Source organism: Lampetra fluviatilis, chromosome 37 (assembly GCF_964198595.1).
Source record: "Lampetra fluviatilis chromosome 37, kcLamFluv1.1, whole genome shotgun sequence".
In the NCBI taxonomy this organism is placed as follows: domain Eukaryota; kingdom Metazoa; phylum Chordata; class Hyperoartia; order Petromyzontiformes; family Petromyzontidae; genus Lampetra; species Lampetra fluviatilis.
The window spans coordinates 4278970-4351058 of NC_136311.1; the positions used below are offsets into that span (position 1 = coordinate 4278970).

Consider the following 72089-nt stretch of genomic DNA (forward strand, 5'->3'; position numbering starts at 1 on the left):
GAAATCGGCGCACTGAACAAACGCGTCACGTGGGAATTTTACCGCACAGGCACGAATCAATGTTAAAGATGATGCATTCCATACAGCGTGAGTTATTTAGACCGGTCAGAGTACAATTACACAGTCGAGTACAGGGGCCGTCCATAAATGACGTCACGCACCTGGGGGGGGGGGGGGGTCAGACATTTGTGACGATGTGTGACGAGGGGGGGCGGTTGAGAAATGTGACATCACATCAAAATGCGCAAGTTTAAATAAACATAGACAACACGTTCTACTTAATTAAATAGACTTTTTAATAAATGTTTTCTCCTACAACATCAGAGTGCAGCGCCACATTAAATACGCACTACAATGACAACAGTTTAAAGCGATTTGAAGCATGTTATATTTGGGGGGGGGGGGTGCAGAGCATTGTGACGTCATATTTGAGGGGGGATCTGACTTTTTGTGACGCCGTGTGACGATGGGGGGGGTGGTCAAAAATCGTCCAAAATCGCGTGACGTCATTTATGGACGGCCCCACAGTATATATCTATTATAGACTGCCAGTACACGCACTCAAGAGATGGATTTCGCCGTACAACATCTGGCGGTTCAGCAGCATTGGTCCAGGCAGGCCGGACTGCTGAAGAGACACTGTGTGTCGAAACCGATCCAGACTTTGCTTGTATCTGAGTCAGTGCTGCTCAGAATCTCCCGATTCGCACGTTTGGCTACGTACGATGCGAAAGAAGTCCAGTATACATAATATAGAATGGGTACACTCCCGGTGGGAGGGAGGGGGGGGGCTTTGTGGCTGAAAACGCTTCTGGTTTTTTTTGACGTGGAGAGACGGATACGTTACAAAGTAGGCTCATTGCATGCTTAGTTGTGTTGTTATCTGCAGGATGAGCACCTTGTGAAGGTATGCGGCCACATTGTCTCGCCACTGTTGCAATCTCCGCTCTCATCTCGCTCCACTCCCCCGCTTTGTATTTTTTTTAAAAACGCCGGTGCCAAAACGGTTTCCACACAGCGTCGATATAAACCCACGTTGTGTTGTGCAGTATACTCGCAGCGAGACCCATACAATTACACAAACCCATACACTCCTATCGATTCCTATGAACTCACACAGTGACCCGTACGGTCGCAGAGACCCATATACTGTATCCATATAGAACCCCATATACACTGTACAGTACTTAACCCATATACCGTTAGAGATATGTATTAACTCTTAAAGGGATCCCATACACTCACAAATATACCCAAATGTTTACATGGTGACGCGTGTAATCGTATAGGTGACCCGTGGACTCACGTAAAGTTCAGTAGACTGGATACTAATACAAATATGCCCACTGTTTCCAAATCAGCAAGACGGGGGCACGGGTTGAACCCGGTGGGTGGTGGTTTCGGGTGAGGGGGTGGGTCGATGTTCCTGCTTGGCGGCATTTTTACCCAAAGCATCAGCAGCACACACGGCTCGTGCGTCGCCTCTGTTTTGTCAACAGATTCAAGGCAGAGGAGGAGGAGGAGGAGATGAACGCACGCTCCATTTCATTTTGTCCCAAACTTTGCTACTGTGGTACGGGGGCGGCTCGGGGGGGGGGGGACAGGGGTGGGGTGGGGTGGGGTGTTGTGGGTGGGGGGGGGGTGTTGTGAGTGTTGTGGGGGGGGGTGGGTAGTGTGGGTGTTGTGAGTGGGTGGGTGGGTGGATGGGTGTTGTGGGTGGGTGGGTGTTGTGGGTGGGTGGGTGGATGGGTGTTGTGGGTGGGTGGGTGTTGTGGGTGGGTGGGTGAGTGGATGTTGTGGGTGGGTGGGTGTTGTGGGTGTTGTGGGTGGGTGGGTGGATGGGTGTTGTGGGTGGGTGGGTGTTGTGGGTGGGTGGGTGGGTGGGTGGATGGGTGTTGTGGGTGGGTGTTGTGGGTGGGTGGGTGGATGGGTGTTGTGGGTGGGTGGGTGTTGTGGGTGGGTGGGTGAGTGGGTGTTGCGGGTGGTTGGGTGTTGTGGGTGGGTGGGTGTTGTGGGTGAGTGGGTGGGTGGGTGGATGGGTGTTGTGGGTGGGTGGGTGGGTGGATGGGTGTTGTGGGTGGGTGGGTGGATGGGTGTTGTGGGTGGGTGGGTGTTGTGGGTGAGTGGGTGGCGTAGGACTAAAAATGTTGGGAACCACTCAGACAGCCTTAGAGCCTCATCTCACTCACCCTGGCCTCGACATCCCACGAAGCTTCTGGGCCACAACTAAGAACCGCATCCGCACACGAACCATGGAAGCAGGTGCAAGCAAAAAAGAGATATATTAAAAAAAAACTACAATCTGGTCAGTGTGCGGCGACTGTGGTCACCTCCCAAAAACAGAATTGTGGAACATGAAACGACCCTACTCTTTGGTTCTTTCGGTAAAGTCACGTAGGTATAAAATAAAATAAATCACGACGTTTGGGTTGCAACACAAGCAAGCATCATGAGGTGGGAAAAGCACAGCAAGAAAAAAAGTGTTTTGCTGAATGAAACGACCCCATTCATTGTCAGATTCGCAAGTGACGTCGTAGGAGGAGGCATCGTCAAAGCTGTTCACCACTCCGCTACTCCTGACACAAGCAACTTTGGCTCGTCAATTACATCGAGCTAAGATCATAGCTGTTGCTCTACAACAGATATGATTTCTTTCTTTACACCAGCTAAGATTTTCTCTACAACAGATATAATTTCTATCTCAACAACAACTATGATTTTTTTCTCTACAATAACTATGATTTTTTCTACAACAGCTAAAATGTTTCTTTACAACAGCTATGATTCTTTCTCTACAACAGCTACGATTTTTCTCTCTACAACAGTTTTGATTTTTTCTTTACAACAGCGATGATTTTTGTCTCTACAACAGTTTTGATTCTTTCTCTACAACAGCTACGATTTTTCTCTCTACAACAGTTTTGATTTTTTCCTTACAACAGCGATGATTTTTGTCTCTACAACAGTTTTGATTCTTTCTCTACAACAGCTACGATTTTTCTCTCTACAACAGTTTTGATTTTTTCTCTACAACAACTATGAATTTTTTCTCTTCAACAGCTATGAATTTTTTACACAGCTATGATTTTTTTCTCTTCAACAGCTATGATATTTTTTTCTCTGCAACAGCTATGATTTTTCTTCTTGGCTCTTTCAGTAAAGTCACGTAGAATGGAAATAATATAATAATAAAAATAAAACAGTCTGAATTTCAGACTCTGTCTACTCGACAGACCTGCTGTCCACCTGAGGACGGCTGCTTGCGTTGTGGCCGAAACGTCGTGAGAATTATTTTATTATGTTTTATTTTTATTATTTTATTATTTCCATTCTACGTGACTTTACCGAAAGAACCAAGAATATGAATCCCTGCAGTCACGAAAGCTTTAAATCGAAATAGCTATGATTTTTTTCTCTGCAACAGCTATGATGCTCTGCACTCTACTAGCAACATCAGCCGCAATGAGGAAAATAATCTGACTCGTGACGTTTGACACCGAGACGGTTGGTATTGGTCCCCCTCCAATATTGGTGTGTATGTTGAACTTCTTTCGCACCGTACGTAGCCAACCATGCTCATCGGAGATATCGGAGCCAAGGAGGACTTGGCCCTGCCCAGCTTCGTGGGGTGCGATTGCATTTGGACGCTGGATGAATGACAATTATTGATGTTCTTGTTGTTGTTGTTCTTGAAGCGGCGTTAGGGGAATTACCAGCTGGACAAAGCAGGGCTAGGCTGGGTAGGGCTGGGTAGGGCAGGGCTGAACGGGACGAGGCGTGGGGGACCTAAGAAGGACGAGGGTCCGACTCGTTGGGTCTCAGAGTCCCATTGCGAGCCCTGAGCGCCGCTGTGCGGGTTGGCGGTGTAAATGCGCGAGAGAGGAGCGCAGTGGAGAGAGAGGGGGGAGACGTAGCGAGATACCACGATGATGGAAGGGGGATTCCTCGTCATTTGCAGATGTGATTGGAGATACCGGCAGGGTTGATGGGTGTATAGGAAGAAGTGGCGACCCCAGGCGAGGGATGATCGCCCCCCCCCACCTCCCTACATTGAGACCCCGACAATTGATATTGTATGTCTATTTACCAGAGAAAGTGCATTGAATGTTTTTTAAAAATTAATGTCGGACCCCTCATGTTTAAAAATAGTGACATTTATTGACCTCCCCCATCCTCCTCCCTCCCTGGGAAGTTTCTCGATCCGCCTCTGCTCGGAATAGGGATAGAGGTAGGGTGATATGATTAAAGGGTTCGGTGATTGGTAAAGGGGTGCGAATATGATTAAGATCAGCCAGTCCTTACAATTGGATGCTGTTGCTGATGTTGAGCCTTTTTACACAGCAGTGGATATCAAACGACTCTTCCTTCAGTTGCTGATGATATCATCTTCTTGGTTCTTTCGGTAAAGTCACGTAGAATGGAAAGTCACGTAAAATGGAAATAATAAAATGTTTTATTTTTATTATTTTATTACTTCCATTCTACGTGACTTTACCAAAAGAACCAAGAAGATGAATCCCTGCAGTCGCGAAAGCTTTAAATCGAAATTGCTGATGATAATTCCGCTGCTGATGATGATGAAATATGTCATCATCATCAGCAGTAGCAGCGGTGAGTGTGTATCAGAGGCAAGAGCGGTCAGTCGCCGCTCATCACTTCGCCACCAGAGGGCGCCATCCCACGGGGCCCATCGCCACGCGACCTCGGTGAGGAACGTCGCCCAAAACCACCTCGACCACGATTTTAGCGTTCCAAGTCACCTTGACAAGGGCTTTTGACAATCATCACCATCACCACCACCACCACCACTACCACCCCCATCACCACCATCACCACCACCACCCCCATCACCACCACCACCCCCATCACCACCCCCATCACCCCCATCACCACCCCCATCACCCCCATCACCACCACCACCCCCATCACCACCACCACCCCCATCACCACCACCACCACCACCACCCCAATCACCGCCCCATATCAACATGAAAATTACCGTCATCAACAGCGTCAATGTCATCACCATTATCACCGCCACCACCATAATTATCACCATCATGACAATCACCATAACCGCCACCATCATCATCTACACCGCTATCTTCATCGTCCACCGCCACCACCATCATCATCACTGTGACCATCATCCTCATCATCATGACCAACTCGGGCATTAACACTGAACCACCCGTATCCTAAACGTGCCTTCTGGCAATCACTTTGACCCCCACAGAAGTGTATGGGGAGGGGGGGAGGCTAAGAATAGATCTTTTAAGGGGTGGGAATTGAACCGTGGCATTTAAACGTTTATCATATCAGTTAAACCTGTCCCAAGAGAAGCGCTTGTAAAGTGAGAGCAGAAGGTGCACGGATATTTAATTTCCAATAAATTTACATTGGTGTGGTGCATAACGTGGGGAACACAACGCAGTGACACGACGCAAGGACATAAGGGGCCGTCCATAAATGACGTCACGCGATTTTGGACGATTTTTGACCCCCCCCCCCTCCTCGTCACACGGCGTCACAAAAAGTCAGACCCCCCCCCCTCAAATATGACGTCACAAAGCTTTGCCCCCCCCCCCCCAAAAAAAAATAAAACATGCTTCAAATCGCTTTAAACTCTTGTCATTGAAGTGCGTATTTAATGTGGCGCTGCACTCTGATGCTGTAGGAGAAAACATTTATTAAAAAGTCTATTTAATTAAGTAGAACGTGTTGTCTATATTTATTTAAAGTTGCGCATTTTGATCTGACGTCACATTTCTCACCGCCCTCCCCCTCGTCACACATCGTCACAAATGTCTGACTCCCCCCCCCCCCCCAATAGGTGCATGACGTCATTTATGGACGGCCCCTAACGCGGTGACGTAGCACAGGGACACGTAACACGTGCACATGACGTAGGGACATAATTCAGGGATAGAGAGCAGCGACATGACACAGGACATAAATCATAACATCACGTGGGGGCATAACGCGGGTGATTGTACGTTACGCAGTGGCAATGATTAATGTTATGAATGATGATTGATCATTCAATCATACTTAATTTTTTCAATCATACATAATTTGCCCACGCCAATCCTTAACTGGCTTTAGACAGCTGATCATAGCCCTAGAATAATAATTTTTGGTATGAATAGTTAATTCAGAATTGAATATTTGATGTATTGTATCAACGTTAATAGCGTGGGTATCACGACTAGCATGTTAAGTAATATCAACCCCCATACTGAAGCCTAGCTGCTGCTTAAACAGTATCATCAAACCTACGATTTATAATTATCGATTTGTGTTCATGACCTCGCGTTACAGCAGGCGTGGGGCACGCGTGGTGAAATTAACCCGTCGCTATGCAACGTAACACATTCCTGCGTAGGGAGCTGGTAGGAACGTTGGGTTGCTCGGTCAATGGCCAGGGTCAACGGCGGCATGGTGTATTCCGCAAATATGCCCGACTGTGAGAGCGGGCACAAGCCGGCGTGAGTAGGTTAAACGTTGAGTTTTATAAGGGCACCACGGGGTGACCAGCCCCTCCCCACCCAGCCCCACCCCTCCCACCCCCACCCAGCCCCACCCTCCCCTCCCCAGCCAGCCCCTCCCCACCCTCTCCACCCAGCCCCACCCCTCACATTTTTGGATGCACGACGGACGGACACAATAATCCCCTGTGGGCTGGTGGAACCAGGTGGTTCCTACCAGTATAAGATACAGCTGTACTCTTTTGTTCTTTCGGTAAAGTCACGTAGGGTAGAAAAATAATAGATCAACGACGTTTCGGTCGCAACCCAAGCAATCGTCATCAGGTGGGACAACCACAGCAGTTTTTTCTTGCTACGGTTGTCCCAAAAGCTTAAAATCCAGAAAGATACAGCTGTCATTGTCATACTTTTCTCACAATTCTATTCTCGGATCATGCAAAGTAATCCGCTTTTTACGTAACAAAATGCCAAGATAATGTGTATTGTGAGGTTGTTCTTGTTTGCTTGCTCCATTCTCTACGAGTTAAGGAATATTCTGGCGAAAACGTGGCACCACTAGGAGCGTACTTTTGAAAGATTTGGAGCACTCTTGAATCGAAGCTTTCGTGACTGCAGGTACCCATACTCTTTGGTTCTTTCGGTAAAGTCACGTAGTTAGAAATAAAAAAAATTAACCCGTAAAAACAAAGTTTTTCACTATAAATCCTTTATATGCGTGGCGGCTAGAGTCCTCTCGTCCTCTGGCTTGAGATGGCTGTCACCTATGGGTCAGATGAATGGCTGCCACCATTAAGCAATTGGTAATTAAATATAATTTATTTTTTCCTAAAAAGTGTAAAATTTTGGAAAAATGTTTTCACTAAAATGCATTGTCGCGCACAACGAGTCTGTGTGCAAAATGTCAGCTCGATTGGATCACGGGAAGTGGGTTAAAACACGACCGAAAGATTTGCACGGTCGTAAGCAAGCAAGCAAGTGAACTTAATATAAAGGATTTAATAAATCACGACGTTTAGATCGCAACACAGCCTGATGACGACCGCTTGTGTTGCGATCGAAACGACGTGATTTGTTTTATTTAATCTCTAACTACGTGACTTTACCGAAAGAACCAAAGAATTTGGAGCACTTTTAAACGAATCGCGTGGTCAGTCTTCTGCCGTCGTCACTGCCACTCTCCCTCCGCGGTGTCGCTATCTATTGTGTGTGTGTGGCCCAATCAACGTTCGTTCCAACCATTTCGCCAACGACGTTTGCCCAACGTTGGAATGTTTGACTGGGGCAAGTGCTGAGATGCGTGGCGAAGTTTACAGCACCACATCGTGGGCAGTAGAGGGCAGTGGAGCAAAATCCATATTGTTGTCTTGCAACCCACCGTGGTCTGACCGGCGTGGCGAGGTTTGCCCACTTTAATCCACACGAGACCAGAGGTCGCAACCGGGTACCCGATACCCGTACCCTACCCGATACCCGGCTACCCGTACCCGGCCGGGTACGGGTACCCGTTTGCGACCCTGGTGCGGCCGGGTACGGGTAGCCCGTGAGTCACTGGTGAGTCACCGTTTGTCACTCATTTCCCAACGTCTTGTCTCTTCTCACAATTCAAGTTCCTAGAATCAACCCACCCGCGCCTGCAACGTGGCTTCATCCCAGAGGTCGCAATCGGGTACCCGATACTCGTACCCTACCCTATACCCGGCGGTACGGGTAGCCGGGTATCGGGTAGGGTACGGGTACCCGATTGCGACCCTGGTGCGGCCGGGTATGGGTGCGGGTAAGGAATCAAAACCCGTGTGCACGAGACCCGTGTGGCGTGGGGAGGCACGCTTATCCAGCAGTGGATTGGCAAACGCATTGCACACGTGCCAGCAGCAATGCCTGACCCTGCTGATGAGGGCCCACAAGGGCGAACGGTCTGCTTCGCGTGCAAGTGCAGAACGATTTATGGGGTCTCTGGTAAAGGCGCGGCCCTGAAATTGCTCGGGTCGCGCCACTCGCTGTTGGTGGAAGGGCCTCCGCTGGAGGGGATTGGAGAGCTCATCCTTCTGCTGTACGGAGGGGTACGTGGCCTGCTCTTCCACGATGTCCAGACGTCGACGAAGAGGCTGGATTAACCACACGTTTAGGCCGATGGACTTTAATACAAATCTTTTTTTTTTAATGTGAAAATACAGAACTGAAGGCTGTTCCGTACCGCAGCGAGTTTATTCATTTTGGTCCGGATCAGTCATGCGGTCCGCGCGTGTAATCACGGTCGACTCAAGCCCAGCATCGCGATTAATTATGCGAGAGATAGAAATCTGCGGAAGCCTGCTTCCTTTAGGGACCGGGCAGGAAGGCGTCCGACACAGAGAGAGAGAGCACGCTGTTTCTAGTTACCACCTCAGCCCACCGGTGCGTTGGGAGATTTTAATCCACAATGTTGACAATTTGAGTACCGATTTAAGGCTTGCGTGACTGCATGGATTCATATTCTTGGTTCTTTCGGTAAAGTAACGTAGAAGGGAAATAATAAAATAATAAAAATAAAACTTAAGATTAAATTCGTATTATGTTAGATAAAATTATTATATAAGATACAAATCTTACGATGTTTGATTTGTATTATTTTATTATTTCCTTTCTACGTGACTTTACCGAAAGAAGCAATCATATTTTGAGTACCGTGCCGTTTCGCTAGTAATTATATGCAGCATCGTCGGGAGATTTGCAAGACTACAGGGTGTTTAAAAAAGATGGACTCGATTTGAAATCGCTATATCTTTGAAATTGGGTCTATCATTTTGAATCACGCTGTACTCTGGCAAGACTATTCTGGAGAAATCGGCGGCTGATGCTGGATGTCGTACTCACAATTGTAAAATGATGTGGATTTACTCTCAAACACACCGGGTGGGCTGAAGTAGTAACTACACTATACACTACACTATATACTACACTATAGATTACACTACACTACTATACACTACACTATACACTACAATACACAGCACTATACTCTACATTATACACTACACTATACACTACGCACTACTATACACTACACTAATATAAACTACACTACTGTACACTACACTCTACACTAAACTATACACTACTATGCACTACATTATACACTACTTTCCACTGAACTACTGGACACCTCACACTACTGTACACTACACTATACACTACCATGCACTACACTATACACTACTATACACCTATACTAGTAACTAATTGGCGCGCGTTGTTTACGTTGTTGGTGGAGGATTACGACACATTTATATTTTCGCGATCAAACCCAAAATCATTCATGTTGAATATCGGTCGTGAAAGCTTTTCCTACGTGTTTAAGAGAGTACGACGTTACCCGTGGTGTAGCTGGAGGGATCAAATAAAAGGGTTCGTGTGTAGGAGCTCGGGTGGATCGTGAGAGGTGACACGACGGCTTGGGGAGGGGCCTTCATCCAGCAGTGGATTGCCCATGGCTGATCAGGAACAGGGAGGCACGCCATGCTCAAAGGACTGTGCTAATGCCCCTGACATTTACACACCGACCTATGCATCAAGTAATTGATTTAAATCCATCAGCAATCTAGCGATGACTATTCTGAATCGAGGGTGTAGGAATGTTTTCTTGATTAGTAACACATTAAAAACAATTGAACGATCACGACCCATTCCGGCCACTAGAGGCCGCTATATTCACAATACGAGACGTACCTGAACTTACTATGACAAAACAACCGATTGGATAAACATAGATCGTACAAGACGCCCATGGTTTCTTTATTAAATCCTAATTAAAAATATTTATCACATGAAATGGAGCTGCGCAGATTTTTGTTGCCTATGTATACAAGCCAACAATGTCATTCATGATTAGGAGAAAACATGAAATTGTGTTGAGGTTTTTTCCCCACCAAGTATAACCACATTTTCTGTTTTGATAAAACATTTAGCAAAAGTGGAAGCCATGACCGGGCACGATTTTTTTTATAATTTGACAACCGACCACGTGGAGGGGAGCTATGGGTTAAAAACCCTGTAACCTTGGCAGCCACGCCGCTGCCACGGATTTCTCCTCTCTGCTTGGGCTGTTGCTTGGGGTGGGGTGGAGGGGAATTTGTGGTCACATGAAATGTTGCGACACCGCGAACACGGCTCGCGTGTGTGTGCGTGTGTGTGTGCGTGCGTTCCTTTGTCTTTGTGCTGTGAGGGAGCTGTGGGGCAATGGGGTTTAGCGCGCCGTGTTTTTAGACCCCGGCTAACAGAGTTCGATTCCCGCTCACGGTCAACATCAGTGGCGAAGTGCTGAACCTGTTCCTGGGCATCGAGGTGGTCGTCTCGCTTCGGTTGAACGACCTCATGCGGCGTTTAAAAACATTGGCACTGGGGAGACAAAGGCAGCCGGCCTTCATTAGGCGCTCGCTGAGACCAACTTGCCCAAACAGCCCATGTGGAATTAAAGGGTGATCCTTATCTTTGTTGTAGGTGAGTGCCTTGGTTGGTGTTTTCTTTGTGCGCAACGACGTCTATTCATACGCGTGTGTGTGTGTGTACGTACACGTTGTACATGTGCGAGTTGACTTAATGTGTACGATATGAACCCGGTGACCTGTGCTTGGCAACCGAGGCGGTCGTGCGTTGGGCTGACCAACCCCAACCCGCTTGTGCGCCGTGCCAGCCCCTCAATAGGTGCTCGCTAACAATGGTCAGTACTGTCGTTGGAAATGGAATTTGTCGGAGCAGGTGGGAATTCGAGCGAGACCAGGAAAGTCGCCTTGGCAATAGTGACCTGGGGCTATTGGTCTTACAGTAAGCGGGGGGGGGGGCGATGATTGCTGCTGTAATACCAAGCGAGTGCCGGACTGGATGTATCCACAAGGCTCAACATGCAGGCGCCATCCGTGTGATCTCGGTAATATTTTACCATTGTAGACAAAAAAAAAACTATCTTATAGGCTTTATTTCAGTCTGAAAACGCCAGATGTCAGAAGCTTTGCTGGCTTTTTGTTGTTTAAAGCTTGGTTAGTTACTCCGATGGCGAGACTGCCTGGGAACACCAGATGCTATAAGGCTTTGCGCGTGAAGCAATGCGTTTTTGATGGCGTCAAATCGTGTGGGTGATCATTTTAAGCCGCGAAAAATCTACAACGGGCAAAATAATGCAAACGAGACGGTAAACAACAATCGGTTCTATTTTATCTCGTGTATGGCAGCAATATGTTCAAGAACGAGATGCCAATGTCGAGGTCTGCTAGCCATGACGAGAGGGCTTCAGGAGAGGTCATGGAGGTTTGCTACTCCTCCGTAGGAGCTCAGGTTTCAGTGTTTTACGATATGGTCCATAGATTGGGTTGCATGGCCACAATCGCAATAATTGATGACTGAATGTAATGCAGCCTCTGAATGGCGAAGAATCATGGAATCGTTAAATGCCATTAAAAAATGCCATTAATACTCACCGAGTAACTGTGTCCCCCGGGTTGTCCATCACCAGTCTGAAGCATTATCAATTCTACAAGGCGGCTTTCGAATGTCACTGCTCGTACACGTTCGTGTAAAGCCATGCAGCGACAGTTGACAACGCACTACGATGGAGACTCCGGAAACAGGGCGATAACCAGCAACTTTACTCAGGAAAGCCTCGCAGACTCAATAGTTATTTCAAGAGGGTCGCAGGCTACATCCAGATGTTTGGCCAATTCAATTGACGCGCGTGTTTGGCTTCGTGTGGTAGGAAACTGGGAGAACCTGGAAGAAAAAAAAACCCACCACACATTACGATGTGGGCGACGGGTGAATGCAGTAAATCCACGGCTGCACGGCCATCTCCTGGCTACTTTGCAGCCAAAAACCCGCAACACCTGCGATCTCCCATGCGATAGTGTCCCGTCCAAGTCTTAACCCTGCTCAAGCCTGCAGCTTCCGAGATGAGATCGGCCAGATCTGGGTGACATGGTCGTTGGTCGAGTGAAGCTGCCAGAGTCGCTTCTAATCGGTGTCCTTTAATGTCGAGAAGACGATGAAATGCTGCGTCCAAAAACTGGTGACCGTTGTTGCGACGTGTAGCTCGGAATTCTTCATCGATGGGGGGGTTTGGTCAGGTCACAATTATAGATGCCCCCTTCTAACCACCACACTTATTAAACGTGCAGACAAAACATAGAACGAGCCCTTTCACGTAGAGTGAGATTAAAGTCGACCTCTGCATGTATAGACATACGTGATGTCGACTGAAGTATCCTTCTGAAAAAGGGTATAACAAAGAAAAACAAGCATAGAAGGGTAGGCGCATGCTTGGAATATCTCGCCGAGAGACGAGAAAGAGGAACACAAGCATTACATAACGAAACCCACGTTAGGTCACTTTGACTCCGAAGAGAAATGGCTTTGGGCAAAAGACACCTTAAGGGACCGTGGCTATTTAGTCGTGAGTACTGTACATCCACCGAGCAGATGCAGTTACAAAATCGTCTCCGTAGCACAGTGGGAGATGGTGACGGCTTGTGGAGGCGCCTTCATCCAGCAGCGGATAGAACACGGCCGATGGACGTTTGGTCGAGACAAACACATCAGCTCGAGCACAGGAGGAGCAGCTTAAGAGTGGACTTTCGCATCGCAGGGTCGCGAGATGGCGACGACGTGGGGTGATGCCTCTTCGTCTAGCGGTAGATAGACCATGGTGGATGAGATAAGGAGGTTCCGGTCGACAAACACTAAAGAAAAAAACCAACCTACACCGCACGTGGAAAAGCCCAGTGGCTTGAGACAGGTCACGGCACACGTGTCAACATGTCACGCACAGCTCTAGTAACGCAAGGGCTGACACGGCACAACAGACGCACACACAGAAACATCGGCACGCTGAATTCGAGCTCCCAAGCCGGTTTAGACCGGTCTGACCCAAGTCCTTTATTTGCATTTTAGACATCTTTACACCACTCAAAACGGCATAATTCTCCACCGGTTATCGAGCGTGAAAATTACACCGATGAATTCATTAGCCTAACCGGAATGCGTAAATGATGAGCTCGATTAACGATACATTTGTGCATTCTCATCTTGAGATCAACAAATATTAGACATTCAATACCACCGTTGTTTTGACTTCACCTACTCGCACTGACCGGCGTGGTGAAGTATGGTTAAAAAGACCCCTCGAGAACAGCACGGCGTTGGGAAGGGCCCTCATCCAGCAGTGGATCGGCATGTCACTGTATACGTTTTTTAAACAAAAGTAAATTACGATGACAAACACGACGAGCTAGAGAGATGGCTGCTGATGCTGTATGCGGCATGTCGAGACGGGGGTTACCTCAACAAGCACGGCAATAGCCTCCCAGGCCACCAGCGTGGTGAAGTATAGAGGTGCTACGTCTCACCATGCGCTGTCTCACGTCACTGCTTCTGGATCAGCCTGCGGCATGGCACAGCCAGCCAGCAAAAACACATCCCTCCCCTCCCCCGCTATGGCTCACTCCATCCCCCCGTGGTGACTCACTCCTTCCCCCTTGGTGGCTGACTCCCTCCCGCCCTGTGGCTCACTCTCCTGCCATGGCTCACCCCCGCCGTCTCACTCCCTCCCCCACTACGGCTCCCTCTGGCTCCCCCCCCCACGGCTCCCTCTGGCTCCCTCCCCACGGCTCCCTCCCTTCCCCCACCGTGGCTCATCTCCTGCATCCTACCCCACGATGGCTCACTGCCACCCAGCCAGCCTCCCTTCCCTGACTCACCCGTGTCTACGTTTCGTCTCACTGGACATGTCCACACTCAAACATGTTCCGTTTACACAGGAAAGCCCCCCCCACCCCGACTCTCGAGAATTTTCAGAAAGGTCCTGGCCACATTTTCGCAGAAGGCGGGTGCTGATTGCTACGTAGATAGATTTAATAAGTTTGCGGTATTTTTTTTCATATTTAGCGCGTCGTGGTCTACTCTTGCAAACGGCGTAAGTTGATCCATAACATTTACTTTGACGATGCAGTGCTTAATCTCTGCCGTTAAAGAGTCTGGGTGTTATTCTGGCACGCCACGTACATCTCGCCTTTAGTTCTAAACCTGTGAATATGATTAGAAGAGCACAGAGTACAATAACATAACGAGATGCGTACTTGCGTAAACCTTGTACTCTCGTGGTAGTGCCTTACGCCGACTCTCCCAAACTCCAAGCGTTCCAGAAAATATCAAGTCCTGTACAGTATACATGTACCTTTCTCCATCCACTGCTGGATGAGGGCCTCCCCTCCACACGCCCGTGCGTGATGTGGGGGGAAATGTTGACCATACTTCACCACGCTGGTGACTGAAAGTATGCCTCTTCCGAAGGTTCAGTCAAGCAATTCACCAGCGCGCATCAAACAAAGCCATCTCCTGGTCAATCTGGACGGAGACTCGGCGAGACTTAAAGGCAAAGGAGAACCACGGCAGTTGTCTCGACAGGCAAGGCGCCATAGAAGCACAGTACAACATTGGATGTTGTTGCCGTGACTCACTGCTGCTGCTGCTGCGGTGGGATTCATCTTCCACCACTGCAACCCCCACCCTCGAACACCAACCCCCTCCCTGTGCCTCTCCCCCACAACTCCTGCCACCCACCCTCTAACACTGTACACGAGATGACTGGGTGCATTCCGGCAAAGGATTCTGAGTTCCTTACTCCAAAAGCCATTCTCCATGTCCCCCCCCCCCTTGTCAAACCCACACCCCCCCTGCACTCACAATGCTCCCATCCCCCGCTTAGCCCTTAGCCTAAACCCCCTTGTTCCCCACCCATAGCCCCCATCATACATTCCTCCATCTCTCTCTCTCCCCTGCTCCCCCATTCTGTCCCTGCGACTCTCAAACACGAAGATGACCCCCGCAGCCCCAGGTAAGAATGATGATCTTTACGCAACGCCATCCGTCGTGGAGCAAGCTCTTCGACGCTGCAACATGGTCAGCGCACAACACGAATCGCGGAGAAACAACAGCCACGGTGACAGAAAACGCGAACGCTTTAAAAAGCCATGCAACTAATACGGTGAAAACTGGATTAAAAAAAAATACATCTTTAAAAAAAAACCCATCACCAATCCCGGCCGGGCGAATAAAACCTTGCTCCCTTCTCCACTCCCCTGCTCCCTCTCTCTCCTAACCTCATCAACCTATTCCACGGCTCCCCTCCCTCACTACCCCGGCCTCCACCCTTCCCCCATACCCCTCGCTGCTCCACTCTTCTTCCCCTCCCCCACAGAGAGAGGGGGGTGGGGTGCCTCCTCCTCCTCTTCCCCTCCTCCTCCTCTCTCCCCTGACGCAATCTCGCTCGGTGCTGTCGTCAGCCTCTGCTTATGCGCGGTGGTCATGGACCACAGCTTTTGGGGGGGTGTACACCGGAGGCTGAGTGGTTCAGACAAGGGGGCCCTCGCCAAGACCCCAACACCAACCCCGACTCTTTCACCATCTCGTGTCTTCTTCCCCAGTGACAGCCAATTCGATTATATTGGGGCGGTCACAAAAACACTAGACCGTCCGCCGTTTGTGTTTGTCCTCTCCCCAATTCCACGTTCGGATTGTGTAAGCGTTAGTTCAAAGACGTGACGGAGAGATTAACAACAAATCTGACGCCACTTAAAAAAGGAAAAACGTAAAATGGACTTTGGGCCTGATGGGACGCTGACCGTCGGGTGAAATCCGGTGCCGGAATGCCAGCGGAGAGGAGAGCGCGTCAAAGAGGGCCTCCAAGCACGGAGATGGAGCGGTGAAATGCGCCGAGATGGGACGGTGGCAGCGACTGCGGGAACTCGCGAGCGACGGTGTTTTGGCAGAAGAGACCTTTCATCCGGCGGTAGAGAGTGGGGCGATTTTTCATAACGATGGAAGTAAAATTCAACAAACCACTGGCGTGGCCACGATTGTCGACGAGGCATCTGTCCCGGGTGAGACAGAGGCGATTGGGGCTTGGGAACAAAGTCGACTGGGGCTGTGGTTCGTGATGGAAACCGAGAATAACCATCCCCCCCACCACCACCATCATCAACCACCATCATCATCCACCACCACCACCATCATCTTCATCAGCAAGCCTGCCGTGGAGAGGCGAATTCATTAGATTCATAGACGAGTCATATCTAAAAGTTACACACAGCCACACACGTTACACACACCCGGCACAATCACAACCTCCTCGCAGTTACAGTCGTCACGTACACACACCCCACCCCCCCAGGTCAGCCTTAGTCACACACCAAGACGCACTTACAGTCACCGCCTTAAACAACACCTTTGTCTATAACACATAAAGACGAAGGAAAGATCCACTATCACGCACGAGTTCTAACAGTCGCCGGCATCACTCACACACACACACGGGTGACGGACTCATAACGCTTAACACAGTCTCGACACAACCAAGGCGGATAGTTCTTCTTAACACGTGCAAGCCACATCTCCTCGCAGCCATCTAAAAGAACTCGGCGAGGGCATTGTTAAAGCTGGACACGGCGCTACGTTGGCAGCAGGCACCACAGATTGCTGTTGTTTGTCCTGGTCCTGGTTATGCAATGCGACCTCGTTTTTTTGGGTGCAGCAGTGAACGTGAGCGCGCAGAACTGTTGCGGTGGTACAGAACGCGACGAGTGACCAGCAGCAGCAGCAGTGCGGCGATGAGATGTGTGCAAGGGGTTTTAATTATGAGCTGGGGGTTACACTGTGTGTTGGCAAGATACGCACGGAGACAATCACGGACACACGGGCAGTGACAGACGTAGACACGTGGAGACGGTCATCACACAGGCACACGATAAGACTGACAAAAAAGAGGGTTACTGACACTATGTAGAGACCCACAGCAGACACATTATTAACACACGTGGTGGACGGAACTCGACGTGAGATATAGACGCACACGACGTACAACAGACATTGAAAGACTCACAAAGAACACTTGCATAGATTGCCTTATATGGGACTGCGAGGGCAAGTGCGGCTATTGAGCACCTATTAAGGCAGTACACACAGACCGTACAGGCATAAAAATACACAAGGCATTCGGACATGGAGTCACCCAACGAACCTTACGTACACACACACGTATGCACACAGACATACAGCCAAATCGATAGACATTCGCACAGAAGACAGAGACACGCGGTTAGACGTAGAAAAAGATGCACACACGGACACAAGACACAGCCATGCACAAGCACACGCAAACACACAAACACATCACCACGGACCCATCTAAGCTAGCAGTCGGTGACCTCCAGAAATCCTCTTCTCTTGTCGACCCCCTTGCCCAAGGGGGTCGACGGCGTGTTGGGGTCTTGGTGTCCGGCAGCCCGTGGTCCTGGAGGCAAGGGGATCTGCGAAGTCCAGGAGGAGCCTGGGGACAAGACACCAAGTGGGGGTCAAGGAATCAAGGGGACTGTATTGTTACTACGATGATATAGGCTGTGTATGAGATGTCAAAAGCGCGCAGCTTAGGAATAGTGGAGTTAATGCCAAGCGTTGCAGCTTTGAAGATTGTGGCGTGCAAGTGCGTGCAGCTAAATAAGCAGGATATGCTAAATCCATCTGTTTGTGTCAAAGGTGCAGTCGTAAAATGCAGTATATACTGGTATAGTACAAATGTGCAGCTGTAGGATGTACTGTATTTTAAAAAAAACCTGTGCATCTGTAGACTGGGTGCATGTCAATGCGCAGTTATATTGTGGTGCGTGGCAAGGGTGCAGCTTACAGACTTGTTGTGCTGTGCGCGTGTCAATTTTGCAGCTAGAAAATCGTGGCAGTGGCTGTGTGCAGCTTTGTGGTGCGAATCAGAGGAGAAAAAAAAACCCCGCGGCGAGCAGTTTACGAGTCCAGTTGTGCAGCAGCAGTAGCAGGACGTTTCACCATCTGTGCGGCTACGCTTTTAGGTGTCCATCCGGCGTGCAAGCAATCCATGCCACGCAGCGTCAAAATGTACAATCTCCAGCAGCGGCTAATGATGTGTCAAGCGTGCAAGGCATGAACGCGGTGTGCAGCGAGAAGATTGTGGAGTTGCGAAAGATGTGGCGGTGTATTTAAAAGAGTGCAGCTATTGAATAGATGCTGTGCGGGTGGCTGCACGACCACCCCCCACCACCACCCCTCCACCGGCAAAGCCAAGCCGCAATGCGAGGCATGAGGCTCGCTGCACGGCCAGAGGGCAACGCCTTACTCATCACTGGAAGCTTCCATGCGCCTCGCCTCTTCTTCGTGTCAAGTCCTCTCCACAAACATCGCCCCCCCCCCCTTCTGTCGCTCTTTTTAACCGGCTGTATAGCTAAAACAATTTCTCAAAAACAACGGCAGCATCAGCAGCAAACGAGAAAACCAAATCCTGCTTGTCTGGCGACCGAGGTTTGGAATGCGATGTTGTTGATGGTGGTGGTGGTTGTTGGGTGATGGAGGACAACAACAAAAACTCCAACAACGCCATTCCTCCTGCTCCTCCTTGTGTGCCAAGTCGCACACTCTGGGGACGACCATCATCCATACGAAATCTTGACGAGAGAGAATGAGGCATCTTCTTCGTATTGTGGTGAATGGTGAGTTGGTGAAGAAAGAGGACATCTCGCCCGCGCAAGGCTGCCTGGCGCCGTGTAGAGGACAGCTGCTTTACATGCAATGCAACCACCCACAGCCGCCGCCTTTCCCCTTCAGCTCTTCTCCTCCTGGTTGTTGTTGTTGTCGCTTGGTTGGTGGTGGTGGTGGCTGCGGTGGTTTTGTTGTTGCTATTGAGCCAACATCACCCGCCGCTTGTGGAGTCAAAGTGGGTGAATGTTAACGTTGGGTGGATGAGAAATATTAACGAATTTCTCGTCGAGAGGAAGAAGAACGGGGTTGGGTGGGTGTGGGTGGTGGGGTGGGAGGAGGAGGAAGGAATGAATGAATGAGGGAATGAAGGAATGAGGGAGGAGGAGCACGGCAGCAGCAGGAGCCATGCCCCTGTCTTGGATACCGACGAGAGAAGAAGAGGGAATGCACGAGCCATGGAGGAGGCATCTTGTCAGCCGTGGGGGAAAGTGGCACAATGGCGCAGGGAGGTGATGGTGATTCAAGTGTTGCAGTGGAAAATTTCTCGAGGATTCCTTTTGGTGGGGGTGGAAAAAAAACCATTCGCAGCTGGATTCGTGGCTTAATTTTTTTGTTATTTTTTCATCACGAGGTAAAGCCCAAGCGAAATTCAACGTTGGATTTTTTTTGTTTATAGCGGGCGGGGGGTGGTGGATATTTAGCATCGCGTTTGTTGGTGGTGGGAAGTTGTTAAATATTTTAACAATTTAAAGAAATGTTATATGTGAGCAAAAAGCGAGTGTATTACAACGGTGGACATCTGGAATGTCATGGAAAACCACTCCAGTAGCACCGTAACGTAAACATTTACTGATTTTTATGCGAAAGATGTTTTATTCTATGGCTTGAAAAAACAATAACGTGCTGTGTACTATCTACGAAAGCCATAATACGCAAATGTTGAAATGGTGGCGTGTACATGTTGTTTGCCTTGTCCTTTTTACCTTTGCGATCCACAAGCTTCTGTGGACAAGAACCACCACGAACTCCACGCTTCGTGGACAAAGATCCCAGCAGGATGGATATGACAGAAGAGAATGTGGGGATGGTCCTACAACAACAAAAATCCCTTAATTTGTCAGCAAATGAAGCCACCAGCTTCCCATGGATTTAATTCGAAGTTGTTTAGATCCAGGCGTTCGTGGTCGAAGATGTGGTGGGATTTTAAAAGGGCGTTTCTTTTTTTTTAAAGAAAAACATTAAAATTGTCGGTACATTGATTGGTATCGGAGTGACCAGGGCACCTTGGACCGATGGGTCCGCTTCTCCAAACGTTGGTCCAGCGATAAAAGCCACAAACATCGTGGTTTTATGGCACAACTCATGATAATTTAGAGTTTAAAAGGGATCTAGTGTGGCTTTTTAGATGTAATTCGTTCCATGCAGCTGAGTTCGTGGTTCACACTGCCGTTCAATGCAAGAATGTCTCGTTTCATAACATTTCATATTCGTTAATCGGATGCATGGTTTTAACTTTTTAAAAATGCTTGTTATGCACAAAACATTAGGTCAATGTTAACTCATCACGAAACGTAGTTCAATTAAAAAAAAATTAACTGCATGATCCAACCACGCTGTGTATAAGGCAAGTGCTGCTTACAATCCATGCATGACATTGCAAATATAACAAAGCACACTTACTAAAAAAACCACAAACACGTATATTTTCAAGCTCATGAGTGAAAATGGCAAAAAATATTAATCCTGTCACGCCGGGTAATGGCTTTTATATTTCTTCCCACCAAAAGGCTGTCATTCCTCAAAGCTTCTGAGGCCATTCTCAACATGGTGGTCAAAGCCAAGCTCCATTTTAGTTCAAGGGAAAGCGTTTGTTTTCGCCGGCCAATATCTCCCTCCATCGGCCGCCACGCCGTCGATATTCCACGACGAAACGGCTCATGACTTCCCGCTCTTCCGGTTGACGATGTTACGAGGCGACGAGGAGGCTCCGATGGCGGAGGATGCCGACGGATTTAACTGAAGAAGACGACGACGATGCTGCGGATAGATATAGGCAACGATGGCGGCCGCGCCACTGTTCCCTCCCACCCGCCCGGTCGTTGCTTTTATACGAGCTCGGGTGGCGCCAGCAGCAGTTTCGCCCGCGAGCAGATTCGTCCACGTGGGTCACGTTAACTCCATGCGAAAAGTTTCGTTTTGAAAAAGACGACGAAAGTTTACATCCGCATGTTGTAGACAACCGATGTTTTTTTTTAAATAAGTTGCTTTTAATTGGATCCGGCAATCAGTTATGGTTATTGAGCATTTCAGAAGCTTTTTGGCCATTCTGAATACATATGCTAGATAATGTTTGAGTGTTACGTGGATAAGATAAGCTCTGTATTTGTCAAGAGCTCGGAGGTTTCTGAATGAAACGTGGCATTAAAGCGTTGTAAATGTGACAAAGTAAAAAAAAAAGTACATGTCGATGGATGGCAAACGTGCAGGATGTAAAAGGATGTATCTTAGAAGTTTGGAATAGAACGAGAGCATGGTGGAGGGATGCCAATTTATGTCGACTTTAGAAACGACTTAGGGGAAAACTAGCAGACGGTAGGGATGATGAGTTGGTTGTGGTGGCATCAGCATTGATCACGTTTACCTCTTGACCTTGAAACAATGTTTTAAGCGTGTCGATCTTTGGAAACGTTAAAGGTTGGAAGCTGCTCTTGGGACAGCTAATTGCGGTGTTTGAGAGGCGGGATTTTTATGCGTAAATGGGACCCAACTAATCGGCCACAAACGTAGTTCATTGCAGATTTTAGTTGACGAATCGTCAATAACACCGCCTTAAAAAAAGAAAACGTTTATAATGGGCATCGTTTTGGACAATGCACATTCACAGCACCTCCGATTAGCAACGTACGGTGAAAAACAAGTTCAGCACCTCTGGCTTCTGTGTTGTGAAGAAGTGCCATTGCCCGAAACGTCGTTGATTGCATTTCGTTTAATATATTTCTGTGTTTAAGGCCTCGGTGTTATTGACAAAATGTGTTGATTGTTGTTAACTGTGTTTGTTGCACTACTGCTCACACAGCAGCAGCAAATGGTGCAATTTTCAGGACAGTTCTGATCGTGGTGACACTGGTGGTGAGAATAGGCCCTAAAGAAAGCTGTCTCTGGTATAGGCTAATCAGTTTCAAAGACACTGCATATCTTATTAGTTTTTGCATGTTCGCCACAAGTACGTGTGGTTGATGCGAACTTGGGATTCCTCTATTTGGTATATGGACATCTTAACACATCCTGTTTTATTGCCAGAAGGGGTAAAACCTATTGTTATTTTTTCACACTTTGATACTGGCAAAAGGGCACCATTTTGTAGCTGATCACCCCAACCTATAAATGCTCTGATAGTGGCATTATTTTTGCTGTTCGCCTTTTGGCGTGCTCTGGTTTGACACTCCTACTGAGACTAGGTCCTAAAAAAGTCTGTCTGGTGTAGGTCAATAAATTTCATAAGACTGCCATATATTATCAGATCATGTTTGCTTGAATTATTCACCACAAGTGTGATGATTAATGCGAACTTTATTCTTTGATAAAAGTTTATATTTGGCGTTTGAACATCTTGAACACCTGTTGTATTGCCATAAAGAGTGAAACCTATTATTATTTGACAGTTCTGTCGTTTTTGCACTGTGAATTAAGGTGGCGGAGTTTGTGTTGTTTGACCTTGTGCATCATTACCAACAGTTGACCCCCCTCATTAGCATCTCATGGTCAAGTGTGTCAGAAGGTCTACATCTTAATCATTACTTAATAAAAAAATAAGTTATAATTTTGTTAATTTATTTCTGACATCGATGTGGTGTGTATATTAGTTTAAGACCAGGTCGCCCCTGAAAAAAAATACTTTTTTGCCAGTAAATTCTCACTTGGTTTTAAATAAATGTATTAAAAATTGATTTCACAATGCACAAATCATCATAAACCGTGGTCAATCCACTGTTGAATGAAGGCCTCCCCAAACCTGCAATGTCTTCGACCCCATCACCTTTGGGGCCGTCTTCTCTGACGCGTTGTCGATAAAAATAAATAAATGTCTTGACTTTAAAGGTACAATGTTTACAAGTTGCATTATTGGTGAAACATTTATCTAAAACACCCACGTGGTTTAATGCCAGTCCGTTTTAGCATTCGGACACAAGCGTACTAACATGAATAATTATTTACAGCCCTTTGTCCAATCCACTGCTGGATGAAAGTCTTCCCACGCCTTGTCGGTGGTGGTGATTTATTGACCATACTTCACCACACTGGTCAGTATGATGGTCACTCTGACCAACGAGACAAAACCTCCCCCCCCCCGCCTCATTACACAACTCAGTATTTCATAGTTTCTTCGTCACGAGCACAATTATTACCAATACCATTATTACTAGTATCGCAAGCACACCGTGATCAACCCTATAACTTCCAATTCGTAAACAAATAAAAACACAACACAAATGTCTGCACACGTAGGAAGGATGGGGTCACGGAGGGGTCAAGGAGGAAGGCGGGGTTGGGGGGAAGGGGGGGGGCTCGTCAAGTCCACTCAGTATAAGCCAATGGGGGGCGGTGCCGGCACCCCCCCCCAACTCAATACAAGGCTGAGGGGCGGGGCTGTTGGGGGGAAGGGGGGGGGCTCTCGTCAAGTCCACTCAGTATAAGCCAATGGGGGGGGGAGCTCTGCCGGCAACCCCCCACTCAATACAAGGGTGAGTGGCGGGGCTGTTGGGGGAAAGGGGGGGGCTCGTCAAGTCCACTCAGTATAAGCCAATGGGGGGGGGGGGCGATGCCGGCAACCCCCCCCCACTCAATACAAGGGTGAGGGGCGGGGCTGTCGGGGGGAACGGGGGGTGGCGTTGAGAACCCCACTCAATACAAGCTAATGGAGGGGGGCGGGGCTGCTGGGGTTGTGGGGGGTGGGTGTCTGATAGCCCCCCGCGGCGCCCCCTCCACTCATTACAAGCTAATGGAGGGTGGGGGGCTGCTGTGTTTTTTGCGGCGGGGGGTGATGGGGGAATGGAGTTGAGGGGGGGGGGCGAGGAGGAGGAGAGGGGGAGGAGGGGAGGAGGAGGGGAGGGGTGGAGGGGGGAAGGGGTGGAGGAGGGGAGGAGTGGAGGAGGAGGGGAGGGGTGGAGGAGGGGAGGAGTGGAGGAGGAGGGGAGGGGGGAGGAGGGGGAGGAGGGGGGAGGGGGGGAGGAGGGGGGGAGGAGGGGAGGGGTAGAGGAGGGGTGGAGGAGGGGTGGAGGGGAGGGTGGAGGAGGGGTAGAGGAGGGGTGGAGGAGGGGTGGAGGGGAGGGTGGAGGAGGGGTAGAGGAGGGGTGGAGGAGGAGGGGAAGGGAGGGGTGGAGGGGTGGTGGAGGGGAGGGGTGGAGGGGAGGAGGAGGAGGGGAGGGGGTGTAGGATGATGAGGGGAGGAGGGGAGGAGTGGTGGGGGAGGAGGGGGAGTGGAGGGGAGGAGGGGAGGGGGGTGTCCCGGAGCCCACGCGAATCTGCGCGCGCACGAATCTGCGGCTGGGCCTGGTGGGACGGGACGCGGGGGGCATCCACCAGCAGCAGCGGCGGCGGCGGCGGCCGCAGCAGCAGCACCACACAGGGCACAGAGGCGGGAGGCGAGCGAGAGGCAGTGACTCTCCCACAATATGCGGCCACACGCCTCTTCTCCTGCTGCTGCTGCTGGCAACCCTCTTGCTGCTGCCAGTCGTCTTGTTGCCGCCGGCGCCCCGACGGGACTACGCGGCCAGACGTGGGTGCCGTTTTGTGGAAGCTTGATGCTGATGCTGCTGATGGTGGTGGTGTTCGTGTGAAGAGGCTTTGGTGGTCGGTGGTCTTCTGGCCGCCTACTACTTCCCGGGGTGTCCTCCACCCCCTTCCTCCTCCTTCTTCTGCTGGGAAGAAGGGCAGAGGGTCATGTCGAGCAGGTCTTCGGGAGAGGCGAGACCCGGGCAGCGACCGGCTGTCAGGGTTCACGAGCAGACGGGAGCTGGAGACAAGAGAGGAGCCGCTGCTGCTGCTGCTACTGCTGCTAGTGCTAGTGAGAGACATACAGTCTACACTGTCATCTGTGTGGAAGCTTCAGCAACATGATAAGCATCGATAACCGCTTCCTCATCATCATCATCAGCAGCAGCAACATCAGCAGCTTCTACATCATCATCGTCAGTCATGAACGTGGTTATCATGATCAGGAACTTCATGGGCTTCATCATCAACTTCATAATAATTGCCGACAGCAGCATCTCCATCATCATCAGCAGCAGCAACAACTTCTTCATAACCAGCTTCATAATCATCATCATCATAGTAAACACCAGAAGCAGCATTTCCAGCATCAGAGGCAGGAGCAACTTCATCATCATCAGCAGCAACTTCTTCATAACCAGCTTCATAATCATCATCATCATAGTTAACACCAACAGCAGCATTTTCAGCATCAGAGGCAGGAGCAACTTCATCATCATCAGCAGCAGCAACTTCTTCATAACCAGCTTCATAATCATCATCATAGTTAACACCAACAGCAGCATTTCCAGCATCAGAGGCAGGAGCAACTTCATCATCATCAGCAGCAACTTCTTCATAACCAGCTTCATAATCATCATCATCATAGTTAACACCAACAGCAGCATTTTCAGCATCAGAGGCAGGAGCAACTTCATCATCATCATCAGCAGCAACTTCTTCATAACCAGCTTCATAATCATCATCATAGTTAACACCAGAAGCTTCATTTTCAGCAGCAAGCGTGTCATCATCATAATCATCCACTTCATTATCATGTCACCATCATCAGCATCATGTCACCATCATAATTACGAGTTACCAACATGATTTGTGTCACGATACAGTATTTTTGTCACCAGCATCATCATCGTCATCGTTGTTTGTTGTCGTCTGAGCCTGGCTGCTGATGCTAAAACGAATTTCAGAGACACAGACTCTGAACACACTCATGTTATTGTATGTACAGTGTCCATGTGTGAAAAATGTATATGTGTACTTTGTTAATTGCGTGTGTCATGATGTGGCGTGTTTGGTGTCTGGCCCGAGTTCAATGTGTACACACGCACTGTGTACACACTCACACACACATGCACAATAAATAGTATGTGCCTTGGATAATATGCTGTGTGTATTATGCATGCACAACATGCTGTCCAATACGCAGTGTATTTTATGATACAATACACTGCTCATTGTACATTAGTATTCACGCAGCACACGTGTGTAGCACACAGTACATACTAATAGACTCACACCGTTTGGACTCTTGCCATGTGGACAGTGTCGTGTGTGTTTTGCACGTACAGTACACGGTGTGCACTGTACACGCAACACACGTGTTGCGTGTACAGTGCACAGGGCACTGTACGTACTGTATGTCACGTGGGGACACACATACAACACAGACGACTGTGTTGTATGTAGTTATTTTTTGGAAAGTAATCACTCTGTGCGCGTGTGTATTTTGTGTGCTCTATGACGCTTGGGCAATATTTGTGCATGTTCTATGTACGTACACATTTCGTACTGCACACATTTACACAATAGTACTGTTTATCACGTGGACATACACTTTTGTGTATTAACATTCCGTGGGGGGGTACGTACTTTACACGTGTGTACATTCTTGTCATGTGTTTGCAGTGCATGAACTGTCACGTGTTGAAACAATCTACTCGCTACATGGTACACGTACAGTATGTATTCTGTCACATGTATACTTGTTTGTAGTGTGTTCTACATACATCATACGTATGTGCGTCCTGCCTGTGAAAGTTTGTACGTGGAACACTCATGTGCACAAACTCTTACACTTGTACACATACGATGTGCCCACACTGTCTGCTACATGCAGTGCAAGTCTCAGAAATATGTACCAGTGTGTACACACTGCACGTGTATACACTGTAGGTGCACACGTGCTACAACATAGACTTTGTACTCCACTTGCACGGGGAGTGTATTTAGTTTAATGTCTACATAGCAGTACATGTGTGTACTGTATCTACACGTGTATACACAATGTATGCACACACTAACAACATAATACATGGACAATGTCTTCATCACTGTATTGTACGTGTGTGCATTCTACTTGAAGTACACGTGTGTGAATGCTGTACACGTTTTGCTTACAGAACACGCGTATTCGCACACGTGTACACACTACGTAACACATTTGTACTGAATGGCACGTGTAGAACACGCATTGTGTGTGTGTAATCCACGCGCAGCACATCTGTTTTAGTACTGTACAAGTGTGTCATACAGCCCACGTGTGTTCCAGACTGCGCACGTGTACGCACGAAGCATGCCACAAAGTACACCCATGATGTCCGCCACTTTTACAGGAAGCCCACTTCGTTTTTTCTACGCACGGCTACACGTGTGTAAAGTCAACATGTGTGCGTACAGCACAGGCGTGTACGTCCTGCCCGTTCGCACACCACCGATACTGCACGCACAGTAAGCACGCACATTCCACGTGTGTGTACAGTAGTACAGTGCACGCGTGCAGCACAGCGTGGTATAAGCGTAGCACCACCAGCGCACGTTGTATATGTTCCGTATGCAAGTTCTGGGCACCGTGATGCACTGTACGCACTGTACACAATACAACACATGGCATGGGTATGCGCCTACGTATGAGCGCATTGCACCCTGTGCACGTGTGCGTTATACACCAAGTTGTTTGTTTGGGGGACGGGCAAACATGTTGGACGAGTATGCGACGTGAGTCTATGTGTTCGCGCTCACTTGTACGCGCTCGCTCGCTCGCCTTCCACACGGTGCAGTGTCTGGCTGCTGGAGAACGACCCACGTAGGTTTGTAAGATCGTGGTCGTAGGGATGCTACTGACGTCCTTTCGCTGTATACTAGCAGCAGTAGCAGCATCGGCAGTAACAATAGCAGCAGCGCTGCTCCTGACGGCGCTCACCTCGCCGAAACCCCCCGCCGCTGCTGCCGCTCCTTCTACCACCGTTACTGCTGCAGTCCCTGCTGCTGCTACTGCTGCCACGAACACTGCTGCTGTTGCAGCTTGCTGCTGCTGCTGCCACGAACACTGCTGCTGTTGCAGCTTGCTGCTGCTGCCACGAACACTGCTGCTGTTGCAGCTTTCTGCTACTGCTGCTGCTGCTGCCACGAAGCCTGCTGCTGCTGCTACTGCTGCTGCCACGAACACTGCTGCTGTTGCAGCTTTCTGCTGCTACTGCCACGAACCCTGCTGCTGCTGCTGCTACTGCTGCTGCCACGAACACTGCTGCTGTTGCAGCTTGCTGCTGCTGCTGCCACGAACACTGCTGCTGTTGCAGCTTGCTGCTGTTGCAGCTTGCTGCTGCTGCTGCCACGAACACTTCTGCTGTTGCAGCTTGCTGCTGCTGCTGCTACTGCTGCCACGAACACTTCTGCTGTTGCAGCTTGCTGCTACTGCTGCCACGAACACTTCTGCTGTTGCAGCTTGCTACTGCTGCTGCTGATACTGCTGCTGCCACGAACACTGCTGCTGTTGCAGCTGCTGCTACTGCTGCTGCCACGAACACTGCTGCTGTTGCAGCTTGCTACTGCTGCCGCTGCCAGTCACCCTGCTGTTGCTGATACTCTAGCTGCTGCTACGTCTACTGTTGCTACTCCTGCTGCTGATACACCTGCTGCCACTAGCCCCTGCCACTGCTGCTACTGCTGCTACTGATACTCCTGGTGCTGATGACCTCTGTTGATACCCCTGGAATTGCTGCTACCTCTGCTGCTGGCGGTACCCCTGCTGCCCCCTAAAACGCGACTGTCACTCCTGCTGCAGGCTCCGTCAACGGGGTGATCCCTGGAGGAGGAAGCGCTGCAAGCGGAGGAGCGAAGAAGCAGCACTGGAGGAGCTACAAGCTGCTGGTGGACCCAGCGCTGAAGAAAGGCCAGCACAAGCTCTACCGATACGATGGGCAGAGCTTCCAACCGCAGGTGACGTGTGTGAGCGAGTGAGTGTCTTGGCTGACTGTCTGAGCAAGTGGTTCATAATCAACGTTTTTGGGTTTAGAAATAGTGAACTATTTATCTTTTGTCAACGTTACACTTTTTTACTGATTGGCCGTGTCGGGTGGTGGAGGGTTACGACACATTTATAAATAATGCGATCTAACCCAAACACGTTTATTATGAATAATATTGGTCGCGAAAGCCTACGTGTTAAACTGAGCAAGTGGTGTTAGCGAGTGGCACCTATGAAGGCCGGAAAGCTACGTATGGGGGTGGGTTGGCAGCACCACGCCCGACCACCTTTGTCTCCCCAGTGACGATGTTTGCACAACGCGCAAGATACTCAATTGAGGTTGAGTCGACCTAGGGGAGGGCCCAGGACCGATTTTGGCCGTTAGCGGGAATCAAACTCGGGTGCTCGCTTACAGCACTTGATCTTTGTATTTTTCTTCGTCTGCCTGACTGTGAGTACGATTGAGTGAGTTTTTGAATCACTTAGTGTTACATGTTTTCTAATTGGAGTGTGACAGTGTGTCAGTGTTGTAGTGAGTGTCTGAATGAGTGTAGCGGTTGAATATCTGAATGAGTGTGAGTGTGTCAGTATGTTTGAGTGTCTGAATGACTTGGTGTCATACGTGTGAGAGATGGGAGTGAGTGAGTGTCATTGAGTGTGAGGATGTGTGTTGCTGTGTTTGTGTGAGTGTCTGGATGACTAAGTGCGTGAATTGGGTGTGTGAGTTAGATTGGGTGAGTGAATGAGTGTGAATGATTGTGTGTGTGGGGCTTTGTGTATGATTCTCTGTGTATAATGGTGCGTGGAACGATCCATGTGTGTGTGTGTGACTTTTTCCGGCAGTATTTGTCACTGTTTATGTGTAACTTTGAGACTGTGTCTGTGTGTGACTGCTTGAAGCTGTGTGACTTTGTGTGTGTGTGCGCGACCGTGTTAAGAGTGAGTGAATGAGTCTGTGAGTTTGAGTGCAAGGTAAAATTAGTTTCTGCGTTTTGGTGTTTGAAAGCAAGAGTGAGTGTCTAATTGAGTGTGATCGAGTGGGTATATATTTACGTCTGTGAGAGTGTGTGTGTTTAAATGCGAGTGAATGAGTGCCTGAGTGTGTGAATGTGTATTCGAGTTAGTGAGAACCTTGAGTGTATGGGTTTGTGAGTGTATATTTAAGTGTGTGTGTGTGTGTTTTTTCTGTGTTCATGGTGCCGGGGAGTGGTGGAACAGCGAACCCAGAAACCTGAGTTTGATACACCGCTGACTTCAGTGGCGAAGTGTTATCACATCCGTTCCTGGGCCTCCTGCCTAGGTCTACTCAACTTTAACACGAGTACCTGTTACAGTGTGTAAGCGTAGGCAACGGGGAGGCCACACCACACATCTGAGCGCTTATGGTGCTCCCTAACAGTGTTTTGAGCATTCTCACATCAGGTAAACCTTAGAGCTATTCTCTGTGTAATCGGTGACTGGGTGCTGTCTAAAGCAGCACCCCAGCCCTCCACCAGGCAAACCACACACAACACCACACCGCCAAGACAAAAACCCGAATCACAACAACTAAACACCACAGCCTCCTGTCTGCCCTCCACCCTGGGTTTCACAGCGCACACATTGGCCTACGGGAGCTCGCGTAGAGCAATAGGGCAATTTCATTATCCTTTTTAGCTCCTTCCCCCGACAGCGCGCTGATTGAAGCCATTTCACCTGCGAGTGTTTTCACCGCAGCCTCGCCGTGTCCCGCTCCTTCGCTGGCCCTCCCCCCTTTGCGATGCCCCCTTCGTGTGCCATGACCTTGCCCTGACCCCTCGCCACTGCCATGGCCCCCACCACCACCCTCCACCCGTGCATCTTACAGAATCCCGGACTGCCGCCCGTCACGTCCGTGCATGACCCGCGCGCTTCCCGGCGATGGACGCGAATCGTGGAGGCCGAGTTGCCACTGCCCAAGTTCAAGGTGAGGCCTGCGACAAGGCTTGTTGTGACGTGGGCGACACCACAGTTCGTCGTACGTACAGTGGTTCGCGAATCGTACGCGCGCTGTACGCAATGCCTGCATGTCACCCCTGCAAGCCAGCAGTGGGCTGTTACATTCACTGCACTGTTTAAAAGAAAGTAATTGTTGAAAAGATTTGCTATCCTGAGTTGTGACAATAGCATTGGAGGGGTAGTTGTGAATGGTGATTCCATCCACCTGTCGTGTCTCGATTCTAATTTCGGAATTAGTCGCAAATCGTTACACACCTAATTAATATGACACTTATATGAAATCATGAGCTGATGGCTGGTTTCACTCGTTCTTTTCTCCGCTAATGCCCCCCCCCCTCCCAATCCAATGACCCTCTCCCGGCAGATTGATGAGTATTACGTGGGCCCGATCCCGCCGAAGGAGGTGACCTTCGCGAAGCTCAACGACAACATCAAGGAGCACTTCCTAACGGACATGTGCAAGAAGTTTGGCGACATCGACGCCATGGAGATCCTGCACCATCCCAAGACGAGGAAGCACATGGGCCTGGCCAAGGTGATCTTCACCACGGTGAAGGCGGCCAAGGAAGCTGTGGAGAAACTGCACAACACGTCTGTGATGGGAAACCTCATGCACGTGCTGCTAGACAACGGAGGTGAGGGGGCGGCAGAGGTGTGGACTCGAGTCATGTGACTTGGACTCGAGTCAGACTCGAGTCATGAATTTGATGACTTGCGACTCGACTTGGACTTGCATAACAATGACTTTGTCCCACCTCTGAGGTGTGGACTCGAGTCATGTGACTTGGACTCGAGTCAGACTCGAGTCATGAATTTGATGACTTGCGACTCGACTTGGACTTGCATAACAATGACTTTGTCCCACCTATGAGATGTGGACTCGAGTCATGTGACTTGGACTCGAGTCAGACTCGAGTCATGAATTTGATGACTTGCGACTCGACTTGGACTTGCATAACAATGACTTTGTCCCACCTATGAGATGTGGACTCGAGTCATGTGACTTGGACTCGAGTCAGACTCGAGTCATGAATTTGATGACTTGCGACTCGACTTGGACTTGCATAACAATGACTTTGTCCCACCTCTGGGGGGCGGTGTGGTATGCTGCAGCGTGCAGTGGAGGAATGAATGAGAGATAGTCCCTTTCACTTGCTGGATCGTGGTGACTAGAATGTGATGCATAAAAGTCATCGACAATGGATTCCCTTATAGCCTTTTCAGAATGTTGTGGCAACTGACAACTGCCGTTAGTGTGCACCTAGGAAGGCTAGCACAGCGCACGAGGTGTGGACAGAACCATGATGTTTATACAGCACACCAGGTTGTCCTTCCCCGTACTTCCGATAAGCGTGGTTAGCTATGTACGGTGTGAAATAAGTTCAACATACATACATACTGAGAAGGAGGCCCAGGACTGGTGCAGATAATGGCCATTGGTGTTGGCCGTGAGCGGGAATCAAACTCAGGTCATCGGGTTCGTAGCGCAACGCACTAACCGCTGTACAACCACTCCCCACAAACAAAAAATGTGTCTATACACACACTCAAACACAAACACTGAAATATACATTCACTCCCACGTGTGCACAAAATCAAACACTGTCATTCACTCAAATATGCATTCACTAAAATTTACTCATTGAAACGTGTGCAAACATACACTCACCTCCATGCACATTCAATCAAAGACGCACACCCTCACTCACTCACACACTCACACTCAATCAAACACACTCACTTCAACGAACTCACACTCAAAGATGCTTAAATACACGCACTCCAACACACATACTTAAACACACACTCAACCAAACACTAGGCCACTATCATCCCTTCTAGACATGATGCATACCTGTCAACCCCTTATCAGCGCCTACCTTATTACAGACCAATTCAGACCTTATTGGTCACCTCGAGCCCTTGTAAATCTCAACGTTCGTCCTACAAAGTCCCATCACAAGGGAGAAACACAAACAAATAGACAAAACATTATTTGTGCCCGTATTGAACGGCTTTACACCATATGGACCTGGGTAGGAGCCATGATGCCTCCTACCGAAATCTACTCAACTTTATAACAGTCAAGAACATCGACATACTCGAATCAAAACACATCGATCTTTGCACGTGCAATTTTCTGAATGCATGTATCGGAAAGTAGAAATGGGGACGGAGTTTATGACCTCGCTGATAGCCACTCCTGTGTGTAAGAGCTTTCCAGCTTGATGAGGAGCTTGCGCTCTTTAATCCTCACGGACGCCGATGTTTGTAGCACACAGGCCGGTCAATTCCACGACACAATTTCTCCATTTGTCCACAACAGGCCACCTCGCACTCAAAACTCCGCACGGATAGATTCTAGAATCCGTTGCCATACTGTGATCTCCTGGCCGCTGCGCGGTCCTGGACTGCCAATGAGATTAACGGGACTTTTTTTTAAGTAGCCTTATCCTTTCCTCGAGACGCAAACCTAGATATGTGGCGGCCTGGAAACTGGTGTGTGTTTTGTACTAGGAGCGTGTAAAATTAGCTGGCACCCTTCCTTAATGGTATGTGTGCCCGGGCACGTAACGACGCATCACCAAGGGATGCTACACGTATCCATTGTTTCTCGCGAGGATCCATTGTTTTCGATCGATTGTATTGTCACTTTCAATTGGTTAGCGTCATCCCTCCATCCACGGGAGGCGCTGCTCCATTCACCGCAGCGTCAACAAAAACGTTGATTGAATTTACTCGCAGCCTTGAATCGTGACGATTGATTGAATCGCCGGGGTCGGAGGGCGGTGATATTTTTCACCCTGGCTAGGGATCCACAAATTCCTCTCACCCAAAGTTCGCTGTAAAATTTACCAGGGTTGTCAGGTAATTTGAAAGTCTGAATCCATCTCAAATAATTACAGGATTTTCAATCACCTGCAATACACTCCGTATGTGTGAATCGAAGAACTCCTTACGCAGTGTGATTTGATACATATGTGGTGAGCTCAAGAACCAATATTAATTGGTGAATCTATGCATCGTCACACCCTTAATCACCGGCATACTCTGGCGAAATGTTAGAATGCACGGGCCGGAGGGAAGAGAGGTTGGCAGTTGCCAAATTATTTCCCTTTTTAGCATCGCGTGCCGGTTGAGACAGGAGGCGCTTGCTGTGCTCATACATTTCTCTCACACGCAAATGTTTAGCGTCATAGGCTGTCAGGGCAAGTACTGTTGGCAAGCATGTGGCACATTAGGAAGGCCGATGTGGCCAATACCATTCCACAGCCGCCTTTGTCTCCCAAGTACTGATGTTCAATAATAATGATGAGGATAGGAACGGACATGTCGATTGCGCGTAACAAGGGCCCTTAAATCACCGCACCAGCTGTTCATGTAAAGCTGAGTCGCCCTGGGGGAGGTCCAGCACCTATTCAGATGACGCTTGCCACTCGAAGTTTTAAGTTTGTTTTGTTGAACCAGGTGAGAACCCAAGGGACGACGATAGAGTCTCACCTGCAAGAGTTGCCCGGGGCATTAGTCTGCCAGTTGGGGGCGATGATTACTGCTGTGTAATCTCAATCGAGTAACTTGCGACGTCATTTTCGGACTTGGCAAATTTGGATCTTCACGCCGGCACACAATGGCCCGCTCTTGCGAATGACATCAGGGGCGTCTCGAGTGTCAACTGTGAAGCAGACGCAACAATCGTTCCGGTTGTTGTGCTCTTCGTAATAACCAGGGCGGCCGCCGGATTCGAACCGTGAACCTCTGCGACAAACAAGCGGCGAACGCGCCGCTGCTCGGTCACGCCGCCGTACCACTAAAGTTGGCCGCGGTGCCAATAATCGATGTCAGGTCATTGGGTTCGTAGCGCAGCGAATTACGCTACGTCACCGTTCCCCACACCGCCCACAAGTCAAGGCTAATTAAATGCAGCCTTAAGTCTTAACAGACTGTTGGGGAAATTAGCTCGGTTGGCTCCATACGGTGCGAATGATGTTCAACATACATACGTGCGTTAGCGAACACCTGTGAAGGCTAATACGGCAAAGTAATGGGTTGATGTGTGGTGAGCGCCAAGTTTGCTGGGGACACGCAGACACAGCGAGTGTTTGCCTCGTTTGCGTAAATTAGCATGGCGACACGGACGCAGCGTGTGCGTCTCCCAACTTGGGTTACCCGCGACAAACAGACATCAGCGGACCCCAGACAATGTCGTGTAATCTGAGAACAACTGTGCTGTTGGCCGGAAAATCGGCCCCTCAGTTAACTCCCCCTTCCCCTACCTGACCAACGAGTTTGGATGTACTTTTAATTCGTACGGTTTTGGTTAATAACGAACTTTGGGGCCGATGGTTAAGTTGAAAAGTTAAAATTGCTTTCCTCGCCGCAGCATTTTGCGCCGGGCGAAGTTGTCTGTGATGCTAACACACGAGCGTGCAATTGCTGTGGGGTGCTGTGGAGATGCGCCGGTGTTTACGCATTATTCGGCGAGCCCCGTTGCACTCGGAATGAATGAGTGAGAGTGCGGGAGTGTGTGCTTCTGAATAACTGCCTGTGTGAGTGTTTGTGTGTTTGAATGAGGTGTGCAATCAGCTGTGCGGTTTTCAGTGTGCACGTATGATCTCAGGTCAGGTGGCCCAGCGGTAGAGCGAGAGGCTCGTAATCGTAAAGTTGCCAGTTCAGATCCTCATTGGGGTTTAACTCGGCCTATCATCATCATCCGTCCGGGGTCGATAACATTGGGAACCACATGCTGGGGAAGTCAATAGTGGTCGTCATACGAAGAGTCCCACCCCACGCCAAAGGAATTCGGAATTTCCACCACTGGCTCAGGCCTGTAAACAGGAGATGAGCCCCATCGTTTTTTGCCCAGCTGTGACAACTGTGACTGACCATCCCGCGATGGCCCACCTGTGACAGCGGCGAGTGACCGCCACCGTTTTGTTGTTCTTCTGCCCAGGGGAGATGCGGGGGAAGCTTTACGATCTCCTGCTCAGCGGGAAATTCACGCCGCAGACGCTGCCGGTGGAGAAGCTCACGGAGGAGGGGCCCGCCGACACGTGCCAGGTGAGGTTGGCTCTCCTGTATTTACTGTTCGTGTTGTTGTTGTTGTCGTTGTTGTAATTCCCTCTTCTCTAAACTTGTTTTACGGTGACCAGAGGCCTTGGAGGTCATAGCGCTGAGCTGGCGCTGCTGAAATCCCAAGTTCAAATTCAGACAGACACCGGTAAAACCCCAGGTTCTCAAGCGCAGTGAGTCGATGGTCTCAGCCCAACCACCAATGACCAAGCAAAAAAAATAGCCACCACGTTAAATTTGGTTGTGCACTTAAATTTTCTAAATTCCAGCAGTGTAAATAACATTCTTAATTTTGACCAATCATGTGTGAAACATTACTCTCAGCGACAGGACTGGTGGGAAAGTGCTGCCCCTACTGTATGGACCACAGGCCACTTGAGGTCTCGCTGGTAGCTCTGATATTTGTTTACCTGGGTCGTTGTCTAGCACGAAGGGGTGCATAATGCTCATAGCACAATTGGGATAAAGACATTTCTTTCTTGAAACCCATTTCACCCGGTCTACACTGTGAGCTCACGACAGTAAGTCCTTGATGTTTGTGCGTGCCGCTGCTGCCTCCGCTGCCATCTCAGCCCTGTGACCCGCGCCGCCGGACGTTGAGCGAGAACGGCTGCTACCAGAGCGCTGCGTCGGCGAGCCTGGCGTCGGCCGACACGCCCTACTCCACCGACACGGCCTACTCGAGCGGTCTGCGCGATACCCCGGCCTCCTCCTCGGTACTGCCGCCGACGCCGCTGTCGTCGGCGACGCAGCACGGCACGCCGGGCTCCGTCGACTCGCTATCGTACGGCTCGATGCACAGCGCCGGCACCCCGGTCTCTCTCGAGCCGCCGCAGACGCCCACCGCCTCTTGTTCCTCCTCGTCGTCGGCCGCCCCTCTTCACGAGGCGGCCTACCTCCCGACGACGGCGAAGGAGGGCGGGCGGCGCACCTCAACCGGCGCGACTCAGCGGTTCTTCCCGGCGGAGGGGTACGCCGGCCAGGGCCTCGAACACAAGTCGTTCGCGGCGCCGCCCGAGACGACGGCGTGGCAACAGCCACTGCTGCCGTCGCCGTCGGCGTTCCACGGGTCGGCCCACCACGGCCGCCCCGGCGGGTTCCCCAATCATCCGCCCCCCCCGCTGCCTCCCCCGCCGACGACGACAACCTACGCAGGATACTCGGGCTCGTCGGCGACAACCCCGGCGGTGCCGGCGGCAGCGGCGGTGACCGCCACGGCCGCTCCGCCGCCTTCCGCGCCGTGGACGGGAGCGTACGGCGAGCCGGAGCGGCCAAAGTCGCCCCCCGGCGAGGGAGCGCCCCGGCACGGGGAAGGGAGTGATGGCTCGTTTGTGACGGCCAAGGCAGCGGTGGCAGCTGACTCGCCGTCGCTCTCTAGGGAGAGCGGAGTGAAGGTGAGGAGTGATGGCGGTTTGCGTCTGTAGAATTGTCTAAAGGTGCTCATCTTAGACCCACCTCGATGACACCTTTACAAGTTTACAGTCTATTCCATTCAAACAATTCCCACCTTCCCCTAGAGAGCTATGATTAAAATGAATATATCTGTTTTTTTTGCAATTAATGTAGAAAGCATGAATGCATTAGCTCTGGCCGTCCGTCTGTTATGTTGTGCAATACGAAGAAAGCATTGGTATAAATGAGTGTTGATGCAACATTAACGCTGTGTGGGAACTCGCAGGTGTCACTGTCGAAAATTGCTAAATTGAAAAACTACTTGTGCAATTGAGCCAACCGGGTAAAGCCACGTCGCAAACCTCGCCCCCTGCCATGAAACTGCTGCGGACCTGAGCCCCGCCGTGATGGTTCTGCATCGTAAGAATGGCGCCAATACCAAACGCACCCGCGTGATTTGATTCGGCGCCGGTTTGTGTCGCTCTTTCTCTCTCTTGCCGAGAAGACTTCCCGCCGCACGCCGTCGCCCGTGCCCTCCGCCTCCTCCACGCCGCCCCCCTCCTCGAGCCTGCCCGGCGAGAGTCCCCCCGGCTCGGCGCAGCCGTGCAGCCTCGACTCGCGCATTGAGATGCTGCTCAAGGAGCAGAGGGCGAAGTTCCCCACCTTCCTCATGGACGACAACGTCCCCAGCGGCGAGAGGGAGGCGACGCGCGGACGGAGGAGGCCTCCGTCCCCGCCCACACCGCCCACCCCCATCTCCACCATCTACGGCTTTGAGCTGGAGGAGATCTCGCCGACACCGTTGGCTTTCTCCGACGAGTCGGACATTGGTGATGAGGTGTATGACAGTCGCGACGAGAGGAGCTCGGTGAGGATGGATCAATTCGTAACTTCTCCCCCGCTGCTGAAAAGCGATTTCGATGAATTGTCGCGATTTGGGCACGGGTTGTGATTTGATTGATAGAATCGATCCTGTATGGTTTTTTTATTTTTCACTGTGTCATTTGAATCGTTACTCACATCTATGGTATTGTGAATTGAAATTCTTTCGCACCGTATGTAGCCAATCGTGCTAATCGGAGGTGCGGCGGAAACACAACAAACTAAACACAAAAAGCATTCATAGATATACTTATTCACATTTAGGCGATTTAATGAATTGTTGTGATTTAATATAAGAATCAATACTTTTTGTCCCATTTGTCGAACCTATATTTGTATGGTTTATTTTTAGTTTGGCGACCTCTAAGTTCTAATTGGCTGACGTTTTATGCCTAGTGCTTAATTTCCGCCTGGTCTGCCCAGAAAATATTTCAGCACCTGGGACGCCACATCCAGTTTTTCTCTCACTATGGCTGTGGCTACCAATTACGAGCCATCTACTCCAGTCCAGCGACCCGAAAAGTATTCAGTGAGAAATGAACCCCTGACTTTGCCCAAGTTAAAAGTACAGGTCACAATTACACTAACGATCGCCCATGTCTTCTTTAAAGTGTCTGCAACGTACGTCCGAAATCGTGTCGTTGCCCTCACTCGTCGCGCCAACCAAACGAATGAAACGACACTGACTAAGCGCCGCGCCGCCGCTTTTCCCGCAGAGCTCAACGATCCTCAAGGGCGTGGAAGCGATGGTGTCGACGCTGCGCAAGGACAGCGAGCTGAGGCCCTCGAAGCCGGACGTGTTCAGCCCGGACACGCGCCTCTCGTTCAGCTCCGAGAGCGGCGGCGCCCACACGCCCAGGGCCGAGCAGCAGCAGCAGCAGCAGCAACCTCAGCAGCCGCCGCCGACGACGCCGACGACGACGACGTCGTCTTCGTCGCGGCCGAGCAGCAGGACCCAGACGCCCAAACAGGACGTTTGGCCGCAGACGCCGAAGCAGGACAGCTGCCCGGCGACGCCCAGCAAGAGCCTCGGTGGCGCCAAGCCCGACAGCCGCCCCTCCACGCCGAGCAGGCCGCCGCCCCTGCCAGCTAGGTCGGACGGCGAGGGCAGGCTGCCGTCGGAGTGCGCCACGCCCATCGTGGACGCCGAGGACAGCAGGGGGGCAGACGTGGAGATGGTCGAGGTGCCCAGCGAGGTAACGCTCCGCGACGGGAGGCGGCGACGCTCGCCTGTGGCACGAGGGTCGGTGGGTCGTGTCGGTTTGTGCGCGGCGGTTACTGGAGCCGAGGGAGTGGCGGGATGCGGAGGGAGAGGGGACGGGAGCGGTAGTAGAGGGCGTGCAGGGGAGTAGAGTGACACGAGAGACGAGAGGGCAGAGCGAGTTAATGGTGGATGTTGGAAGATCGTGAGTGTGATCTCTACATTTATCTGCGATTGGATTGGGAGCCAGTAGAGGGATCTGAGTGTCAGGTGCGAGTCAGGAGCCTGGCAGTGGCATTTTTTATTTTATTTCTCATGACCATTGTTCACGTTGTAAAATGTTTGGTGTTTAATTGGCCTTGTGTTCTTGTTGATTTCCGCAGCCTCCACCTCCCAAAGAGCTGTCGGACGACGACATGGACATCTCAGACAATGAGACGGGGCAGTCCTCGTCCATCTCCGCACCCATCGAAGTGAACTCGCCCGTACCCACCTCGGTGGCCCACCCCCTACCAACGTCCATCCCCCCCACGGGGCCGCCCCCCATCAACCTGCCCCCCCCGCCGATCCCCCCGCCCCCCCACCAGCCCCCGCCGGGATTCCCCCCCTCCATCCCGCCCCCCTTTTCCATGCCACCCCTTCCGCCCCCTCCCTGCGTTCCGCCGCCCCCTCCTCTGCCAACGCTGGTGCCGCCCCCTCTGCCGCCTCCGCCGCCGCCGCCGCCTCCGCCGCCGCCGTCCTCCGTCCTGAGGCCTCCGCTGCCGCCCCCCCCGGGGCTGCCCATGCCCCCGCTGCCCCCGCCGCTGCCCCCGCCCCACTCGGCCATGCCGCCGCTGCTGCCCCACTTCCACTACGGCATGCCCAACCAGGCGGAGCTGGTGCGGCACTGGTTCCGCAGCACCGCGCCGGGGGCGCCCATGTCCTTCCAGATGCAGACGCAGATGCTGAGCCGCATACACATGATGCAGCGCTACTCGGCCAACTCGGCGGGGATGCCGGGCCAGCCCGCGCCGGGCCAGCCCGCGCCCCAGGCTCCCTACCCTTACCCGTACCCGCTTCCCAGGCCTTCTCACGCCGGCGGCGCCGGCGGTCCCGGCGGTCCCGGCGGCGTCGGCATGGGCGGCATGGGTCACTTGCAGGGGCCGCCGATGTCTGGCGGCGCCGGGCCGCCCTTCCCGTCGGCGCAGCTCTACCCCAAGCTGCCGCTTCCTCTGCCGCTGCCGCTGCCGCTGCCGCCGGTGACGTTCAACCCGGCGGTTCCCCCGCCCGGGTACAGGCCGCCCCCCAAGAAGAAGGACGACCCCCACCAGGCAACGATCGATGGCGTGCTGGAGGCCGTGATGACCGAGCTGAAGAACATCATGATCCGGGACGTGAGGAAGCGAATGGTGGAGGGTCTCGCCTTCAAGACCTTTGACCACTGGTGGGAAAAGCAGGAGAGGAATTTCAAGGTGAGGTGCTTGAATGTCGCTCGCCGGGATGGGGAGTCTTTTCAGGTTCGTCACCGTCGTCATCCTCGTCAGCTCCGTGGGCCTTACCTAGTAAAATGAAAATAGTTTAGTTTGTCTCACACGGACCACAGCACTGTTATCCCCTTATGCTTGGGGGGGGGGGTTACAGGTTCTCTGATTTCCTCCGACCTGAAGACGAACGCTTGTTAATTAACTTAAAATATCCTCCTCACAGCAGTCGGTTAACTTGACAATGTGGGTTTTCACAGCCAATATGCCATTTGGTTCATAATGAAATTTTTCGGTCGCAACTTAATAATTGTAACTTGGCCAAACTCAACTCCGTTATGAATCGCGCGACTCATTAATTGAATTGGCCAAACCTCTTGTGGTGTAAACAGAAGATTACTAAAGAAATCTTGCCCACGCAAATCAACACATTAATCTCTTATTTGTCAACCGTTCATTCAATATATTTAGCTAATTAAATACTGGACGCACCCGTAAAGACAATGTCAAAGCGAGTGTCGCGCTCGTGTCCCAACAGTGCTGAGATCCAACCGCTCGTTCTTTTCTCTCCTGTGTCCGCCGTGCAGACGCCCTGCAAGGAGGAGGAGGCCGGCAAGTCGGAGGAGGTCGTCAAACCGGAGGACGCTGGCGGAAAGAGCGACGAGCCGGGCAAAGCGGCGGCGGAGCCCATCTCGGCGTTGCTGTGCGGGCCCTCGCCCTTCGAGAGCTGGGGGAAGGGCTCGGTGCTGGGCGTCGACGGCCTTGGCTTCGGCATGGGCCTGCGCGGCGCGCTGAGGTTGCCCTCCTTCAAGGTGACTCTCAGTCCCAGGCCAAAGGGATGACTCGCCCTCGTGACGTCGCTTGGAGCCGACGTTGTTGTCGGCCTCCTGTAACTTCACACTGCTGGGCGAAGGCCTCCCCCCCCACCCACCTCGCTCTCTTCCGTTACTTTCTTTCCTCAGCTGCTGCTGTACAATAGCGGCCTCCAAACTCTCTCTCTGTGGTGCCGTCTCGCTCCTGCCTTCCCTTCCCCTGTCTTCCTCCGATTCTCTTCCCTTCTGCCGGTCTCCCCTCCAGCGTTAATCTTCCGTCTCTCATCAGTCGTTCTAATCACGTTGTGCTGCTCCATTTCCACAACATTTTTATTATAACTTGACAGCAGCATCGTCAGTGACCACCGAACGGTTCCTTCCCGTCTTCCTATGTCCCCAGGTGAAACGGAAAGAGCCCCCGGAGCCAGCTGCCGTGTCGGAGCAGAAGAGGGCGCGCGTGAGCCCCTCGTGCGAGCTGGAGGAGGAAGACGATGAAGGTTTCCACCAATAATATTTCATTATACTTCGCCTGTATTCTAGCATCAGCGTGGCCTTAAACCGTTGCATGCCGGCACATCTCCACCACTGCCAATAGCACAATGGACGACCACCTTTGTGCGTGTGCTTTTGTGTGCGTGTGTGTCTGCGCGCGTGTGTGTCTGCGCGCGTGTGTGTGCGTGAGCAGAGGAGAGGATGAGCGACGCCTCGGAGGCCGAGGGGCAGCCGGTTGGACGCGTGCGGAAGCACAGGGTGGCCCGGCCGCTGGAGCTCGACAGCGAAGGGGAGGAGGAGGAGGAGGAGAAGAAGGTGGGGATCCACCATGTAGTCGCCCCATCCAAACGGCGATCCACCCTGCGTCGCCGTCGTCACACGCGAAGGGCGCTCCACGCCATGGAAATAGTCGATCGATCCGTCGATCATTGCTGCGATGAATTAAATTGTGTTAGCAGAATACGGTTGGAGACCGGGGGAGAGATGAAAGGATGTGGTGGAATGAGATATGAGGATAGTGCATGGCACAGAATAGAAGTTCATGGAGAAAGAACATTTCATCAGATGACCCGATGCCGTCATCGGACTTTGGGTCAAAAAACAACAACCCTTTTCAGATGAAGCTTCACTTTACACTGATTCTATTCCGCCCTTTTTTCCCAGGAGCAAGAGATGTCAGTGGAGGAGGAGGAGGACGAGGAAGAGGAGGAGGATGAGGAGGAGGAGGAGGAAGAAGATGATGATGTGGAAGAGACGGAAGAGGCAGCGGTGGAATTGGCGGAGGTGGTGGAAGAGGAACGCTCTGACGTGGAGAAGAAGGCCCGAGCAGTCGACGTGAAGATGGAATCGGATGGTAACGAGGCCGGCCGGACCACAGACACGATTCCAACAGTCGATTCGCAAAATCGAGTTTAGACTGCGTAATGTATGCACGTTTTGAACCGGGACATGATCCTGCAAAGGGGATCGGGCATTCCTCGGGGCCGCTCGGTTCAACACAAATACAAAAACCGCCCTTAACGCTTTTCTTTCCTATTGACTCATTCCACAGGCGCTCAGACGGCCAGCGAGGTCTCCTCAAAGTCCGGCACGGAGTCGACCTCCGCATCCGGCTCGGAGTCGCCGTCGGAGTCGCGTTCTGGCTCGGAGACGCAGTCGGAATCGGAGCCGGAGTCTGAGCTGGAGACGGCGAGTCGCGTGTCTCCATCGGACGCCCGCCCCGCGGACAAGGCCTCGTTGTCCATCTCCTCGTCCTCCTCGTCCTCCTCGTCGTCGTCCTCCTCCTCGTCGTCCTCCTCCTCCTCGTCCTCCTCGGAGTACGAGAGCAGCTCTTCGTCGTCCGAATCGTCCGAGTCCGAGTCGGAGGAGGAGGAGGAGAGCGCTCGGCGCGAGACGAGAGCGCGGGCGAGCGCTGGTGCCGTGGCGGCGGCGCTGGCGCGCGACGACGAGGACTACACGTTCGACGCCGACGACGAGGGCGACGAGGTGCCGACGGCAGGTATGGGTTGCCCCCTGTCGCTCCGCCGTCCCCGCCTACCCGTGAAGTGTTCACCGCCCCCCCCCCCACCCCCGCCAGCAGGCTGGTGCTGGCCATGTCGTCGCTGGCAGTCTCGTCGGCCTGTGCGTTTGGCGTCGGTGAGATCGGTGGTCGTGCCGAGGCAGCTTCGGGCATGCAGGTCAAAGTTTGGTTGGGATTTGGGATCCAAAACGTGCGCTCTGTAGAATTCAATTGGCTCCATAGACTAACAAAGCGCCCATGGACTGCTGTAGAACCCTTAGATTAATATAGGACTTAACTAACGTTGAAGTCATACGAACAGAACCCATAGAATAACATAGGACCCGTAGACTGATATTGGACCCATAGATAATTATCAAAACCCATAGACTAACATCACGTGCCGATACTGTTGCAGACGTGCCGGCGTTCTGCGAGCACAAGAGTGAGCCGGGTTCCCCCGTGGCGGCATCGCCGCTGCCGCTTGCCGTTGCGGCCGCTCCGCCGGGCCGGCCGGTTGCACCGCTCGGCGTGGGGCCGGCCACGCCACCGGGCGCCCCGCCGCGCTCGGACGAGAGCGACCTGGAGACGGCCGAGTGCGATGACGAGGAGGAGGGGGACGTGCCTCGGACGCCCGGCAGGGACCCGCCGCCGCAGTCGACGTTCTCCGACGTCGACTTCCCCGAGTCGCGGGGGCCGCGGCTCTCCTCGTCGGACGCGGACTCCTGCGGCGGCGGCGTCGTCGCGTGGAGGATTGCGGCGCAGAGGCCGCCACCGACGGCGCCGCACGGCTTTGCCGTGCCGCAGAGGGTATCTCCGACGGCGCGGACGTCGCTGTCGGACTCCGTCACTCCCGCGTCGCTCCTGGGGTCCCTGTCGGGGTCGACGTTGCTCCCTCCGCGGTCGCCGAACATCCCCGTGACGCCCGGCAGGGACATGGGCTTCGTGTCGCCATTTGCCGAGGCTTTGCCGCGCAGCCCGGCCGCCGGTGACGGCGAGAGCCAGCGGCGCGTCCTCGCATCGGCCGACGTTGGGCCGCTGCCCGGCAAGGAGTTTCCTTCGTTTCAGAATTCGCGAACCTTTGTCGGCAAGGACGACGACACTGCGATGGACACCTCCTTGCCCCGGCTGGACGGCAAGGAGACGTCGAGCGGCCAGAAGAGGACCGAGAGTCTCTTCAGGAGGGGCGAGATCGAGTGCGACATCTCATCGGACGACGACGTCCCGGAGCACAACGGGGCCGTGTCGGCCATACTCTCCTTCCTGTCGGAGGACGAAGCGCTGGAGGAGAGTCGTCCCTCGCCCGAGCCGCCGGTGGACGAGAGGGATCGGTCCGAGACGAAGGACGACGTCGCTTCGCCGCGAGCCTCGTCCCCCGCCGTGACCCCCGATGACATCTGCAAGCCGAGGTCCGAGGCCAAAGTCGCCGACGTTTGCGAGGAATCGAAGAGGTCGACGTCGGACAAGATCAAGCTGCGGCCCGTGGTGATGCTGCACTCGAGGGACTGGGAGAAGCTCAAGCAGTTCCGCTACGTGGACGCAGACCGGACGGAGAAGGTGGTGACGCTGAAGCTCTCGGCGCAGCAGTCGGCCTTGCAGGCGGAGCTCGGCAAAAACCTGCGGTACAAGGCCGACTCCGGCACCGCCGCCGACGTCGCCGCCGAGCTGCTCGCTGAGATCACGCAGAAGGGCGCGCGGGAGTCGCGGGCCGACGGAGCGACACGGCCGTCGGAGGACGAGCGGGAGGACGGAGAGCTCGGGCGCCCGGCGGCGGAGAAGATGGAAGTGGAGGTCGTGTGCAAGCGAGAAGTGGAGGCGCCGGAGGAGACCACGGAGGAGACGGAGGAGGCGGAGGAGGAGGAACGGGAGGAGGATCGTCGCGTCGTCGGCGAGCTGCGCCTGCGAGCGGCCTCGTTCACAGAGAGCCCCAAGCCGGCAGAGACCAAGTTGAGATCGAAGCGCAGGGGAGTTGTTCCCGTGGAGACGGTGCCCGCGCCGTGCGTCACGAGCGAAGCCGCCGCCTCGTCTCCCCTCCTCCCGGGGCCCCCCTCGTCCGCCGAGAAGACGACGCGGTCCTCTTGGGACGGCGGGGAGCTCGTAGCCCGGGACTCGGAGTCTCGACCGATAGGGACCTCGATCGAGACCGAGTCGAGGCTCACTCCGCCGGACGAGGAGATGTCGCCGCCGCGTGACGAGGTGGAGGGCGACGCTTCGGCGGCGTCGCCTGCCGAGGAGGCGGTGCGGGATTCCAGGACTCATGACGCGGAGGACTTGAGGCGTTCGGGCGCGGCCGAGGAAATGGTTGTTCAAGCCAAGCTCGTTGAGAAGGTGCACGACCTGAAAGAGGAGCTGGTGTCGGTGGAAGAAGAGGAGTTGAAAGAAGAGGTTTTGAAGAGGAAGGTTCCAAAAGAAGAGGTGTTGAAAGACGACGTGGATGTCACCAAAAATGACGACCTCATCAACAAGAGGACGGTGAAGGATGAGGTGTTGAAAGAGGAGGTAATGAGAAAGAAGCCACTGAAGCAGGAGGCCTTGAAAGACAACGTTAAAAAGAGGACAGTTCAGGAGGAGGTTTTGAAAGAGGAGGTCTTGATAAAGGCACTGAAAGATGAGGTTTTAGCAGACGACGCTGTCATAAAGAGGACGGTGAAGGAAGAGTTACCGAAAGATGACATCGTGACAAAGAAGGTGCTGAAAGAAGAGGAGTTGAAGGAGGAGGAGAGTGAAGACCGGCTCTCCGAGACGATCAAATCCGAGGTCCTGCCTGAGGCCTTCCTGCCAAAACCCCTCGCTCAGGAGCCGCCCCACTCAGAAGCTCCCAAGGTGGACGTGAGAACGTCCACGCCGCAGCCGGGCGTCACACCGATCGCCGCCGCCGTCGCCGCCGTCCCCGTCCCCGACGCGCTCACGCCCGTCGGCGTTTGCGGCGGCGGCGGCGGCGTCAGCAGCGGCAGCGACAGGGGCGGCGTCGAGACGGCGCTGGCCGAGGGCCTCCTCGCGGAGGCGACGGCGGCCACGCGGCCCAAGATGGGTCGGAAGGGCCGGCGGCGCGGCCTGCGGCCGTCGGAGGGCCTGGCGGCGCGCATCCCCACGCCGCCGCCCTCGCCACCCGACTTCCAGTTCCGCCCCCGCAGCCAGTTCGAGGAGATGGCGATCCTCTACGACATCTGGGACATGGGCATCGACGCGGAGGACGTGGAGTACCTGCGCACGACCTACGCGAGCCTCCTGACGCAGGACAACAGCATGGAGTGGCTCAACGACACCCACTGGGTCCCTCACCCTCATATCCTTCCCGTGATGGCGTCGCGCGCACGCACCCGCACGCGTACACGCCGCGACACGCCTGCGTACAGACGGCTGAAGCAGAGGTCACTTCTTTAGCCTTGAATGTACGTAAGTGCCGCCAGCGTGCACCTATTAAGGCTGGCATGGCCAGACACCTTATAGGGGGGGGGGGTCTGTGGCCAGTTCAGGAATCGCTTGCTACTCACGATGGCCGTGGCTGGAAATCGGATTTGGGTTATCAGGTTCACAGCACTAACCACTGTACCACCGTTCCCCACCTCCCCCACCCCAATGCACGATCACACAAATATAAAGATCCTCCGTATAGCTTTAACAGTCTGTTGAGGCAAGTGCTGTTAGCGAGCACCTATGAAGGCCGGCACTGCACACGAGGGTGGCCAGCACCACGCCCGGCGAGCTTTATCTTCCTTGTGGCCATGTTTTACACACAGCACCAGGTCCTCATATGAGGCTGAATCGACCTAGGGGAGGCCCAGGACCGGTTCTAATAATCGTCACTAATGTTGGCCGTGAGCTGGAATCGAACTCGTGTTACCGGGCTCGTAGTACAGCTCGCTAACCGCTACACTACCACTCACACGGGCACACTAACACAAACACACAAATACACCAACACCACCAAATGCAAACACATGAACACATTGATGCACGGACACACAAACGTGAGTACAGCAACAACTAAACAAAGTCATCAATATTGTAGAGAATGAGTACATGGTCTTTGAGCAGCATTGCACAACTAACCGAAGAGACATTTGACGAGGTCAAGGGAAAAACCACAGGTTGTTATGGGTCAACGCAAACACGTGGGTGCGCGGTGACCACCACGCACGCACAATTCGCCCCGCTGCGCTCCTTGACGGCGCCGCACACACGCACATCCCGCGTGCCGAGCGCCCCGGCGGGCGCGGGCACCGCAAGAAGGTGGCGAGCGACGGGCTGCGCGAGCACGCGACGGGTTCTGCCCGCAGCGAGGGCTACTACAAGATCAGCATGAAGGAGAAGGCGCACTACCTGGCCGAGCGACTCGTCGCGCTGGACGAGCAGCTTCCGGCCGACACGCAGGTGACCCCCCACGACCGCCCGTCCCCCGTGCGCGCTTCGCTCGTTGCGCGCGCACGGCCCGCGCTTTGCTAATGAGACCGTCCTCGTACCTGGGGTCCTCACCGGCGGGCGACGCGGTGGCGAGATGTTAACCACTTGGCCTCGTATGCAGGACGATCCTGACCTTTACGCCCGCTGTATATTTGGACTTTGCGTGTCTCTCTCACGCTTTTTTCGCGTGGATTTTTCACCGGGTCCTCCAGTTTTTCCCCCCACATTTATAATCAACGTGCTTTTGGAGTATTTGGCTGCAATACATTTTCAGACGATAAGCCACTTTATTGAGCTATCAGTTGTGGCCAGGTCACTTCTGAAAAAGAGCTATACAGCTCAGTGGGTCTTACTCGGTAATTTTTTAATATAGAGGGTGTTTCAAAAAGGTGGACCGATTTGAGATCGCTATATCTGCAACCACGAACCGCCCATGAATGAAACTCTTACCACTTGAAAGGGCGGGGCATAGAGTTTCAAATGATTACCGCTCGATGCCTCTCCCAGTGCACAAACAGCCCCTAGCCTCAGTTATTCGCAAGATGGTGACCCCGCAACACAAGGGGCGTTTTGCGTTCTGCAGTTCAGCAAGACCGAATTCGTAATTGAGGTGCAGCGTGTGTTTCAACGGCGATTTGTCATTGATCCGCCGATGTCAAAGAGCATTCGTCGTTGGTACCGACAATTTGAGGAAGCAGGCTGCTGTTGATGTCAGGGGAAGAGCACGGGGCGACCACGCACCTCGGAGGAAAACGTGAGAAGAGAGACGTTTGGGACGAATTCAACTATCGTCTCGATGTTGTCCGTACAGCAGGTGGAGGGCACATAGAGCATTTATCAAATGTTTAGTAAAACTGGATAACTCATTAAACCGTTTGTAACTTTTTGTGTAATTGTAAGATGTTGCCATCGTGAAATATACTGCTTTGAAATAAGGTCCATCTTTTTGAAACACCCTGTATATCTTGATTTGAAGCTTTCGTGACTTCAGGAATCCATACTCTTTGGTTCTTTCGGTAAAGTCACGTAGGTAGAAAATAAAATAAATCACGACGTTTCGGGGGCAACACAAGCGTCCGTCATCAGGTGGGAAAGCATGGTCTGCTGCTGAGGCAGACGGACGCTTTACCGAAAGAATCAAAGAGTATGGACCCTGTATATAGTTGATAGTTTCACTCTGCTCGTTCCGCATGCAGGGGCACGCTTTGCCACTGAGACCGTCCTGGTCCCGTGGACCCTCACTGGTGGATTAACAAACTCGCGAGCCGGCCTGACCCCGACGTCATTTTGTTGTGGTTCCATCCTGACCACGGTGAGATGTTGTTGTGCTTCCGGCCGGCCTCATCCTGGCGTCGTTCTGTCGGTCGTCTCGCTCGCAGGGCATGAGCATCCCGGCACAGCCGTCTCTGTCGACGCGCGCCGGCTCGGAGCGGCGCTCGGAGCAGAGGAGGCTGTTGGCGTCGTTCGGCAGTGGGGGTCCGGCTGACAGCGACCTCTTCAAGTTCAACCAGCTCAAGGTGCGCACCGCTCACGATTACAGGACGACGCCTGTCCGTGCGCGTGTGTCCGTGAGCATGCTGCGCTACGAACCCGGCGACCCGAGTTCGGATTCTCGCTCACGGCCAATTACGATGGCAGAGATGACCTGAACTAATCCTGGGCCTCCCCTAGGTAGACTCGGCTTGAAATGAGAATCTGGGGTGATGCGTAAACATCATCACTGGAGAGACGAAGGGGACGATCAGGCATGGTGCTGGCCACCCCATCCCTCGTGTGCCATGCAAGCCTTTATAGGAGCTCTCTAACAGCGCTTGCTGCTCCAACAGTCTCTTAAAGGCTGTGCGGGAGATCTTTACCTTTGCGTGTGTACGCATGTTCCTGTACGCATATATGTGGGAATATCTATATGGCTGACTTCGGCCTACTTGCAGGCCATTCCTGCATACACCTCGTGCCGCACAGAGACGGCTGTCACTCAAGTTCAAGTGTATTTATTAGGTGTAGCCCTGTGAGCCATTCGGCTCTTGATTCGGGTGCAACCGCAACAAAAAAAACATGAACAAGAAAACATCTTAAAGTGAATATGTGACTAAGTGCAAACAGAAAATCCACTGAGGGGGGTCTCCTTGGCTAGACCGTAGCAAGCAGTCGGAGATGTTAGGCGCTCATGAGACACAGAGGAATTTAAGCAAGGTCTCCGTATGACCCTTTGTGTGTGTGTGCGCGCTCCCGTCTGTGTCTCCAGTTCCGCAAGAAGAAGCTCAAGTTCACCAAGAGCGACATCCACGACTGGGGCCTCTTCGCCTTGGAGCCGATCGCGGCGGACGAGATGGTGATCGAATACGTCGGCGAGGGCATCCGGCAGGTGGGTAAACCCCCCCCACCCCCACCTCCCCACCCACCCCAACTCAGCGTCGGACGCTCTCGCTCGGAACTCGGTCTGATTCCAGGGACCAAGGAAGCGTGCCGGTTAGCTTTGCCGCAGGGACTGAGGGAATTCATCGGCGTAGATTGTCGGGGCAGCCTTGGATACCGCGTTGCCATGGGACGGCAGACTCGGACTTGGCCTGGGTTGCTCAAATTGCGTGCCGATCTCGAGTTGAACGGACAGGTTGATTTGATTGAAGGAAAAGTAGTGGGTTTTTTTTCTTCTTCTGTGATGTGCGTGCCAAGTTACCAGAGTTGGGGCTGCCCTTTCCCAGCATTACTTTTGCGATTCAGTAGACAAGCAACTGAAGATGCTGCAGGCGCCGTAATTGTGAGAACGAAAAAAAAAACTTGAATTCATCGAATAGCTGAGCGGAGGCCGAACTGAGACGTGGCGAGTAGCGGTCGATGGATCGTGCGCACGCACGGTCGTGGACGCGCGAGTAAAGGGAGCGTCTTGAGTCACACATCCCATCCACAAGCGAGCAGCGGCCGCGTGGATGTACCGTACCGTACGCTGAACTTCTTTCGCACCGCACGTAGCCAACCGTGATTATCGAAGGTGTGCGGCGGAGGGCAGAAGGACACCAAATTGAACACGTGAAGCGGTTCTAAAGAAAACGAGTGGTTGTGCGGCGTGAGAAGACGCTTGCGCGTTTGGCCGGGCCATGCCATCGCGTATTCACCTCCGGGGGACAGGCGTACGTCAGGGGACGGGGGGGGGGGTGCGGCAGGGGGTGGCAGGGGGCGACGTTCCTCGATGGGTGACGGTTTGGTAGGAGGGTGGGACGGGTTTTGGGGGAGGGTGGGACGGATGTGGGGAGGGGGGGGGTCCTTCTTCCATGCGGCTGATGTAGATGCAGAGCAACAACTACAATTTCACATTCGGGTGGTCGTCTCCTGCGTATTTGTGGTGGGTGGTGGTGGTGGTGGGGGAGGGCGGGTCCTGATCGTGTGCCACGTGGCGCCGCAGGTCATCGCGGACATGCGCGAGCGGCACTACGAGAAGGAGGGCATCGGCAGCAGCTACATGTTCCGCGTGGATCACGACCACATCATCGACGCGACCAAGTGCGGCAACCTGGCGCGGTTCATCAACCACAGCTGCAACGTGAGTGGCGGCGTTCACCCGCCCTCCCCTCCCCTCGCGATCTCACGAAGGAGGCTTCCGTTGTTCGTGCTCCTCCAGGCGAGGAGCGGAGAACGTTGTGAACCATCTTTCTTTTGGAATCTAGGCCTATGGAAGTTTGCGTCTGCAGATTTTATGGGGTGCTGAATACAAATATAAATGTATTTAATTTGATCTTGAAAATAACATTCGGCCATTTGGGCTGCCAAAAATATGTATCAACTTTTATTTTATATTTTTTGTTTAATTTTTTATGCTAGGCCTACAAATGTTTAGATATGGAGGTTTTGAAGGGTGCAGCTTCTTGACACTTGTGCCTGATCCGTTGGCCTCAGTGTAATCTTTGCATCTAATTGTCATGCGGTGTAAATATCCGTTTCACACGTGATTGTAAGCATGGCTAGTGTTGCGTAATAATTGGTTTCATAGCAGGCTTTCTAATCAACCCCCCTATTAACTATCCACGTCACGTATCAAAGCCTTTGTTGGTTGGTTCGTCTGATGGGACACGGCGTGCCGAGTGACGGTGGCGCTCTCACTCGTGCGCGCAAAACCCAGAGCCCGCGGCTTCGCGTGCGCTGGCTGGCAGTGACGACCGCCGCCGCTCACCTCCCGTTCGCTTTGTTTTCCCCATCTTCAGCCCAACTGCTACGCCAAGATCATCACTGTGGACTCGCACAAGAAGATCGTCATCTACTCCAAGCAGGCCATCGCCGTCAACGAGGAGATCACCTACGACTACAAATTCCCGATCGAGGACGAGAAGATCCCCTGTCTCTGCGGTGCCGAAAACTGCCGGGGAACCCTGAACTAGCCACGCCGGCACATCATCCGTTCGCCCGCCCGCTCGCTCGCTCGCCCGACCAGCTCGGCCGATCTCACCTCCTCGAATGGGGCAGGGCGAGCGGGCGAGCGGGCGAGCTGGCGGGCTAAGTTCCCTGGGTCGGCAACGAGGACAGGAGCTGCGCGTGTGGGTCGATGGTCAGCAAGGGCAACTGGCGCGTCGCGTGAAAGGCCGTGAAGGACCTGAGCAATTCTAGGGCAATGGTTTACCGGCAATCTTCTCCAGCAAACGCATTCACGGTGGCAACTTGGTACGCCATTTGGTATGGAGGCATAGAGTTCCCCCCTAGCCAATGAAAATAGAGTTTTTCTTGAAAGTAGCAAAACATACCAACACAGAACAGTAAAATCGACATGTGCAATAACATACCAAGGAAACAGTAAATCTATGATTAAAAAGTGCGTTTGATGAAGAGTGATTGCTTTACAGAGCACATCACCTCGGGTAACCATATAAAGCCACGTGACGCCTGTCTTGTGATCCGATTGGCAGCCGCCCATGGGCAGAGCAGCGGTCAGATTTGTCCAGATTTTGGACAACTGCATTGTTGACGATAGAAAGTCATTTAGCAACTTCACTGCCAGCGACGATTCCCACCGATGACCGCCCTAAAATGAGCGTGGGGGCGCCACGGCCTTTGACGGCGACGCGAAGGGCCCGACCGGTCTGAACGGCGCGGTGACGAGGACAACGACGACGTGGAACCGGCACCGCCGAGAGGAGGCCGATTGTTTATTTTCACATTGCTGCTACTGGTGAACTTTTTGAAATGCGTGCAAAAGCAAAAAAAATGTAAATAGTATATTTTTGTGACGGGAGAAGCACTCGCAAAGGAGGGAGGTGGAACTCTTTTTGTTTGCTCAATGCTGGCGAGGAGGAGGAGGAGGACGACATGCCAGCGTTTCATTATGCGCACACGTTTTTACACGCCCAATCCCCCGTCCCGTTCTGCGTTTTCCGCGGAGCTCTCGTCGTCATTCGCGCCCGGTTCGAGGAGCTCGTTCACGTGTTTTTCTTTCCCCGGGTTGACTTGACATGGGGGGGGGCACGGGGTGCCAGGGGAGGGGGTGGGGTGACAGCACCGCTACACCCCCCCCCCATCCCTCCGAGTACCCTCAACCTCTTCCACGGTTTACAGCGGCGAACAGCGAGCACGGTTTTTTTCCGGGAAGATCGCAAAACTGGGAAAACCGTTTTTTTGGAGAAAAAGTTTGTTGCTTGAATATTTAGTTTTCGTTTTTGCGAGTGTGACTTTGCGGATATGACACACGTGTCCCCGTCGCCACCGAGAATCTGTCCCTTCCTTACCGGCGCGGCGCAGGGACTTGCCGTTCCGGCTGGCTCGGACGCCCGGGCGTTCTTCGTGTGCGAGATTGTGGATTTATGGTTTTGTTGTTGCGAGTGACTGCGTTAGGGGTTTTGTTGGGGGGGAGCTATGATGACGATGTTTTCTAAGTCACTTTCATTTGGGGTGGGTGGGGTGGGGATGTTTGCGTATCTTGTATTTTAATCGCTTTGGTGCTGTACATAAGACACCCGGGGGTCCAAGTCTGCGCGGCGTGGGCTCCCACCGGAGCTTCTGGCTCTTTCTCCGTGCACTCTTTGTAATTCTGTCCTGTATATAGTTTTGTAATTGAGCGCTGGCGAATGGAAACACGTGAGTACTGTTAAATGGGGCGTTTGTGATTTTTTTTTTACTTTGACGTTAGCCGAATTTTTGGTTTGGCGGTGACGTGGGGAGCGCGCTCGGGTTCTCTAGGAGCAGCGCGTCATTGTCGTTGGGGTGATGCGGGAGTGAAGTTTGCTTCGCCGGGCGAAGTCACTTGTGTGCGGGCATGGTTGCTGGTCTCCGGCACAGGTAAGATGGTGTGCGGCCCGGCGTGACGCCATCGGGATCGGAGAAGTGCTCGCACCGCACGCTCGGACCTGGATTTGACACCGGAGTCGATCGTCGGGATTTTAAATGTTTACCGCGTATCAAGCTCAGGAGCGGGGGAAAGCAGGAGCAACGTTTTCTCTGAACACTGTGCCCATGGTGCACCGCGGGTAATTTTAGGATGGTCGCCGTCTGCGAATGAATGGTTTGCTGGAAAGGCTTCATCACCCCACATTCATATAACCCATGCTAAACTTCTTTTTGAACAGGTTACATGCCATTTTCATAGTTTTTATTGTGTCGTGTACGCACACATGGTCGCACAATGACCTGAATCACATTTTTCATCCGCTTAATTAACTGACTGTGAACAAAAGCCTCCCACTACTTTCTGGACAGATCTTGTGGCTTGTCGAGTTTTTTCAGCACATCCCTCGATTTATAATGATATCAATGTGGCTGTCCAGACCCGGACAAGTGTATTATCGCTGCTCCCCTTCGTGGGCAACTGTGATGGCAACGTCCATTGGAGTCACCAGCAAGAGGTAAAAATGACGATCCGAGGTTGTTGTGCTCTCAAATCGAATACATTCTTTCTAAAAAGTTGTTTTTATTGGCCGGAAAGAAATGTGTGTTTCTCTGCCCTTGTCGATGCCACCGCGTTAACAAATGCTTCACCGATGGCAAATTGGCCGAGTTTTATCCTGGCGTTTAGAAATCTGCAGCGCTGGCCCATCGTCCTTCACGCGCACGGTGACCGTTGTCGAATTGGCTGTTGTAGAAATATCGGTCCGAGTCTTTTGGCGTTGCCGGCGATCGGCGAGGCGGTTCGAACTGTGAAGTTTCTCGGGGGGTTGTGTGCCCGCGTGCGAGGAGCGATCGGTCCCTCGGAGACGTTGGTGGAGTGGTGTCGCGACACGGAGGAAATGTTGCCGCTCTGCACGACGAGCAGTTCGGTTGGGATGAGAGCGGTGTTTAGTCGGTCTCCACGTCAGGTCTGTTTCGAGTCTTGTCTTGATGGCAACCTGTGGAATTTTAGTCTGGATTTTATTTTGTCAGCATTTTTTGCTGACGAGATGCAATCCGCCGACGCATTTTTGTTTTTAACTCCACGCGTATCGTCTTCGACTCGACTAAGACTAGAATCATTCACACACCGATCAAACGAACACTTGGACGAGAGCGAGCGAGTGCTGTTAAGTTTGTTTTTTGTGTTTGTGAACGCGTCTGGATAAGAACGCGTGTGCATCCATCACTCGGTCTGGAGGAGAGCTGATTCTAACCCGCAGGGATCGACGACCAAAATAACGAAATCATTTTTTTTGACTTCCGAATTCAATAGAAAACAAACCCCCCCCCATCCCTCAATATATCAAGAGCCACAATATGCACCTGATGAAAATACGTGACGGGAGGCCATTAATAAATAATGCCACGAAGCAAGTTCATTTTTAGAGCCGCAAGGTTTTGTGACTCCTGTTCCAACTCGTACCTTGGATTTTTTCTTTTTTTCTGTCTCGAAATGTGTCCGGGGCTGAAATTCGTTTTCTGCAACCATTGTTTTGTTTGCCCTAAACTCAGCCTCAACTCTTTTTTTTTTAACGATTGTTTTTCTTTATATATTGTGCCTGTTTTGGTGCTAGACAAATTTAAAGCGCGTGAATATTTATTATTTTTTCCCAAACAGTCGTGGCTGTAATGTACAGAGTTGTATATATCTTGTAAGTTAAAATTTAACCCCTTCTCTGCCAGGACCGCGCCTGGGAGATGGATGCCGAGCGGTGATTTTGGTTCATTGTTAAGCACTCTTGCGCTGTGTACATAATGTTTATAGCCGGACGAATCTACCCAGCCCTACATTGTCTAACTGTACCACAGTATGTTTTATAATATAAAGAATTAAAGCCTTCAAAGGTCTTTTTTTAAAAATATGTAACAAAGATACCTGCTGTGTTGGTGTGTATCAGTCATTTTGGCAGTGGCCTTATATTCATGATCGGTGCTAAAGAGCAGAGCTCTCTCATGGAGCCCGAGCCTATGTTATATCCCAGAGCTCTCTTGCGGAGCTCTGTCGTGGAGCCAGAGCTCCCTCGTGGAGCCAGAGCTCCCTCGTGGAGAGCTGTCGTGGAGCCACAAATGTCTCATGGAGCTGAGTCTGTCATATCCCAGAGGTCCCTTGCGGAGCTCTGTCGTGGAGCCAGAGCTCTGTCGTGGAGCCATTGCTCTGTCGTGGAGCCAGAGCTCCCTCGTGGAGCCATAAAGGTCTCATGGAGCTGAGTCTGTCATATCCCAGAGGTCCCTTGCGAAGCTCTGTCATGGAGCCAGAGCTCTGTAGTGGAGCCATAGCTCTGTCGTGGAGCCAGAGCTCTGTCGTGGAGCCAGAGCTCTGTCGTGGAGCCACAAACGTCTCATGGAGCTGAGTCTGTCATATGCCAGAGCTCTCTTGCGGAGCTCTTGTCATGGAGCTAAGGTCTCTCGTGGAGCCAGAGCTTCCTCGTGGAGCGAGAACGCCCTCATGGAGCTACAAACGTCTCATGGAGCTGAGCCGATGTCAAATCCCAGAGCTCCCTTGTGGAGCTCTGTCATGGAGCTAAGGTCTCTCATGGAGCCATCAAATCTCACGGAGCCACAGAATCTCACGGAGCTGAGTCTCCCCCCTCTGAGCTGCATCTTTGTCGTGGACCCGGGCTGTCGCACGATTGGGACGTGGAGCTGAGTGGACTTGCCGATGACCGGTACCAGCGGTGTCAAGATCGGCCTCTGTGGAGGAGGCTCGTGGAGGACGCTGCTACTGGGCAGACGGAGGGCAGAGGAGCGACGCCCACAACAACGAGCGGAGCGCTGGGCGGATAAAATTGGCACAGATTGGAATACAGCTGGCGCATCTGCCACTTATCTCGGTCGACCCACGGCGCCTGGTTCTGTGCTGTGACTTCCTGCCAGCGAGCCATCGACTCTTCCGCGTGGCCTCGGAGTGCACGTGGCACTCGGCACAAGCGCAGTGGGGACATCACCGCCACTTAGTGGCGAATGGCGGGTTATTGTGCGCGCGTAATAATATCGATATGTTATACAGAACACGTGGCCCCTAATACGCAACGCATGTACCGGAACTCGCATTACCAGCAAGTTGAGCTCTCGGCTCATCGAGTGAATTATTGTCCATTCAGTAAGTACGCATGGAGGTGGGGGGGTTAACTCAAATGCGTTCGCTTGCATATGGGGGGGGGGTCTACTGACAATGTACGCATAGGAAACGGGGGGGGGGGGGGGGGGTGAAGCCTCGATAATTTGTCGACATTGGCCTTCAAATGAGTTAGATAGTCCGGCGGTGGACTGTCTGCTTAAAACACGTTAATATTATTAATCATTGATCGTTTCTGCGTGGATTAAATATCGGCCGTTCTATAGGATTCGGGGGGGGGGGGGGGGTGTAAAAAGGTCAAAAGTCCGCGTGTGTACAGGGAGGGGGGAGGGGTACATTTTTTAGAGATGTGTGCGCACCTACTAAATGGATGGCCCCTTTTCAGCCCTACTGCTCTCAATGGGTCCCAGGCTCTTTGATGGATCGCACACAAAATCCCAAACCTGCTGGCAGTAGAGGAAGTGGGATCGTGACCCCCCCCACCACCCCCGCTGTGAGCAATGCTTGGGTGAATGTTTCCCCAGGGTTCTCGGTTATCTTCCAAACACCAAGCCAATGAATGAACATGGAATTGGCCAAACATTCCCAAAGTGGCGGGGGGCCCTTCCTGGGCGGACACGCGTTGGCATTGTATCTTGAAAATTGGCTTCATATCTTCATTGGGACCTCTATTGCCAGTATGAAAAAAAACAAGAATAAGTTTGACCCTTTAGCAGGAAAACCGGTGTTAAGATGTTCAAACGCCAAATAGAAACATTTCGCAAGGAATCAACTACTGCATTAACCGCACACTACTTGTGGTGAACATGTAAACAAACATGCTCTATTCTTGGTTCTTTCGGTAAAGTCACGTAGAAGGGAAATAATAAAATTATAAAAATAAAACATTATAAAATACAATTCTCACGACGTTTCGGCCACAACGCAAGCAGCCGTCCTCAGGTGAAGAACAGGTCTGTCGGAAAGACAGCATTTAAATGTCTTTCCGACAGACCTAGAGTATGAATCCCTGCAGTCACGAAAGCTTCAAATCGAAATTTAAACATGCTCTCATCATTTCTAGATTTGAAGCTTTCATGACTGTAAGGATTCATACTCTAGGTTTTTTCGGTAAAGTCACGTAGGTAAAAAAATTATGAAAATTTAATAATAATAACTGATAATAAATCAATTAAATACACCTGATGAAGGAAGCTTGTGTTGCCTCCGAAACGTGATTTAATTGATTTATTTTCATTTATTATTCTTTTTATTATTTTTTACCTACGTGACTTTACCGAAAAAACCTAAGAGTAATGCTCTCATCGTGTATGATGCGTTGTCTTTGAAACGGATTGGCCAACACGAGAGACTGCAGCCTTCCTTATAGGGCCTCGTCTCACTGCCAGTGTTAGGGGCCGTCCATAAATGACGTCACGCACCTAGGGGGGGGGTGAGAAATGTGACGTCACATCAAAATGCGCAACTTTAAATAAATATAGATTAACGTTATACTTAATTAAATAGACTTTTTAATAAATGTTTTCTCCTACAACTTCAGAGTGCAGCGCCACATTAAATACGCATATATGACAATAGTTTAAAGCGATTTGAAGCATTTTTTTATTTGGGGGGGGGGGGGGGGGCAGAGCTTTGTGACGTCATTTTTGAGGGGGGGGGTCTGACTTTTTGTGACGTCGTGTGACGAAGGGGGGCGGGGGGGTCAAAAATCGTCAAATCGCGTGACGTCATTTATGGACGGCCCCTTAGATCAGAGAACGCCAAAAGGCGAACAGGACAAAGACAATGGGGCCACGTATCAGACCATCATCGTCGTCGTCGTCGCAACAATGTTCCAAGTCAATCGTTAACCAACACGTGAACACTTTGCGAAGCACTTCTCTTGAGCAATTGTGATGCTGAATCTTGGGGCTGGAAAGCCAAGAGGCTCACGGACTAAACACGTGCACGTGCAGACACACAATGGACTTGTATTATTGTTCACTCCCAAGGGAATTATTGACGGTAAAGTCGCAATGATTTTGAAGATTTGAGCTCGGCTCCATGGGGTTGAGGTAACTGCAGTGGGAGGCGACGTTGAAGTCGATCTTGTGTTTCTGTGGGAGAGTGTTTCTGTGGGAGAGTGTTTCTGTGGGTGAGTGTTTCTGTGGGAGAGTGTTTCAAGGGATAAGAGGAGAGGGAGGGGGGAGCGTGGCTCGCGGTTGTATCGCTGACCTCAAGTGACCCAGGTTCGCCCCCGGGTCTCTTGCCACGTGACGACCACCCGAGTCTCCATGGCGACACGACGTCAACAACTTCTCTGTGGTCGAGTGGGGAGTGCGCGGGGCTGCGAGTCGCGAGCTCGCGGGTTCAAATCCCCCCCCACGGCTCGATCGTTTAATATTTTTTGTTAACGTAATTTTACTTACAACGATCAAACGCAAAACATTCATGGACAAGAAATCGTGTTTCTCTCTCTCTCTCTTCTCTACAGCTTTTATTTTGTACGACAAATACATACGTGGAATTGTCACCAGGGAGACACCTGGAAGGGACAAAGGCGGTCGAGACCTGAACACATTTTTTTTCAGTTTTCAAATCTTCGCCACCAGGGGGCGCTGCCCTAGCGGCAAACTGCCACGGGGCGCTGTTCGTTGAAACATTTTCCATCAAACCCTCGTTTTCGTGCAAAACAACGACTTTACATCGGTTTCTTCAACAATTTTAAGCCGTGAGCGGTGGTTTGATGCAAAATTGCGGCGAAATGCAGCAAACAGCGCGCGCAAACGTGCCGTGAAACGGTGAAATCGCCAAATGCTCTGGCAGATGACACTGAGATTTGGAGCAAATCCACTTAAAACCAGCATCCCAAGCAAGCCAACCAGCCCCGCCGCTCCGCAATTCATCAACGCAACGTTGAAGGCCTCTCCAGAGCGAAATGTGAGGTCTTGTCAAAAATATCTAAACAAATAACGCAGAAGATCGATGTCATCGCCCTTCCAAAAAACCCCCCACGCACCTCAACCCAACCCATGCCGGACGAAGATGCCACCGATGCCGCGTGGGTAGCCTGACGATGCCACGCGCAGCGCACGGCGCGTTATCGTCGTTTATTGTGTTTAGGTCGTTTATTGTGAAAATTCGGTCACAGTTCCTATGACCTGCACTGTCTCATTGCTTTCATGGCTTTATTTTGGTGATTTTCGATCCGTTTTTTGGTTTGGCCACGTTTGTTTGTTGTAGTACGGAGTTAGACTGATGGGCCTTAATCTAAGTTGTCTTGTGGTTGTTTGACTTGAATCCCACTGGGATTTTTGCACATTTTTGTGTGCGGTGCTTTTTCAGCAACATTTTACTGTCTTTTCTTGGATTTTCTGTTTTGCACTCAGTCACATATTCACTTTAAGATGTTTTTGTTCATGTTTTTTGTTTGTTGCGGTTGCACCCGATTCAAGAGCCGAATGGCTCACAGGGCTACACCTAATCAATGAACTTGAACTTGAACGGCGTGGCCACCACGCGCGTCCGGCCCGACCTCACGACTCGAGCTGAATGGAATCTCGGTGAATCTCGCCGTTTTCACCGTCACCAACAAGCGTGGCAAGCCGGCCATGGCGATCGTGCACAAGAACTCCGACGGGAGTCACGGCCACCAAAGTCCCCCACCAACCGCTCACCACCCACAGCCGTCTCCCAGCGTGCACCCCGCAGAAACGAACCCCGTGTGGGTCTCCGTGTTAAGTCGTAGTGCCTCTGTGAGTCTATCGGTCCGTGTGTGAGGCTGTGGGTCTCTATGTGTAAGTTTATGGGTCTAGGTGTGTGCGTCTGTAGGTCTGTGTGTGAGTCTACGGGTCTGTGTGTGAGTCTACGGGTATCTGTGTGAGTCTATGGGTCCGTGTGTGAGTCTATGGATCTCTGTGTGAGTCTACGGGTCTTAGTGTGAGTCTATGGGTCTGTGTGTGAGTCTGTGGGTCTGTCTGTGAGTCTACGGGTCTCTGTGTGTGAGTCTATGGGTCTGTGTGAGTCTATGGGTCTGTGTGTGAGTCTACGGGTCTCTGTGTGAGTCTATGGGTCTCTGTGTGAGTCTATGGGTCTCTGTGTAAGTCTATGGGTCTCTGTGTGAGTCTGTGGGTCTGTCTGTGAGTCTGTGGGTCTGTCTGTGAGTCTACGGGTCTCTGTGTGAGTCTATGGGTCTGTGTGTGAGTCTGTGGGTCTGTGTGTGAGTCTACGGGTCTGTGTGTGAGTCTGTGAGTCTGTGTGTGCGTCTATGGGTCTGTGTGTGAGTCTATGGGTCTGTGTGTGAGTCTATGGGTCTGTGTGTGAGTCTACGGGTATCTGTGTGAGTCTACGGGTCTTAGTATCAGTCTGTGGGTCTGTCTGTGAGTCTGTGGGTCTGTGTGTGAGTCTACGGGTCTCTGTGTGTGAGTCTGTGGGTCTGTGTGTGAGTCTACGGGTCTTAGTGTGAGTCTATGGGTCTCTGTGTGAGTCTATGGGTCTGTGTGTGAGTCTACGGGTCTGTGTGTGAGTCTGTGAGTCTGTGTGTGCGTCTATGGGTCTGTGTGTGAGTCTACGGGTCTCTGTGTGAGTCTACGGGTCTTAGTGTGAGTCGATGGGTCTCTGTGCGAATCAATGTCGCCATGAAGTGTTTTTAGATTTGCTGGTTTATCCAGGATGTTACTGTTGCGCGTCGTCGCTTTTAGATGTTCTCTGTTCATATTTTGTTTGTTGCGGTTTCACCCGACTCAAGAGCCGCATGAAACTTGAAATCAGGCGGATGTTCGCGCGGCTCCCACCTCGCGGCACGGGAGACGCAGAGCTCAGTTGGATCCCATTACCCGGCGCACGCAGCGAGAGAGGGGCGGCCACCACACTCGCACTCCCTGGAGACAGCCGAGATATCACCTGACCTCCCGGCAGTGCCGGATTAAGCTAGTGCGGGGTCTGTAGCAGATCCTATAAAGGGGCCCTAAATATATAATAAAAACGACACGTAAATATGAAAACACAATTTTTTTTACTTGCACAGTAAAGTAATTGTATTTTTTTCATTTGCTATACAGCCAGATAACACGAAAAAATCGCTAACCTTAAACACCCAGTCGTTCGTAAAGTTATAGTACTATAGCAATAGAGCAAGTGCAGAATCACTGAACCGGAATTGATAGCTTGAAAGCATTTAGCGCGGGGCCCTTGAAAGTGCGGGGCCCGTAGCTTCATATGTAGCTACATATGTAGCTTCATATGTAGCTACATATGTAGCTTCATATGTCGGCTCAGGTGCCGACGTCACGTGGCGGAACTGAGTCGATCCTCACCCACGGAACGGATCGGTTCAACTCCAGGGTGAGAAGCGGGGAATTCCCTTCGTGACTCGGGTGAACATATGTAGCTTCATATGCTTCATATGTAGCTTCATATGTAGCTACATATGTAGCTTCATATGTAGCTACATATGTAGCTACCTTTGCTACGAGGATAATCCGGCACCGCCCCCCGTCTGTGTTCACCCGAGTCACGAAGGGAATTCCCCGCTTCTCACCCTGGAGTTGAACCGATCCGTTCCGTGGGTGAGGATCGACTCAGTTCCGCCACGTGACGTCGGCACCTGAGCCGACAGCTCACCTGGCTGGTAATGCGAGTTCCGACACATATGTTGTGTGCTAGGGGGCCACGTGTATGTGTATGTAGATCGGTATTATTACACAACACACACAACAACCCGCCATTCGTCACTAAGTGGCGGTGATGTCCCCACGGCGCTTGTGCCGAGTGCCACGTGCACTCCGAGGCCACGCGAAGAGTTGGATGGCTCGCTGGCAGGAAGTCACGGGACAGAACCAGGCGCCGTGGGTTAGAGGCCGATCGAAATTCGGGTTCGGCGCCGAAAGTTGACAAATGGCCTCTTTCGGCATACTTTCGGTTTCGGCCGAAAGTCAATGTTTAACTTTCGGTTTCGGTCGAAAGTTAATGTTTAACTTTCGATTTCGGTCGAAAGTCAATGATTAACTTTCGATTTCGGCCGAAAGTCAATGTTTAACTTTCGGTTTCGGTCTAAAGTCAATGTTTAACTTTCGGTCTGGTTTCGTTTTCGGCCGAAACCAGAAATTCAGTTTCGGTCGGCTTCTACCGTGGGTCGACTGACTGTGTGGACTTGCAGATGCGCCAGTTGTATTCCCATCTGTACCAACTTGCGCGATTTTATCCGCCCGGCGCTCCTGCGCTCGTTGTTGTGGGCGTCGCTCCTCCGCCCTCCAACTGCCCAGTAGCAGCGTCCTCCACGAGCCTCCTCCACAGAGGCCGATCTTGACATCGGCAACTCCACTCAGCTCCACATTCTCCTGTACCACATCACTCCATCTCTTCTCTAGCCCGTGCAGCGCCCGTTTAGCCCCCACGCGTCACACCTATAGAAACGTGTGTGTACGTGTGTGTGTGTACATGTGTGTGTGTGTACATGTGTGTGTAGATATCTTAATTACACACCACACCTGCATACGCGCGTGTGTGTCAAACAGATCCACCTGTAAGTGTGTAAAGACAAATATCCCCCGTATAGCCATGATAAGATTCGTGGCAAGTGCTGTTAGCGAGCACCTATGAAGGCCGGAGTGGCACGCGAGGAATGGGTGGCCAGTACCACGCCCGACCGCCTTTGTCTCCCTAGTGGCGATGGACAGACATCGCACCAGGTACTCATTCGAGGCTGAGTCGACCTAGGGGAGGCCCAGGACCGGTTCGGATTATCGCTTGGGTTCGTAGCACAGCGCGCACCAATCACTGTGCCACCGCTCCCAACTAACACACACAACACACACAACACACACACCACACATACACAATACACACACAAAACACACAACACACACACCAGCGCGCACGCACAGACGATGAAATGCCCCACCCAGAACGTTGCACCATCAGCAGCAGCACAATTAAAACTGGAACAAAAATTAACAAAATTTGAAATGATTTTTGCCTTCGGTTGTCGGAAGGGGGAAAGCAAACTCAATCAATACTAAAGCCGACACTGCCAGGATCGATAACGCTACAGCGATCATTAATGACAGGGTGACGCATGCGTGGTTCGGGCTTCGCGTTTTTTAGCGATCATCAGCGACGAAGCGGCCTCAACGCCGTCTGCCACCAGAGGGCGCTGATGAGATTTGCGTCCCAGTTGCATTCAATTAATCAGAATCATCATCAGCCATGATCAATCCACTGCTGGATGAATGCCTCCCCCAAGATGTGTCGCTCATGGAGGTTGTTTGACCATACTTCACCACGCTGGTCAATGCGGATGAAGGAGGATGAGAAGCTCCGGAATCGGTTCAGGTAATCCACTCGCCACTGATGTTAACCGTGGTCGGGAATCGATCTCGGGTTGCGCCTACTAACCACCTCCGAGTTTCAGGTTTGTTGAACCGGGTGAGAGCTCAGACTGAGCCCGAATTAGGGAGTCTCATTTGCAAGCGGGACCCTGGGGATCACCAAAAAACGACGAAAGCAAAATAAATACAATAATGTTAATCGATTAAGCGAATAGAAAACAAAATAAATGCAATAAAGTTAATGGATTAAGCTAATAGAAAGCTAAATAAATACAATAAATGTAAACGATTAAGCGAATATAAAGCAAAATAAATGCAGTAAAGTTAATCGATTAAGCGATGAGAAAGCTAAATAAATACCATAAAGCTAATCAATTAAGCGAATAAAAAGAAAAAGAAATACAATAAAATTAATCGATTAAGCGAATAGAAATCGGCGCAAAAAAACAACCGGTTGCAGGAGAAATAGAAAATATTGCGCAACACATAAATCAACGTGAAATGATAAATGCCCTGAAGCGTGAGAGATTATGTTTAGACTGACCGTAGTGCAATTCAAAACTTCACACAACCGTCAATTCTCCTGCGGCCTTAAAAAGGGAAAGAAGGGAAAGTAAACAATTCGGCGACGTTTCGGGGCAGTGACCCTTTCCACAATACAACACGTCTCGAGGCTGGGTTCACATCAGAGGTCGGAAACGGGTTTTGATTCCTTACCCGTACCCGTACCCGGCCGCACCAGGGTCGCAAACGGGTACCCGTACCCGTACCCGGCCGGGTACGGGTAGCCGGGTATCGGGTAGGGTACGGGTATCGGGTACCCGGTTGCGACCTCTGGTTCACATCCTACTAGGCTCACCAGGGGGCAGCTTCTCCTCGCGGCGCGCTATGACGGCTGTTCGCTGCGCGGCACTCGGGCTGATATCAAATATCTGAATCCTCAGCAGAGCTGGAATGTACGGAAATTAAATGATAAATACAATCCAGAGCGATGCGATCGTTGGTGACCGGATTGAGACTCATTACCCTTGAGGTCCCGGTTTGATTACAATTCAGTCGATGCGGGTCTATGTACCTCTATGTTAGTCTATGGGTCTCTATGGGAGTTAATGGCTCTCTATGGGAGTCTATGGGTCTCTATGTGAGTATGTTACTGGTAGGAACCTCCTGGTTAAACCAGCCCACAGGGGATTATTTTGTCCGTCCGTCCGTCGTGCATCCACAAATGAGAGGGGTGGGGCTGAGTGGAGAGGATGGGGAGGGGCTGGGTGGGGAGGGTGGGGAGGGGCTGGTGGGGAGGGTGGGGCTGGGTGGGGAGTGGGAGGGGTGGGGCTGGGTGGGGAGGGGCTGGTCACCCCGTGGTGCCCTTATAAAACGCAACATTTAACCTACTCACGCCGGCTTGTGCCCGTCCTCACAGTTTTTTTTTGCGGAATACACCACGCCGCCGTTGACCCTGGCCATTGACCGAGCAACCCAACGTTCCTACCAGCTCCCTCCGCAGGAATGTGTTAATCTGCATGGGAGCCTATGAATTGATGTGTCGGTCACGGTGAACCGGGACTGATGCCATCGACTAAAAATACAGTTGAGAGCCCGCAGCAATCCCTGTTGTTGGGGCGGCTAACACCTGGGTTCAAACCCAGGCTTCCCATCGTCTGTGACCTCTGAGCCGCCCGACGCATATGAAAATGTTTTCATACATTTTTATTTTATTTGTAATGTCTGCAGGGTTTACACAACTGCCAACACATCCACCCAATTTATTTTCTTACTTGATAGGAAAAAAACAACAACCCAACACGTCGAGACACTTTGAGCATCTCTTGAGTTGTGTTGCATCATTGAGGTTTGGTTTTCTGAAGCAGGAGGAGGAGGAGGAAGAGAGAGAGACGACATCTCGAGGGCGCGATTACCAGGCGATGATGCCACCCCGCTCTGGGGCAGGAGGTGGTGTGGGGAGACGGAGCGAGCAGTGCGTGGATTGATGCGGGTAGCCACACGGGTGCCCGGTGGTGTGTTCTTGGAAGTGCCGCGTGCCGTTTCAAAAGTTCGCGGTTCGAACCCCACCCCCAACCACTCATCCAAATTCTAGATTTGAAGCTTTCGTGACTGCAAGGATTCATACTCTTAGGTTTTATTCGGTAAAGTCACGTAGGTAAAAATAAAAAATAATAAAAATAATAAAATGAATAAAATAATCACCCATTCAAACCCACGGCCGCCCTGGTAAATACGGCGGGCGCATTAACTATGAATACAGTGTGCCGTGTGCTTCGCAGTAAATGTCACAGATCTCGTGATTATACTTGTAACGCCGGCGCTACGGTCCAAATTTGCTGATATTTGAAAAACAAAAAAGGTTAAATTATCCGAATACCAAATGTGCCACTCGTGAAAAAATGCCTATATCCTGTCTCTCCATTCGTGGTGGCTATAGAACGTGGCCTCTAATCCAGCACCGTCTAGGCGACGGTTGGTAGATCAACGCAAAAATGTCGTGAAACTCCCCCTGCCCGCGGGCGTCGAGGAGGAGGAGGCGTAGCCACCACTACCACCACCACCACTGTCACCACTGTCACCACCACCACTGTCACCACCACCACCACCGTCACCACCACCGTCACCACCACCGTCACTGTCACCACCACCACTAGTCACCACCACCACCAGTCACCACCACCACCGTCACCACCGCCACCACCACCGTCACCACCACCACCACCACCGCTGTCACCACCACCACCACCACCGCCGTCACCACCACCACCGCCGTCGTCACCACTACCACCACCACCGTCGCCACCACCACCACTGTCACCACCACCAGTCACCACCACCACCACTGTCACCACCACGGTTACCACCACCACTGTCACCACCGCCACCACCACCGTCACCACCACCACCACCACCACCACCGTCACCACCACCACCACCGTCGTCACCACCACCACCACCACCGTCACCACCACCACCACCACTGTCACCACCACCAGTCACCACCAGTCACCACCACCACCACTGCCACCACCACCACTGTCACCACCACCACTGTCACCACCACCACTGTCACCACCACCACTGTCACCACTGTCACCACCACTGCCACCACTGTCACCACCACCGTCACCACCACCATCACCACTGCCACCAAAACCACTGCCACCACCACCACTGTCACCACCACCGCCACCACCACCCGCTCACAGATGTCCAGTATAGATGTCCATAGTGGGCCACGTGTATCCCCGTGTGTGTGTGAGCATGCAGTGCCATGCACGTGTCGTGTGTCTGCAGTGTGCGTGTCGCGTATGCGGTGTGATGTTGGCGCTGCTGCGTAGGCATTGGTGCACAAGCACAAAGAACAACTCGACACGCTCCGTGTCGTTATCCCCACGTGGCCTTTAGATGAATTATACAACAGGCGACGTGTCGGGCAATGTCCCTTCTTCATAATGAGACTTGTGGCGGTGCAGTAATGAGACTTCTGGTTTAGAAGCAGCAGCATCAGCAGACGAGGAGGAGGAGGCTCGCACCCCCCCCACGCTCCCCGGAACGCGTGAATTATAAACGAGGAGATGCGAGAGAGTCGTGCTGATGGGACCACGGGGAGGTGACGGCCAATGACAGAGACACGTGGGGGTGGGGGAGGGGGGGATATGTGCGGCGAATGAGGAAGACAAGGAACGGAGGACACGTGGGAAGAGGAGATACAGATATGATGCAGGGGTTGGGAGAAGAGAGGGGATGTGATGAGCGCACGATGATGGGTAGAGAGAGGTTGATGTAGGGGATGAGAGAGAAAATATGAGAACGCGTGAGAAGACAGGGATCAGAGAGAGAGAGAGAGGGAGGTGGGAGACACTAGGAGGAGGGAGTGAGGATGAGAGGTGAAGGTGGAGGATGAGAGAGGGTGGAGAGGGGAGAGAGAGAGTAGGCGGTGCTGCTACTCGCTACTGACAGCACTTGCCCCTACAGCCCTGCTAGAGGCTACCTGGGGGAGCTTTATCTGTGTGTGCATCATAGGTGGTACTGCTACTCGCTACTGACAGCACTTGCCCCTACAGCCCTGCTAGAGGCTACCTGGGGGAGCTTTGTCTGTGTGTGACAGCACTTGCCCCTGCAGTCAAAACAAAAGAGAGAGGAGGAAGAAGAAGAGACAGCGCGGACGAGGAGGAGCGAGTGAGAAAACACGCGGACGAGAGACGGAGGAGTGAGACGGAGCGAGAAGATGAGTCGGTAGGCGGTGAATTACTCGTGGGCGGACGGGGACCAGGAACGAGAGGGGGGGGAAGACGCGAATCTTGAGCGCGGGTGCAGAGGCGGCACGGGACGACTCGGCGCCCTGGACCGCTCGCAGCGCTCACGGCGGTGCCGATAAGTGGCAGCAGAGCCACAGAGCCAGAGACTCCGTGCCGAGTGTCCTCTTCTCATCCTCCTCCTGCTGCTGCTGCTGATTCCGTCTTAAGTGCTCTTGGTTGTCGTTGTTGACGCTGCGGCTACTGCTGCTGCTGCTGCTTTGACCTTGGATGCACGACGCACCGTCGAGGAGGCGAGCGGGGAGTGGGGGGGTGAGTCCGTGGTCTTGAGTGGTGGAGGTGGTGGAGGAGGTGGTGATACAGCAAATCTGGCTGTGACGGTCCCACCCGATGAAGGAGACTTGTGTTGCCTCCGAAACGTCGTGATTTTTATTAATTTATTTTTTATTAATTGAATTTTTTTACCTACGTGACTTTACCGAAAAAACTAAGAGTACGAATCCTTGCAGTCACGAAAGCTTCAAATCTAGAGGTGGGGAGAGATGGTGGAGGTGGGACGAGAGTGCTGCTATCGTTACTCGGCTCCATGAAAACCGCGCCGGTTACTCTCCCGCAGAGAGAGACGACGCCACGCACTGCTGCTCTGGTGTGTGTTAGTCTGTGGTCATTACCCCGCTCCTCCGATGAGCGCGGTTGGCTACGTGCGGTGCGAAAGAAGTTCAACGTAGTACGTATGTACTCGATGGTGAACTTATTTCGCTGCTGCCGCCTCCTGGGGCACAGGACGATCCCGAGTCAACGAGGACCGGTGGCAGCCGTGGTGGTAGTGGTGATGATGGTGGTGGTAGTGGTGGTGGCGGCGATCCGGCAAAACAACCTCCTACCTCCTCGCGGTGCCGGACGGGCAACACTGTCGTGGGCAGTGCTGTGGGGGGAGGGCCAATGCCCATTGGCCTCTCCCCTCATGGCGTCTGTGACCACCACAGTGGCTAAACGGGGGCTCTGGACGGGTGCGAGGGGCTGGTAACCCCTCCACCTTCAATTAACCACCACTAAACTACGATTTAAACATAAACCTGTAATTAATAAGCTTGTGCCGGAGGCCCCGGGGGGTCAGGCTTTTATGACGTCTCCTGGCCAAACCCCATTTGGCGGAGCCAGGAGATTGAATTTTAACCCTCGGGGCTCCTCCAGTAACAACGAAAAACCATTGCGGATGGCCACGTGGAATGTTCGAACGCTCACTGCGGAGGAGAGGCTGCCACTCCTCTGTCGGGAGCTGGACCGGTACCGCCTGGATCTCTGTGGCATTCAGGAGGTCCGGTGGACCGGTTCTGGCTCCTGCCACCATGAGGGGTGGACAGTCCTCTACTCGGGGCAGGAGACTGCCAAACAACAGGGTGTGGCTCTTCTTCTGAACAAAAGAATGAAGGGGGCGTGGGAGCGTGGCGGTGAGGTGTGGGAAGCTGTAAGCCCCAGGATACTTTGGGCTCGCCTTCCCATCAACCAGAGGCGAGGAGTGGTGGTCGTGGTTACTTACGCCCCCACCGAAGACGAACATCCGTGGAGGGATGCAGGCAAAGCCGATGAGTCAGACGCTTTCTATGACCTACTGTCACAGGTGCTGGCTAAAGTGGCCACTCGGGACAGAGTCATCTTGTTGGGTGACTTCAATGCCCGAGTTGGTCATGATGCTGGCACCTGGTCTGGAGTGATTGGAAGGCATGGGCCAGATCAGCTCAATAACAACGGTAGGAGGCTGCTAGATTTCTGTGCAGCCCATGGGCTTGTAATTACCAACACGCTCTTCCGGCATCGGCGCATCCACACAACATCATGGATGCATGCCGGGTCCAAGCAAGAACATCTGCTGGACTACGTAGTGACGGACCAGCGGATGCGAGCCCATGTCCTTGACACCAGGACCTACCGTGGAGCTGATCTGCCCTCTGACCATCGACTAGTCATCTGTAAGATGCGCCTGCCATTCTTCCACTCCGGTGGTGGGTGTACACCCAGGATCCCATTCCAACCAAAAGTGGCCTGGTCTAAGTTAGCTGATGAAAGTTGCAAGCGAGAATTTCATCATCGCTTGCAGCTGGGGTTGGCATCGTCCCCCACTCCACCTGATGTCGAGGGTAAATGGGCGAGGTTTAAGACTGTGACTCATGCAGCTGCAATGGCTGCTTTGGGTACGCGGTCCAGACCTCCCCGGGAACCCTGGCTGACGGAGGAGGTGTTCAGGTTAATTGAGAAAAAGCGACAGGCCCACTCTCATCGCCTACAGCATCCCACGTCAGAGAATGAGGAGGTTTACCGCAGCCTTCGCTCGGAGGTTCGGAGAGCCGTAAGGCGCTGTAAGGATGGGTGGTGGTCGCGGGTTGCTGAGGAGATGGAGTCTGCCTCAGTGGCCCGCGATCACAAATCACTATTTAACTCCATCAAAAAAGTAACCTGCAGCGCCACACCTATTACCATCATTAGAGGAAAAAACGGTGATCCAATCTCCGACCCCCAGGAACAGGTTTGCAGATTTGCTGAGCATTTCTGTGAGGTCCTGGGGGAGGGAAAATCTCTCAGCCAGGAAAACATCATGGCACAAAGTGGGGATAACCCTGCTGAGGCTGCGGTGCCTCAAATATTGGAAGAGGTCACCCCCTGTGAGTGGCTGGCTGAGGTACCGGCTGTTGAGGAAGTACTGAGGGCGATCCGGAGTCTGAGACCAGGGAAGGCACCGGGCAGAGATGATCTCCCAGGCGAAATGCTGAGGGAGGGTGGCGTTTGTGCACAGACTGCCCTATATGACATCATAACAACAGTCTGGACCACTGGACGGGTTCCGCAGGACTGGAAGGATGCCCTGGTGGTCCCCCTCTTTAAGAAGGG

At 52.1% G+C, this 72089-nt stretch overlaps 1 protein-coding gene and 1 long non-coding RNA gene across 2 annotated transcripts; both read left to right on the top strand.

Annotated features, from left to right (window-relative positions):
• Window positions 1-18709: 18709 nt before the first annotated feature.
• Window positions 18710-21750, top strand: LOC144945273 (uncharacterized). Its single transcript, XR_013639646.1, has 2 exons — window positions 18710-19641; window positions 20010-21750. It is a non-coding gene; the product is annotated as an uncharacterized LOC144945273 (long non-coding RNA).
• Window positions 21751-24531: 2781 nt separating this feature from the next.
• Window positions 24532-56422, top strand: LOC144945453 (histone-lysine N-methyltransferase SETD1B-like). Its single transcript, XM_078873969.1, has 21 exons — window positions 24532-25074; window positions 28843-28997; window positions 30872-30970; window positions 31367-31637; window positions 35954-36060; window positions 36645-37466; window positions 37970-38332; window positions 39063-39542; window positions 39931-40100; window positions 40188-40998; window positions 41595-41819; window positions 42220-42316; window positions 42505-42626; window positions 42975-43164; window positions 43363-43809; window positions 44228-47180; window positions 47901-48183; window positions 49593-49730; window positions 50459-50578; window positions 51614-51751; window positions 52410-56422. Exons 1-21 carry the CDS (start codon window positions 24951-24953, stop codon window positions 52581-52583), a joined length of 8289 nt encoding a protein of 2762 aa, XP_078730095.1. The 5' UTR covers window positions 24532-24950; the 3' UTR covers window positions 52584-56422.
• The last annotated feature ends 15667 nt before the right edge of the window (window positions 56423-72089 follow it).

What these genes read in the sequence shown, in the direction of transcription:
- LOC144945453 (XM_078873969.1), top strand. Translation starts at nt 24,951, where the DNA reads ATGTCGAGCAGGTCTTCGGGAGAGGCGAGACCCGGGCAGCGACCGGCT. An exon ending in GGCCCGCCGACACGTGCCAG is followed by an intron (nt 36,061 to 36,644) that starts GTGAGGTTGGCT and finishes CTGCCATCTCAG; the next exon opens with CCCTGTGACCCGCGCCGCCG. An exon ending in AGCAGGAGAGGAATTTCAAG is followed by an intron (nt 40,999 to 41,594) that starts GTGAGGTGCTTG and finishes TCCGCCGTGCAG; the next exon opens with ACGCCCTGCAAGGAGGAGGA.